General features: G+C 44.8%; 2 protein-coding genes across 2 annotated transcripts; both read left to right on the forward strand.

The window, feature by feature from the left end:
• The first annotated feature begins 28642 nt into the window (after positions 1-28642).
• Positions 28643-32838, forward strand: LOC119402785 (testisin). Its single transcript, XM_037669856.2, has 3 exons — positions 28643-28745; positions 29294-29448; positions 32328-32838. Exons 1-3 carry the CDS (start codon positions 28664-28666, stop codon positions 32526-32528), a joined length of 438 nt encoding a protein of 145 aa, XP_037525784.1. The 5' UTR covers positions 28643-28663; the 3' UTR covers positions 32529-32838.
• A 4076-nt stretch (positions 32839-36914) lies between these two features.
• On the forward strand, positions 36915-53433 carry LOC119402786 (trypsin-2). The gene is made up of 8 exons (XM_037669857.1): positions 36915-37108; positions 40220-40247; positions 40837-40910; positions 41996-42111; positions 43014-43152; positions 47271-47385; positions 49877-50022; positions 53228-53433. Exons 1-8 carry the CDS (start codon positions 37055-37057, stop codon positions 53390-53392), a joined length of 837 nt encoding a protein of 278 aa, XP_037525785.1. The 5' UTR covers positions 36915-37054; the 3' UTR covers positions 53393-53433.
• The last annotated feature ends 18656 nt before the right edge of the window (positions 53434-72089 follow it).

Below are 72089 nucleotides of genomic sequence, written 5' to 3' on the forward strand. Positions count from 1 at the left end.
TTTTATACATCTATAAATAACCGTAGCCGCAACCGCAAAACAAGTGCACAAGAAACATTGCAGAATGTTGTATCAGATGTCGGCTGCTCGTTCCGAAGGCACCACATGCATGCTGCAAGTCTTTGGTAACGACAACATAGTTCAAACGTTGTATGGGGCTTTGTGTTAACGTGGACCCCCCCCCCCCCCGTGTGGGCTTATTTCTATTTGAATGCATGCGCTTCTAGTTTTTATCTACTGTACTTACTATTCTGACGCTTAAATCACTAAACCGGATGTCATTCTGATAATCATCTAGGCCTTCCGATTGTTGTCTTCACTTGTTTTCACTGCTTTCCTAGTGCGACGGGTTTCAGCGCGTAAGGGTGTTCGAATTACGATACGCAGGTTGAAAAACCGTTAGATTTCGACGACCATGTGCGACCAATTTGCCTGCCTACCAGGATGATGCGCCTTGATGGAAAACGAGGGATGGTTTCCGGCTGGGGCCTAACGGAGGAAAGCAAGTAACGATAGCTCAATTTACGCTATCCCGAATGTGGGGGGGCTATAAATATGCCATATATGTTGAGCACCGTGTCCTGATTTGCCTCCTGGATTAGCCTTCTTGCTTCACATAAATTCTTAATAACAATAGCTGTCCTTACTACCCTACAGTAGAAACTGCCTGTAAAAAATTTCTGCCTATGTAGAAGGGTGCAAGTCGGTCAAGGCAGTTGTAACCGTACTAACTTAAAAAGGTAGAAACGGTTACTAATGGCACCCACGGAGGAAAGATTACGCCTACACTTATGCATTTGCCTAAGACGACTCTAAGGCGAAACCACCGTCTTCTTTTTCTTCCCAGTCAATGGTATCGAACCCTCTCCCCCATAGCTTTCTGCCCTCAGGATGACTTTGCACTTTTTCCGGGATCGGAGGCATTAGAACTTTTCTGAACTTCACGTTGTTTTGCGGTGCTTCCGCGAGCTTCCCACCTTTGACTAAACAGCGATGTCATGATGATGACGCCTGCATGTGACACCACGTTAAGGTGGCGTCACTTTGACGTCATCAGTATGAAGTCACATGTGACGTCATCACAAGTTACGTAGTGCTTATTCTTCAATTGCTTAATGCTCGTGAGTTCTACTATCATCCCGTTATTTTGTCCACCACTTGAGGAATGCCTCTGTCAACGATCTCGAATGGCACGTCTTTCTCGCTATTTCTCGATCGCTTCATTTCTCTCGTCATTTGTGTACTACATTTGATGCAATATTAAATCACCTCAAGTATCTGGAATAAATGGTGCTGTGTTCTAATATTCTTCAATGCAGTCTTTTTTGTGTTTTCTAGATGGCACTAGATCCGATTCCTTAATGTACACATTGACAAAGATCCTGCCATTTCGCGAGTGCAGTGTTGGCTTCATACTGCCTGGCCAGAAAGAAGCGCTGAACGAAAAAAACATATTGTGTACCTTGACTCCCGGGAAAGGCAGCTGTCAAGTAAGTTGTGACACTGTAGCCTGGAACAAATTATCAGATAATCAATAGTTCAATTAGTCTAAGAAGTAACATGACGCTTGAATACGACCGAAAAGACAATGTGCTCGACTACGCTGTCATTAGACACCTAAGTTCTATTTCGAAGCGCTTGAGCTATGCTTTCGTGTACATCGGTGCCTTAACGGTAATATAGGACAAGTCTTTCTGTCTGTCCTGGGTAAAGTTACGCGCTACCTACAATTATGAATCATTGCCAACTAGCTTGATCAAATTGTCTCTTCGGTTACTCTTTCAAGTAAAGTATTACTTATTAAACTGCAGTTAAAGCAGCAAGTTATGCCCCCTGTATCTCCCTTGTCGTCTCCCTTGCCGATCGCGGAGACACACCCAATTCATTTGGGTGTGTCTAACGAGAAGACGGGCCTTTAAAAAATGCCCTTTCTTTCATAGCAAGGGGCACGTCCCGGCAGAATTTTTAATTTTAGGTACACTGCGATGATTCATCCATCACCAGCCACCTCGCGCATATATTGCGTGTCATGTGACACCCTTTGGCAAACAAGACTCATCCATATTTGCCACCTTGGCTACAGATGGCGCTACCTGACACATCCAGAGATTACACGCACACAGGTACCCATTAAAGTGAACGGGGAATTCCCTCCACCGTAGCTCAATTGATAGAACTTCGGACACGTAATTGGAAGGTCGGGGTTTAGACCCCACCAGTGGAAATAGTGCTTTTTCGTCCACTTTAGTTCATTTCAGTTTATGTGATAATTATTCCACCGCATTCAAAAACAGCCAACTATGTCTCCTACGTTTTTCTTGGCTCAATTGTCTGTTAGATTCATTTGTCATAGGTGCATAGTTAGTTACAATACAAGTGTTGTCGACACTATTGTTATAAGAAAACTATTTATGAAGTTCGTGTTCGTACCTAAGCGCGACCACACGTGAAATAATACTCACGGTATGATGTTAAACGCTGACGACTGTTATCATAATACACAGCTCGTTCTTCTATACCATTTTTTACTCTTTTTGCACTAATTCCATACGATTCTTTCCTACAGTAGCACGAGTTGTCGCAATGTTGCCGCAATGTTGCGAATCTTGCCATGACGTTGCTTCAACTTTGTGATAACATCCGTGCAGCTAGACTATTCCTTTATTTCAGATTTCTTGGCTGATAACGCATCTCCTTCCAGGGCGATTCCGGTGGACCCCTCACAGTAAGCACGAGGAAGGGTCGATCAATGCAAGTCGGTGTTGTCTCCTACGGCCGAGGGTGTGGCAGGCGTTACGATCCCGGCATGTACACCCGCGTTCACCACTATGTCCGTTGGATCAAGAAACAGATGAGAAGACCGAGGCGTCCTCGATGGCGCATACCAACAGTTATAGAAATGATAAACAAATATGTCAGTGCGCTCGGGTGACGAGCCACCAAGCGCCGATTGAGAGAGAAATTGGTGAACTTATCTCTGTTGGTCATAACTATTTTGTCGTAACGCTAGGGCTGTTTTACGTCGCCTCTATTGCGAAACTGTCGATCGTGCGCGTACATGGCTCATACGTATTACATATTCGAGGCTTCTTAGGCGTCTTCCTAGCATCTGGCATTCCTCTCTGGCTATTCTATATATCGCTTGTGCAAAGTGTGTAAACGAAATGCTTTCCGCTGCAACTCTAAGTAGATGTCATGCAACAAGACATATATATAGTCATGTATTCTCTTCGGTGAGTCCTTGGTTAGATCACACAAACTCCACCATTACAGCACGCTTAAATATCCCGTACGTCTAATCAGCCGAATTTCAATACGCTGCGCCTGCTCCTTCGCATAATTTACGTTATTTATGCACATGCGAATAGAACCAAGAAGTATGCTTCTCCAGAGGAATAAAAGCATGCTTTGACCGGAGAAATAGTCAACGAGGCAATCCCTAGGTACTCGTCGTTCCTAACAACCCAATACTGCGTACAATCTTTAAAGAAGGAGAAACCATGTACACATCGCAATCCTTCAATAAAGAGCGCTGCGCACTTTATGTGACTTGTTTTAATGCACGAGGGGTGTGGTTGGCTTGATTGTGCTCGTGTATATATATATATATATATATATATATATATATATATATATATATATATATACATTGTACATGTATATTGTACAATGTATATTGCACCTTGGAGGCCTGGAAGTGTTGAGTAAGGGGCGCTGCAAGGAAATCACGGGCAAACTTCTACGCAAGAGGGTTATCATGCAAATGTTTCGATATACTAAAAAGTGTAGAGACTTGTGTGCTTTCTTTACATTGGTAATCCTTCCAGAGCAATCATCGCTGTGAACGAAATGGTGTAAAACGTACCGCACTGTCTTTAAACAGATAATAAGACATAAATAGCTTGCACAATAAAGAATTCTGGAATAATAAAAGTACTACAAGATGGGAAATGAAGTAGAACACGGAAGTGTAATCCTACGTCAAATATAAAAATGCTACAATCGCCGTTGTTTCATTCGTTGCAGCCGCATATTTTTTTTAATCACAACGGAAAAAGGTTTGCCGTTTTGGGTAAATACAATCGGCGCGTGAGGCACATTTGGAGGGCGGGGGGGGGGGGGTGACGCTGTCGCACCTGAAACATGTCAACTCCGCGTCCCAGTGCCGCCATCTCGACCAGTCTGTCTAACCGGTAATCAGGTGTAGACTTTTTGCAGGATAATTGTAATAGTAACTAAGGACTATTGTTAATAAGGACCATCTTGCAGGACTGTTGCAATATTACGGACCTAGCGTTATCACGAAATAACACGACCTTCTTTTTTTGAAATAGAACAATGGGCAATTGGACTTCTAGAGAGCCGGCTATCACAAAATCACATGTTTACCAAATAACCAATGCAACAAGGTGAACACAAAAACTTGCAATGAAGCTATCAAGCACAGCCAAAAGTCTTTCACACGCTAACGAGGCGAGTACGTTTAGGCGAGGAAAAAAATGTGATCACCTATGCCCATCCTGACAGAATACAAATTTCGAGTTGTTACTGCGCATAACAAGCCCTTTTATACTCTTTACATCAGCTTACATGTGCAGGAGTTCCCGGCACATAAAGTTTGCGTAAATGCTGAATACTTTTTTAGCGTTAAATCGTGTCCGCTCTATAAGTTTTCATGGCGTAGTATGCTTTTAGTAGTTTCAGAAAGTTTCGAGGCTCATTCACTGCATATAAGCAAGCGTAGTAACCTCGTATCTCGTTATCTTCTTCGATTGTCATCCGTCAACCGCTTCTTTTGTAGTACTAAAAGGCGAGCCAGTTAGTACATGTACATCGTAATAACTTTTCCTAGCGAAGACTAACACGCGGACAAAGAGAGGGAACGACACCAGCGCAGCTATCAACTGAAGGCTTTATTCAGCAAAGGAAAACATATATAACCGACCATGTCAACCGCTGCCCATGCGAACCGTCGTAGGTGCAATATCCGGAGCTATCGCGGCGTATCTGCTACTACCCCTTTCTTTCAGAAGCAACACTTATTTTTAAATGCGAGACATCTTTTGCTTGGGGCTGTGTCCAGTGGCGGCGTCCACGCTCCACTGCGCATGCGCCGATTCTCTCTCCCGCTCTCCTCCTTTACGCAGATGTTCGGTCACCTTCTGTCCTCTCCTCCCGCGCTGCAGCCGCGCCACAGTCAAATACAGCCTGTAACCCACTTTCTCCTCTCCCTCCCCCATTTCATGTGCATATACGCGCGTGTGCTCGGTCGGCATCCGTCATTCTCGATTCGCTCCCGTTCAGATAAGTGGTAACGTCAACGTCGGCGCCACTCGCTCACTCGGCGCTAACGGAAAGCAACGCCCAAACACAACGTAATGATAACACAAACACTAAATACAAACCTCACACACTAACGGAAACGCCGAGTGAACGTAACGGAAACTTGGTGTGCGCCCCCAATGCTGCTTCGCATCTCCTCATGGTTCCCTTGGATGGGAGATGGTGTAATTTTTTTGGAAATAGTTAATGACGGGTGGCTGATACTAGATGACTCACTGATATGGACGCTGGTGTCGTTCCCTCGTTTTGTCCGTTTGTTAGGCTGCGCTACGAAAAGTTATTACGACGCTTCTTTTGGTTCGTAATGGTTGTCAGCTATGGTTACTTCAGCTAGGAGCGCTCATTTTTCTTCATAAAAATTGCAGGTGACCCTAATCTTTGGTTGTGGTATCTTGAAGCGGCACTCGCATCTTGGCGTTCGTGTGGCCTGATGTACTCTTTGGGTTGACATTGTGTTTCGTACCACTGCCGTAGCGGATCTCAAGGGCCACGTGAAAGAAGGTCGTGGCTGAGGTCTTCTCCGCCAGGTGCTGCAACGATACCAACTACTCACAAGAAAAAGCGTCTTCTCTCTCAATGAATTCAGTCAATTAATTTTCTTGTGCTCCAATGCCATTTGTATCCAATTTCATGCTTAACTTGAACTAGAAATTATTTCGCACCAGTTTTATTCTATCAGGCACATTGTCTGAATACTCGAAAAACCAGAAGTAAGGGCTCGACGTGTAAGTGCTTGACAGAGAAGCAACAGTTTCATGCGTTGCTCATGCCAAGAAAAATGAGTTTGCAACACGACCACATTCTAAACTTAATCTACCACCACTCCATATTTCGCTACAAAACTCGAACTGATTGTGCAAAAGCCACTAAGGTTATGCTGTACAGCCTATGCATCGCGACGCAATACAGTGCCCCGCGGTTGAACAAAAATATTTTTGTAGTGCCTGTTCAAGGAGCAGAAAACACTTGCACGATAAAATACACGTATTATATCTTCAACTGTATATCACTTGAAAGATTGCTCATTTTGTTGGTCTTTCAAGGAACATAAAACTACTTATTACATTTCTCGGTCATTTGCTCGCAACGCAATTTTCATGGTTTTAATACACAGTAACTTATAATTTCTAACAGTCGTAAACCCGCCAGCTGCGGCTCAGAATCCCACATTCAGAATCTCACATGCTTGGACTGCAGTTGATTTAAATGTTGCCCATTACTCCTGGTCTCTTAAGCACAATTAATGTTGCAGTTCCCTCAAATGGACTAATGAAATGATGTCGATGTGGCATGCGTAGGATATACAAAAATGTGGGGAATTCGCAGTATGTTGCGCAAAGCTTCGTACAGCGAAGCTGGTTGGTCCTCAGCTCGTCGTGGTGCAGCAAGGGAATCACAACGCTGGCGGCGAGTGGATCTAGCGTGCTTTGCCGTAGAAGTGGCAGCCAAGAGACGGCGACGGGTGGATCCGGAATACGCCCAAAGCTTGCCACTCTGGACGTGTTGAAATCGCTGTCCCTGAGCCACAGTGTAAAGAGCCGCGGCGGTTGCTATGGCAACAACCTAGCAGAGGATTTGTGTTAACGGACGCCTTAATACCAGCTTTAAAAAGCTTCGCACCTAAAGCCATATCTAAAGCGGCCTCAAAACACATTGAATACGATTGGAAATCTCACATGGCGAGCTGTTTTTATATTGAAGGCGACAATGCTGTAATTTTGATTGGTGTTATTTTGCATATTTAAGTCATACCTACACTCCGAGAAAAAAAGGAAGAGCCCCTTGACTATTTCTGTGAATCCTGACTTGCCACCTATGTGACTCACTTTAGAAAGAGGCATGAACTACCTTTGGTGGTCATTATACTCTCTTCAAAGAGTCGTGTGACTCACAAGAGAGTTAACGTGTCTCTTTAAAGAGAATCATATAAGTGGCATGTCAGGACCGAAAAGAGCAACAAACACACACACACTTCTTTTCTTAGAGAGTACCAGATGTGTCCGTCGAATAGTAAAAAATAAAGAGCATTAGCTTCACCTTGTACAGCGAAGCCGTTAACCTGGACAGCCTATGGCTCTCCCATAGTAGAGTGCATAAACTGCCATATAATACTCCAAAGCGTTCACAATTTGTTCTAAACGCATTCCGGAGTTGTTTATTTCTACTTAAACGTATTATCTTAGTAAAAAATGAGGCCGCAATTCACGGGACAGTCCCACAACGCTATGTAGTAAATCACAGCCAGGACGTTTTGGACAGCCTGTATTGATCTCTCGGCGTGGATACCACATTTCGCGCGATTTCACTAACGTTTTTTCTTAGTTGTTCCTTTCATTCAATGCCACCGATTGTCCGTTCAACAAAACGCGTGTTCAAGAAAGTTTGGTGTGGCGGCGTCGTTTTGTGCTTTAGTAGAAAAGAGACACATAGGTCGGTTAGCCCCTAAATCTTTAAAAGTGATTGTCATGTCACTGGCGTATAACCAGTATTCGGATACAGGATGCGATAATGGAATTGGTTTGAATGCTGTAAGCTGCACAAGGATGCGTTTTATGGCAGCAACTAATACCTTGGAGAATAGAGGAATATCTTCTTGAGTTCCCTGAGTTATCCAAGTCAAACGCAGTGCCATACTGGAGAGGGAGCATAAGGCCAGCCTTTTTCTGTCGTTCTTACCACTGACTCTTCGTTCCAAAAAATTCTGAACCATTCGTAGCTACTACACACCGATAACACCAGGAGAGCAATGAAGAGTGCAGCGCCAATATTTCTCACGTTTTCAACCTTGATTACAATTCAAGTAAGGCAACTCTTCTCCATTCTTACCATGCACGAAGTGCAATTTTTTCCTTGTGTAATTACCTAACTACAGGATTTCCCTAGACGATGGACGTCTTTCTGCGATTTAACTTGATTGATCCCTGATAACTAAAAAGGAGTAGATGATCTTGGTATGTGGGCACATGCAACTTGCTGTTGCGGCATCACTTTTAAAAGTTAGTGAAAAAACGTTGGACATTCATAAAATAAATCGAACTGAGCGTGGGCTACATTGTGAGTACTTTTGGAGTATCTGGAGACAAAGGGCACTCATTCTATTATCGTATACATCATTCGGCTTCTATCATTTTGAAGTTTCGTACACACACACAAAGTACACATCTTTGTGTGCACAAAGATGTCGAAAGATTGCACATTATCAAAGAGTAACCACTAAAGCCTTGTTCAACTAAGAGACAGTAGCTATTTGCCTTCGCATGTTTACGTTATGATTTATATAACCGGTGACTTGCTCCTTTTTTAAGCTTGTTTGAATGCCACCCGTGTAGTGTCGTCTGATAAGGACCATACTGAAAATTGGTGGAACTTCCACCTTCCACCTTCCAAATAAAATTCAGGTTCAACATCACTTTCGTGAATCAGTGATGGCGGATGCGTTGGCCACCACATATATCTAACTATGCGGTACTTGAGCACTCGGCTGCACGCCTAGGAGTAGGCAAGCACCTGTAGCAACGCTGTAGCTTAACACGAAACTTTCACAGACGAAAAATGGCCTTTCAGCTTCCAAGTGATTCGGTGAAATTTTAAGCGAGAACAGGTTGATTCATTGCTGGCTTTTTGATAACTTGATACTTTGTTCATAATCAACCTGTATGAAAGGTCAATCCAGCACTTTCTTGAGAGCTCCTTGGTGCTCCCATGGAGATCGAGTGGTAGATATCTTTGACGTACCTGGTATTTGCAGCTAAGTGGTACATACCTATCCGGCAGAAACCTGGAGGCTGACTAAGAGTTCCATTCAAATTGTGCGACGACGCAGCGAGCCAATGACTGGAATGTGATAGAAGAGAGCAGAGTGGGTGACAGAACAGGTGGCTGTTAATGACATCCTAGTCGAAATCGAGAAGCGGGCATCGCAGGGCATGTAGCGCCAAGGCATTAAAAGCTCTCGTCATTAAGAGTAAAAGACTGCATTCCTAAGGAAGGGAAGCGCTGAAGGGGGAGGCTGAAATTTAGGTGGGAAGATGATATTAAGAAGTATGCTGGGATAACGCGGCCGCAGAAAGTACAGGGGCGAGATAATTGCAGAAAATGGGAGTTGGCTTTGAACTGATGCCGTGTGGTAGTGTGTCAGGTTGATTCGAGTAGCTTATCCCCTGTGTCGCGAAAGCTGTGGAGGGGCTGCTTAGTGGGCGTTGTTCATTTTTGGTGTGTGTCATCGAGTACAGCTATGTGCCATGCCTTCTTTGTGCTGAGGGAACATTGGATTCGTTCTTTGAAGGAGCGGAAGTTGCGGCTCGCGAACTGCTCCACGTACCGGCATGGCAGTGTGGCGGATGACCATTCGATGCTGGGGCTTGTGGTTGTGATGGTGCTTGTGATGCTCGAGCTTGTGGTTCGATGCTGGAGCTTGTGGCTGTTGCTGCCGTCCTCATTTGAGAAGGAATCGCCTAGCCCCCATATGTACAGGAGGTTATTGGCTTCTGGATCGCCCTGATATAGTTTCGTCGTCCTGGTACAGCGGACAACTAACGATTGGCCAGCACCTACGATGGTACAGTACAGGTCTACGATTGAATTTAGCAAAGCTTTAATGTCTTCGAAGGTGAAGTCGTCCTCAAATTCATTCCTGTATACGTTTCCATCGCGAGTTGCGCCTTTGCTGTCTTGTGCAAACGGCGAGGCTCTTCTGCCTTGGTTTTATTTATGTTGTGATCACTACCTAGCGTGCTGGGGCGCTGGGTCCACGTTCCCTTTAGCACATATGGACCCAAAGTGAGATCCGAATTGGTGTCCTCCATTTCACTGGTGCCAAAAAATGTTGACTGTAGCAGGTCATTCCAAATAGCATCAAGTTATATTCTCATGCGGCGTTGTGAACTTGCGCCCTGGTCGAGTTCGTCCGTTACTGTTTCGGCGTAGCCCTAGGCCACCCGTTAGGCTCCAAAAATTCTCCACACCGCCCCCCCCAACGTTAATCACGTTGCCATTTGCACCCTTGCTAAGCTGGCGGAGACTTAGCACCCTTGCAAACTCGCGTTAGCAGCCTTGCTGTGCTCTCGCACGCAGCGGGCTGTAGAGGTCAGCCAGGTATAGGCCCAGTGAACTCTTGGAAATCAGTATTGCCTCGAGTATATTGTTTTTGATCTCAGTGGCTGCAATTACGTGAGCCGATGCATGCAGTCTCTTCTTTATTAGAATTGCGCGATGCGGTGTGTGAGCGTGAGATTGTCGCAGCGGAGAGCATAATGTTCTCGGTGATTGTATTCTGTACGGCGACCATCCCTGCTTGTTTATTTTAGGATCTTCTCCAAGGTTGACCGAATGGGACCTATACTATCTGCGATTCCAGTATCAACGAAGTGCGAGAAGTGGCTCGGCAGGGGTGGCGCCAGGATTCTTTCAGTGGGGGGGGTGGGGGGGTGGGGGCATTCATCCTATACTATTCCCTTCAGAGGAAGGGGATAGAGAGGGGAAGAGGGGAAGCTGGGAATGTATGCGTTGTGTCTTGACTGTTTCCTCTCGGAGGAGCAAAGAGGGTGGAGGCGAAAATTTGGGGAGGGTGGCTGCCTCCTCTATCCTCCTGCTTTTCACTGTCGCGGCCCCTGTGGGTAGGTCTGTTTAGGTTGGCGCACAGTCACGCTGACATTTGTTTTCCTCCTGGAGTCTGTCGTTTGGCGTTGTAGAAGAAGAATATTGGGAGGCTTCCGCATCTACTGTATTCAAATCTTTGCTTTTGGTTTCGTACTGTACCGCCAGCGGTATATTCATTACAAAGTCGTCGTAATCACAGACCATGAAATTCTATTCTGCCACGCATGAATCGCATGTGTCACGAAGCCACTGGGCTTGTAGTCAATTGTGGCGACAGTATACTGGTTGGTGGGTCCAAATTTTCCTTGATCTTAGTGATCGCTGTTATCATATACCGTGAAGTATGTGAAAAACGCAACCGGTTAAATCTGTTGATTAGACTTTGCACCGCCGATAGCCGCACTCATCACTATTGTCCTGGAAAGTTTATTTTGATGCGCAACTCAATAAAGAGCTCGAGTTCTACGTGCTTGCGGGCTGCGTCTGTACTGTCAGAACCACGCGAATGTATATGTGTCCGACGAAAATCTTGTCATATGCCGTCGAAATTACTGCAAAACCCTGTAGTCTGTGCTTTGCAACACATTATACTTTTATAATAGTATCTGCGGTTTCACGTGCCGAAAGCACGGCGTGATTACGAGGCACAACTTAGTGGAGGGTTCCGGAAATTTTGACCACCTCGTGGTTAACGTGCACAGACATCGCACACTACAGGGGTCTCTGTCTTTGTACCTCCGTCTAAATGCGAGGGCCGCGGCCGGCGTCGAACGCGCGACATTCAGGTTAACATTCTAAAAAGACAGGGCGTGCAAACACGGACACAAGCAAGAAGTCAGGACACCACAAACGGCCGACTAACAACTGAATAGATGCACAACGACGGAGAGAAAGAAGGCGCGAAAACTTATCTGCGCATGCCCATGCAACAGGCGAACCTATGAATCCAGCACGCGTGGGGCCCTACGCGAAAGATAACTGTAAAGGAATTTGATTTCATCTTTATGCAAGTTAATCGACGGTTGGCTCACGCATGCGCTACCACTATTCTCGATATGCCATGCCTCAATCATCAGACGCGTTTCTTCATTCCTATGTCGGTACAAAACTGCGCATTCACTAAATTTTGGCCAGAGATTATTAGAGATTATAACCAGTGATTATTAGAACATAAAAGATCACTAACCGGAGGCTCACCTTCTAATCTATCGTTACATTGTCGAGAGTTTAAATGCACGCCGAAATTCAATGAATGCGCAGTTTTTTACCGACATAGGAATGAAGAAACGCGTCTGATGATTGAGGCATGGCATATCGAGAATAGTGGTAGCGCATGCGTGAGCCAACCGTCGATTTACTTGCATAAAGATGAAATCAAATGCTTTAACAGTTATCTTTCACGTAGGCTCCCACGCGCGCTGGATTGATAGGTTCGCCTATTGCATGGGCATGCGCAGATAAGTTTTCGTGCCTTCTTTCTTGTGTCCGTGTTTGCACGTCCTGCCTTTTTAACACGAAAGCGTTTTATGCCGGTGTCCACCACGGCTCCACTGACGCATTTCCGTCACGGATATGACGTTGTAAAATATAAAGACCAACATACGTCAAAGAAAAAAAACTAGAAGAATAAGTTCCGTCACCGGGAGTCGAACTTACGACCCCTCGATCACCAGCGCGCAGCGCAAACGACTCCGCCACAGACCGCACGTTCCTCGTCATGCTAACGGCGTACCATTTATATACACCATTTGCCAGTGGCAGTACTCAGAGATCGCGGTACATCAGCGTGTTTTCGTTATCATTAGCGAGATGGCGCGAAGGGCTCGAACGGCTCGAACGGCGCGCGTCGCCCCACGCGGCCCCACGCGTTGAGATGAGCGCGCGCCTGCCTCTACAGGGCGTGGTCGCTCCGGCACGCGTGCTCATCTTGTACGTCTTGCGCTCACATCGTAAGTTACCGCTGAAGTTACAGAGATCACGAAGGTCATTTCGCTCACTGCAGCGGCCGCTTTTGCAAAAGGAGCGCGCTGCTGAGAAAAAAAAATTATTTACAACTGTGACAGTTCGCGCTCATCCTGTGCATACTTGTGCGTTCGTTTCGTGCGTCCTCCTTTGTATTTGACCAGCGCGCTTTAACTGTCGAGCTGTGACAGTTGTCAGTTCGCGCTCATCCTATGTATGCTCGTTCCGTGCGTCCTTTCTGCTTGAGCAGCGCGTTGCAAGTTTCGAGCTGCTTGCCTTTCTTCCCGTCGTGGCATTACAACTTGTTGCTATAGCATTCAGTCCTTCGCCCTCGGGGCGAAACAATGTACAACAAACGCTTAACTACGTCTGTGAATACATGTTTTACTTTCGTCTTATACCGATTCCTATGACAGAGGGATCAACCATGTTTTTAGAATGAATACTAACCAACTAGCTCAGCTCTCTGTTATTCTAAGTTTCAGGTTAACAGCCGAGCACCGTAACCAATCCTACTTACTCTCAGAATGCCAAACTGTCAGATAACGCTAGCGCCGCCAACCCCTTAGTAGGATATGCTAAACCTATATTTCACGTTTTCTCTGTGGGAATGTTTTTCTCTTTTCCCAACCGACTGCCTGCATTAATTGGCAGAAGGGCTAATGATCTTACGGTAGCAGAAAAGGAGCGGACTGTGCTACACGCTCCATGGTGAAACATCTGTGAAAGAATTTTTCCTAATGAACTTTGGTACGAATATAGAGAGATTGTACCTACGAACAGCAAGAAACGGCCTTTTCAGGGTAGTACGCCAATCTATGCAGCTGCCCCGTGAATTACGGAATGCAGCCGTTTCGGAGTGCTTTATGGCTTAGAAGGAAGGTCATGAAAAGAAAATTGCACTCCTTTCATACTATTTTACATTAAAATAGCATTTTGCTTCTCTTCCTTCGAGTACAATGACACGTAGTCGACAAGCAGGTTTACCGCTTGTCGACTACGTGTCAAGCAGGTGGCTTGATGGAAAAAGTGTCGAGGAGCAACGTTCGACAGGGCTTTTCCGCGTCGTCTGTTGGAGTGGCAGTTACACTGGGATATTTTGTGTTCCTCATAGTATCTTTGGCAAAGGTCAGCACTTTTTTTGTGTTGTAATTTTTGTCACAAGTATCTCCTCTTTCCTAGAAGAAAATTTTCTACCCAGTAAAGTAATCAGCGTAACTGTGAGCGCCAGCATATACAAACCTGTGTTTCGGTTTTCGAGGTTCAGCTTCAGCCGTAGAATTATGCAATATGGAGGACCTTACAGATACCCGATCCTAGCAGCAACCGAGGACTAGCTACCGCAGTCGACTAGTTAAAGCTCTGGCATAAGCCGTTGTTTACTAAGTGTGCAACTTGAATATCCTTGAAGTCAGTAACAAACTTTGCATCATGATCGCTTCAGGTCGAAAATATTCGACGAGAAGAGGCTGGAATCAAGAAGCCATTGGGTTTTGTGTTCCCCAAGCATGCTTTACACACTTAAAGCTTCGACCTAGAGGCTATGTCTGGTTGGAGTGCATTGTTTACAGGATCAATATATACGCGCATAACGTTGCATCAACGACCTTGATTGAGCTTCGCATCCAAGAGTAGAAGCCGATAGCGCAACCAGATCCTGTTCGCATCGCCTTCACCACCGCTAGCCAAGCGTCACTTCTCGGTGGACACCTAAACCAAGCCTCAAGGAAAGGAACGTCTGTGCGCCTGTAAATCGGCCATTTCAAACTATCCCAGAGCTGTTGATTACTCTCCTTGTACTGCATTACATTGATATAGTGGTTTTTTTTTCGAAGCAATTTTGAACACGGGCCACGCTCTGCTGTACTAGTGATGCTGAACTATCGGTAAATTTACTATCGATAGTATCGATAGTTTCTTTGAAACTATCGATAGTGTAAACAAACTATCGATAGTACTACTATCGATAAACTATCGATAGTCGGATCGGTAGTACCATTGGTAATATTAGTAGCGATATTACTGCCACGCGTGTTTCTTGCTTTGTTTTGATGTATTCGGGTTTCACCCACAGACTTTAACTGCGTTTGACGCAGACCGCGCCGCAATGTTTGAGAAGTTTCGCGATTGTTTGACATTTTAAGCGTTTACGCGCCGGACGCGAATATTCAAGTTTATTCCAGAGCTTACACTGGAAGGTTTGATGACTGATGTATAAAAGACGAAGCGTTCCACCGATTGTCAGATTACTCGACGGCCGGCGACTGTTCTCGCCGCAATCAATGCGCAGCGTGTATCGCTTGTATTCTTAGTTTTTACTTTCTGGGCGCAAGTTCGACCAAAAAAAGAGCTTCATATTTCCCAGTCTTGTTGCAGCATTCTTCACCGTCACAACCACGTGACAAACTATCCATAGTGGTGCGAATCACGATGCTGTTGCTGGCTGGCCAAACTGCCAAAATATTTGCGATAGCCTACTGTAAGCTTCGCTTAACTTATGAGGAAATTTTTATCGAGAGAAATTATTTGCGCAGTGAAAATGGCGGCATATGTCCATCAATAAATTAATATTTAAAAGCAACCAGTTACATCTTACAATTAACAAACTTAGTTCTTGATAATTTTTTATTTTGCAATCATCAAATACAATATAAAACTGAAGCCGCGCTGTTCCACCCCATGTAACGGCTTCCTTTCCGCTACAGCTTAATAGTCTGACTTTATGACCATGTGTCAGCGAAGCATGTCAACTTTCTTGCCCTTCAGCCTGCTCCTCCGGCTCTACTATGTACCATGCGCGTGAGGAACCAAGTTTATGCTGCAATGAGTTCGCGCTGTTGATTTAAAACTATCGATAGTACTTACCTATCGATAGCACTATCGATAGTATCCTTTACCATCGATAGTTCGATAGTGACTCAGCTATCGATAGTATCGATAGTACCATCGATAGTTCTGCATCACTATGTAGAACACCTGCTTGCCACGCAGAAGTCCTGATTTCGATTCCCATTCGAGCCGCATATGGTGGTGGTGGTAAAAACTTTATTCAGAACTCCGGCAAATTCGTGGCCTGGGCCTAGGCCGCCCCCGAGGAGGACCGGAGACCCTGTCTCGTCGCCGCCTCACGGGCTTGCTATACTTATTATTTTCTTTTCGTTTATCGACAATTTTCGCTGACAAACAATGCCTATTTTTTGCTCACAAGCAACGAATCCGACACCGACTCTGGACTTTATGTGAAACAAGCTCTTTAACCCTAACGCGTTAAGAATAGATGCACATGTGAGGGAAGTATTACACGCGTGTAAGCCTTGTGGAGCGCTGCTTACATAAACACCCCCAACGCCTGTCGACAAAAAAATTAGGCTCTTCTAGCGGCATTCCGAACTGCTAAACATCACCAAAACCCCTTTGATTGCTATATGAACTACACTAAGAAGGCCAATATTGATCCTGCGATTAGCTTGGCAAAAAATTATTGGTGAAGCTTTGACTTTCTACAACTGTGAAGGCAAAAGCCTAGTTAGACGTATGGAGATGTATAATGAAGCTCTGAGACCAGGCCGTGGCGTATAAGCACCGTAGAATATGGTTTTCGAAATGCGACAGCAGAGCAAGAACCAACAGCCAAGTGAGCCTCTCCGAAAATTGCTTAGTTTACGGATGCCCAACGATCAGAAGGTATACCACGACAATGCCCCCAAACCAACCAGTGCAATTTGTATGCGGAAAAGTGATTTTTAACACACAACTCCTCGCTATGCTGGGGCGAATACTATGGATACAAAATTAGCCTTGGTTTCATCAGCGCCACTCAGTGACCCCTTGAGCCAAAACTGCATAGTGGTAAGTTGAGACATTCACCTTAATTTCGCCGGGAACGAAATAAGTGTGGCCGCAGAAAGGATTTTGAAAATGGTGTCATTGTAGGTCAAAATTTCACACAAATAACCAGAGAAGTAGCCTATTGCTGTTCAAATAGCAAGGTGTAGTAAAATCTGTGCAAGTGTGTCATCCGTCACCTTATCGGTGAAGAGCAAGGCTGCTTGAATGTGACCCGTGTCATTGAGACAAAGTCTCAGATGCCTCACTAAACGCGAAAAGTGACCGCTGGCGTCACAGTGATGCAAAAAAACATCATCATAGGGTGACGCTATCATGAGGTCATTATGGCGTCACTATGACGTAATATAGCATAGTGACGCCATAATGGCTTCATGGCGTCATTTGAAGACGTCACATAACGTGGCGCCATGACGACGTCATAACATGACCTCGTCTCTCGGCTTAATGTGCACCGATGCCGGAGGCAGTGCAAAACAACGTAGGGCACAGAAAGCTTTCAGTGAAGGCGCGTGCATCAATGCAATCGACTGAGAAAAAAGAAAAGAAGAAGATGTATTTTGCATTCGAGGCGTCTCAGGCGGATGCACGGACCGCATGAGTTTTTTTGTTTGACGCTGAACTCTATTTGGTGTCATTAGATGGGAGTAGCGTTACTTTACATGAAAACTCAATTGTGAACGCTTATATAGGCATCATTTAGCTTCTTTAAAATTTCAGTCTAAAGTCCATACTGTCCTCGAGCTCATGTTTTCTTCCTTTCATCAAATCACAGCTTTGAACTGTAAGCACAACAAAAGATGATCCGCCAATTAAACAAATCTTTTACGTTGCTCGCCTTCTACTCAAAGCCCCTACGTGTAATCTCCGCTTTTAGACTTCCTTTTTATCACATAGGTACATATTTGGAATCTTGCGAAATTCTACAGGGAAAATACCTTCAAAGAAAAAAATATTTTAAAAAATGGGCCGTCTCCGAAAGTGGGTCAGTGAACAAACTGCAATTAAGAATATCTTAGACGAAACGAAGACGGATAAAAGGACATGGGCAGGGCATGTAACGCGTAGGCAAGGTAGCCGCTGGTCATTAAGAGTAACTGACTGGATTCCAAGAGAAAACAAGGGCGCAAAAGGCAGACAGAAAGTTAGGTGGGCAGATGAGATTAAGGAGTTTGCGAGGTTAGCGTGGGCGCTGGAAGCACAGGACCAGGTTTTTAGGTGAACCTTTGCCTGAAGTGGGTGCAGATAGGCTGGTGGCTATGATGACGGTTTGAAGGTCACCTTACTGGGATTTAAAGTGTCGCTGCATAGCGTTTTTCTTTGGTATTATAACTGTTTCTTTCAGTATAACTTTTAAAGTACCAATCGGGCTGGATTTCTACTTTTATGCATCTATATGTTACAGGTTTCTGCGAAAAGGATGAGCGACCCAGGTAAGGTGTTGGTTTGCAATTATTTGTATTCCATAAAGCTCATAAACCTGGCTTTTATTTGATTATCTTTCTGTGACTGTGTCTATTACGAAAGTGAAGGCGTTCTACCATCTGAAAAGCTCAGTACTGTACCAGGGCTCACTGCTTAACCTTACTGGTTATAACAAGCAGTATACTGAAACACACCGCATTTCACTGTTTGGATGGTGCAAAGCAATGATCAGAATTTGTAAAAAGAAGTGAATTCCTAAGCAAGTAAACAACGTTTAAGGTATTCCTTTCTTCATTTAACGCTCATACGTTTCAAGTAAATATCCATGGTGCTTTACTGCTACCTGCCACAATAGTTCCTTGTTGCAGCAGCTACCACAATATGATTGTCGTCACATGTTATCAGAGAACATAATACGCAGTTTGGCATAATACGCACTTTGCTAGTTGAGCCCAAATAATCAAAGCATCGTGGAACATGTGAGTTTGTTCAGTTTTTCACCCACAGCAGCCTAAAGAGTGAGCGCTTCAATTGAGTCAGGTAGTTATCAAGAACTGCTGTGTGCCACAGCTTACAACTCCTAAGTGCACTGCAAGCCTTCATCTTGCAGTGGACTGAAGGCAGGCTGATGATGACAAACTTACTAAGTTATTGTCATGGAGATTTCTCTAAAATGCACCACTAACTGCTTGACTAGGCAGAGAGAGAAGAGTGAGCGGCACTGAATCCCTTAAGATGGTTATTTATCGAGCCCACCCAGGTAATAATGTATTTCCTCTTGAATTCAATCATCAATAGGCAAGAGATTGTGCCCGCCACTGCTTGCTTAGCATACTAACGCCGTAGGCATTGAGCCACTGTCGATTCTTGCTATCTCTTGAGGCTTACGCTCGCAGTACTGTAGCACAGTTCATTAAATTGGTATTTAAATCTTGTTTTTTGGGTTTTTTTTTTCCTTCAGACTGTGGACGGGCAAAGCCCAGTCCCAGAATAGTCATGGGCAAACCAATATCAAGGACCCGGCTGCCATGGATCGTAAGCACGAAGCAGTGTTCTTTATATACTATTGCTTTTTTTCTTCGATTTTTCTTCTTCAAACAGGTCAGAAAAATACGGCTGCACGTCAGTGCAGACTATGACTTATCGCGTCAAATCCACTCTTTGTGCACCGAGTAGCCTTATTGATCAATATAAGTTTTATCAATTAATTTCATTTCCTTGTTTCTTTAACATGATTAATATATGTTACTTTAATATGCCTGTGTGACTCACTGCCACAATGTAATGCGGAGGCTAAGGGCAGCTCAAGGCAGATGTTATTGCAGCTTTTATTTTGGTCACAGCCATATTGACTGTTCGCAATGGAAACAAATAAAGAATTGAAATGAAATATATTATTCGGTATTCATTCCACTTGTTCCAGATAACAGGAGAAGCTAAGCTTTTATTTTCAAGGCAAATAATTTTAATACATCATACGGTTACTTTCGAGCGACCATATATGAGACTACTGCTATTAACTAAACAGTCTTATCCTTAGTGTGAGCACGCTTGCCTTTATTAACTCCTAGCATCTCTAGCTGTTCCATCCTCCCTGCCATTCGGTAACTTTACCTGAACTTTGTTTTGTTGCCAGGTTAAAACGCAAGCACCAGTTGTTGCAGAAACCGCTGCTCGTACACATTTGTTCGCGAGCTTACCGAGAGACTGATGCTATATTTCATCCCGTTTGTCTTTAAGGTGTATATGGAAAGCACGCGTTATGAAAACGCAATGACCTCCACCAAGCATGTTTGCGGCGGCAGCTTGATTGCCCACAACTATGTTGTAACCGCAGCACACTGCGTCGTAGACTCGTGAGTATTGCACCACAACAACACGCAATGGATTCACGAGTTATGGCGGGTTCCCGATTAACTAATGCAAACCAACCCTATAATACGAATTATAATCTCAGCATTTCCCCGTCTGCGCAAATGTCTCTATGCCAAATTGCACTTGGAACACGTGGCACGATGAATTTACGCTAGACAGGATGATGATGATGAGGGATTCAGCTATGTAAGTACTCCTCTCTTTGGCTTAACTACGCAGACAGATAGACGAGATGCAGCAAATAACAAATTAGCGCATTCTTATTTAGACATCTAATCCATAAAGCAGTTTGCTTCCAGTAGAAGCCATACTGAGAGACAAGAATTGGCCAGCCTATTTTTAATGAGTCTTCAGTAAATGTGCAAGCTTCTCACACTTCTTCGTTGGAACCACGTAACAACTATTGAAATTAAGCAAGTTTTTAATAATATATAAACAGGTGTGTCCTCGCCAAAGGTTTTTGTAGCTATAGAATATGTTTATTGAAATATATCACGCTCTTGTCAAAGCATATTTCTGTAATGCAGAGAAGTTCTAAAATAGAGCTGCGGAGTCTCAAATACAGGTGTTAGGGAGCACGCCTTTCTGTGGAAGAAAACAAAATGATCGCGTGTGCCGGGGTTTGTAAGCTGTCGTCTGAGAGTGGAGTACGTGCAACATGTTTTTCTTTTTTTTTACGGTACTTCGGGACACATAAACATATCGAGGTCATCAACTCGGCAAGCAAAAACGACAATTTCTACGTCTGTATGCAATGGCACTCAGAGGCCACCGGCCTATTCGTTGAAAGCATGTGTACTTCATTTTGTTATATTTCATTTTATCTTCTCTTTTTCCTTCTCCTTTCCTGCCCTCCTCCTCCTAGGGCCCTTCTGTCGTCAATCCACTCCCCTTTACAGAGCATTATGTAGACGTCTTCATATACACCGGCAGAGTTCTATGTTTTTTCATTAAACAACCTTCTTTCTCCCTGTATTTCATTTACTCTTACCGTGACCCATTAAATTTTATTGGAGGAGTGGAGAACACTGGCAGGTGTCCTTTCCTGTTCCCGACCGCTATGGCGAACGTCTGCGTCTTTGATTGCGACACGTTTTCTCTAGCTCAAACTAAGAAGGTGATGCATGTTGTCCCAATCTGTTTCACAGCATGGTGGCAATAGTTGGACAAGCAGATCACAGAGGCCTTAATGAAAACTGTTACGCGCATAGGCGGCTGCCGCGATATTGATAGTATTACAGCCCTTCTTTTTTCTCAACCGGCATTTGCCGCAGATATGGGGCTCGACCATTTTCCGCGGCAAATGACGGGTGCCGTGCGGTGAATGGCCAATCAAGAACGAGATCTTATGACGCTGCCACGTGGTGACACATTCGTCAAGCATGAAGCGCGCGTGCGTCTCTGCCAGTGTGACCGTACCCTTACATTCTGAAAAAAAAAAAAGAACGAAACAATAATGGTAGCAAACGGTTGCATTACTACTTTAGAGCCGATACTTTCTCTTTTGGCAATATTTACACATCGCAACGTATTGTGGCAATCCCAATAAAAATTACACCATTTCCCGCTAAAGGGGACCATGAGGCGATGCGAAGCCGGAGCACTTGCACGATCGTGTTCCGTTGGCGTTCGTTGGGCATGCTACCGACCTCGCGTCGTGGAACGCGAAGAGGAACGCTATGCGCGTCTTGTCTTCCCTCTAGCCTGGCCGTTAATTCTCACAGGGCGAGTGGGGAACGCGGTCGACAGGCGTGCGAGAGGGGGCCAGCGTAGCAGAGGAGAGAGAAGGGGAGGGGACGCGCATGCGCTGGTGCTCATCGCGGCGTTGCGCAGGAGAGAATTTCGGTATGTCTAGCCCGCGTTTCAGAGGAACAGTGGAAAGGGGGAGGGGAGAGGGGAAGTGGAGAGGGAGAGAGGAGATGGGGAGGGGAGAGGGAAAGTGGAGAGGGTATGCGCATGCGCAGTAAGGGTGGCCTCGCCGCACACCACCACCACCACCACCATCGGATTGAACTCCGCCATAAGATACTTCGCATCTAAAAGAACACTTCTTCCCAAACCACGTGGTTTCTAGCTCGAGCACACACCAACACCCCCTAGATTCCTAAGGCCTTTCTTATGGTTGCGTGACGTCACCCCATGTGTCCGCGCGGGCGCTGCGTTCCGGTATGCCGGAGCGTCGCGCTCGCTTCTACTGGTGTTGTAAAAGTCTGTGATGGGTGAAAAATACTACGTCATGTCTTTCAGAAGCTTTCTCGGGCACAAGTGAAGCATTCTGCACGTAGTTCTTTTCCACCTGCGTGCGCAAAAAACAGAAGGCGGCTGTTATAAATGCGCTACAGATGAAACACACTAAGCGTAGATACAAGCCGCGAATAGCTGTTCCTTCATAATTATATAATTGTGGTATACGCACGAAGTCGTTCAAAAAAAGAAAGAAAAAAAGCGCCACAGTGATACCCGTAGCGTAGCAATGAAACGTAGCTTTTTCTTTTTTTAACGCGACACTATGAAGTTTGAGCTCCATGGGCCGGGCAAGTACTGCGCCTACGATTCTTCGTTTAAAAAATAAGAAAGGAAGAAAAGGAAAAATAAAACCACCTTCGGAGGAGGGTTTCTACGTCTGCAATGAAAGGAAATTACATTTTTGTTTTGGACTACTTATGTTTTACTTCTTGCATCGCATCATGAGAATGCTATTTTTACTGTCGCAATAACTTGCTAAATAACATGCTTGGCATCGGAGAATGGTTGCACACATCAACATGCAGAAAACAAAACACAGAGGCCAAATCAGGCGTAGTTCACGGCAGCAAGAGCAAAATAGAAATTATTTTAACTATACTGTGAGAAGGATATCCTTCTTAGCACTGTTCATATAAAATGCACCCCACTGCTCAATGAATATTCACGAGAAATGCATGCTTCTCCATCGCTTGTGTTAAAATATTCTCATTATGTACGAAAAGAGTATTTCCTTTCTGCAATTACAGCTGCTGCAGCTAAGAACGAAGATTCGCACACCTGATAAAGCAATGTTACAATTACTTACCTTCGAATGCACTGTTGGCGTGAAATCCTTCCGTGGGATAACTCGAAGCCACGCTTTTTTCTGCGCGCCATCACTTGGGAATGAATACACGCGCACTTTTGACCCACTGTCAGTTTCCGTGGCACCCAGGAACACAACACCGGCCCATGTTGCACGAACTTGCCGTCGTAGCGATGCTAAGCAATTCGCGCCAAACGTCACATCGTGCATTAACACGTGTACGCGGAAAACAGAACGCTCACACGGACACGAAGAACACCGAATGGAGCGAGAACACACGGCACGAAGAACACAAATTGTGCAGCGGCTTGGCGCACACGCACTGACTTGCGTGAGCAGGCACGCCGAGAACACACGTGTAGCCAGACTACAGTGTAACCAGACGTTTTTCCGGTTTTTCTGTCGGACACTTGGCGTGACGTAGCACGCGGGGAAAGGAGGATGTGAAATGGCCTGAAGAATTTTTAGAGGGTGTTGCACACACACGTCGGAGCCAAATTACGGCGTGATTACGGGCTGCCACGAGCCTCCCTAGCTGTGTATGATCATTTTAGCGGCCTCGTTCCTCTTTTAACAGTCTGAGACCATTTTGTATTGGTTTTCTGGTGAGCATAAAAAAAACGTACGTACGCAAGTCAGCCGGATGTCACCTCGTCACAGATATTGTCGTTGATGCGTTGACAGTTAAACGTACGCAAGCCTCATCGTACGTCCTATGGCCGCGGCGGCCACATTTTCGATGGAGGCGAAAATACGTGACGCCCGTGTCCTTAGATTTAGGTGCACGTTAAAGAACCCCAGGCGGTCGACGTTTCCGGAGCCCTCCCCTACGGCGTCCCTCATATTCATATCGTAGTTTTGGGACGTTAAATCCCGACATTTATTAATATACTATTACGTTGTAGTGAAACATACATTTGGATGCACATGTCAGTGCCTGTTGCCCAGTAAACGTATGGACAGTGCTGCTACACCATGTAAAGCTTCGAGAAGTAAAGGCAGCGAGCCTTTGCAAGCAGTCGTTTGTTGAGAAGTTTGTTGTCGTAATCCTCCAGCTGGTTCAAGTGAACGCCATCTCGATAGCCGAGAAAAACTTAAGAGCTCCGGCGATCGGTTTGGCGAGGTTGTCATCACCCCACGTTGGTCTGTTTTGTTTTAAATGCGAAGCATTTATTAGCGGACAAAATGCACTTTGAGCGCTTCTATCTACGTATCTATCTATCTAACGATCTATCTATTTATCTATCTAGCCGCTTACGTCTGGGTGCTCTCGTGATCGCCTCCTTAAGTTGGTGTAGAGCAAAATTTGTATGGGATAATAAGAGGGTATGACGAATGTGACTGTTTGGTCAAGACATGAATAACATGACAATCCTGTCGCATACGTTGTCAAACCCTCTCCTCCAGACACGTGTGGCACATACCCGTACACCACGGGCCGCGGCACACGGGTATGCGTCACAGGCGATTGACGTTTTATATCTACTCAGGAACGGCGAGAACAGACATTGGTAATTTAAATGCGAGAGCATGAAGAAAAACGGACACAGGCAGCGTTGACCCGACGAGTGCAAATAAAGATCAGAGTCCCAGCAGGAATCGAACCCAAGCATTCTACGTGGCAATCAGGCATTCTACCACAAAGCCACGGCGGGCTTTGAAACTGCTTTCCAAAATGACCTTATGCAGGTGTAATGTCGGTGCAACGTGAAGTGCTGTGGCAGTGCTGGCTATCTAAATTTATAACAAAGCAATCAACATTACAGATGTACTCCTATGATACAGGTGTCATGTCGAGTTAACGTCGATTGTGGTTCTAGTGTTGGCTCCGCTTGCTTTATACCAGTCTAATAAGCATTACTTTTGTATCCCTATGATTATGATTCAGCAAGCTACATTCAAGCGTTGCTCGACCCTGGAGGAATACGCTAACGAAATTTACCCATTATATTCACATAATCACACCGTAAAGTGCACTTTGTTTCGATAACACTGACGTCTGTGCTCTAACGTGAGTGCTGACGTTACGTCAGAGCATAAGCTAATCATTAAACGCGAGTGTAGTCGATATTCTTGTTAAGCCCACGACTTGCACACAACTACTACACTTACGAAAACACGTCGATCCACCTCGTAACGCTTGGATCAAAGCCAAGAAATGCAGCATAGACAATTACTCACCGACTCCTTCGCATAAGACCAATTGGCACAAGGCATGGGATCTCCCGATTTTTTATTATCCTATGGTTCAATTATAGGTTGATCTTGGAAGTTTTTATGTTGAACAGTGACGCATACTGTTTACGATTTTAGAATAGATTGCCGGTGGCTCTAATTGTGTTGTTCTTCGCGGGCCTGGAATCCGCACTCTTACTTTTGACGATGAAATAATGTTTCTCTCAAGAAGAGGGAGAATCGTTACCCAATTTAAAGCACAAATATATTACCATCGATATTTCCCCCTTTAATGAGAGAAAGTCACTCCCTTTTTTCAGAGTGCAGAATTACAGGAGTTTAAAAAAAAAGACATATCTCAATGATCAGGCTCACGAAGAAACAGCGGGAAGCGCTCGACGTTTCTTTCTCGGCGCATTGCTAAGCGCGTTTTTACTCAGCATCAGTCAGTGCCAGAAATTTCGCTTTCCTCTAGTTGCCATATCATATTCACATGCCTGTCACATCTGTTGTCTTAAACTTTTGCGATAAAGGTAATCTTGCTTCGTGCTGCAACTTCGTGCGAACCTAATGATAAGGCGAAGCTCTGACATACGCATGGTCTCTTTTACTCACGTTGTTACTGGTATAAGCCGTTGGCGCCATTATGTAAACTCCTGTTAGTGTCCGAAAAGTAATCGCTGGTTATTTCTCTTTTTTTATGCGGCGAGACAGGAAAGGAACAAAGTCTGACAGAGTAGACGTTTACTACAATACCACTAGACCTCGGCAAGGCCCCGTAGTCCGTGCAGCCGCGATAATCCCGCATCCGGGCTATAATGATGACACTCTTGAGAATGACATTGCCCTTCTTAAGGTACGTGGTAGGTATTATGTTTCTCTCTGCCTGTACCACTCTCTCTTTCCCTCTGTTTATATTGCGAACACCCGTGTTGCTGACCTGTGTTGGATTGCAACCAATCTGCGGCACTGAATACGTTTAAAACAATCTTAAAGCATAATTCACGTTAAACACACAAAAAAACGACAATGTGCTCACTATCTCTCTCTTTGAAAATTATGCCCGATTCTTCTAGGTATACCCTCTCCCTCTAGCTCCCTCACTCTCTTACCGATGCTCATAAGCCGCGTCCGCCGGGGAGGTATGCTTTAATCTTCGCCTGATTATTAAGCCCCCTCAAAATCATGACGTGGTTTCTGGACGTAAAACCCCAGATTTGGTTAATGAGCCGCGCATCGTCGTTCAAACTCGACGTGACTCGATTTAATTTCCCCACCGAGTTCCGGTGTAACAATCATAATATTATCTCGTGTTTTACGTTCCAAAACCTTGATATGATTATGAGAAATGCCGTATTGGAGGGCTCCGGAAACATTGACCATCTGGTGTTCTTTAAGGTGCACTAATATCGCACACTAATATCGCACAGTACACGGGCCTCTATCCTTTCCCTTTCATCGAAAATGCGACAGCCGCAGCAGGGATCGAACCCGCGACCTTCGGGTCAGCAGCCGAGCACCGTAACCACTACACCACCGCGGCGGGCGAGTTCAGGTGTATGAAAAGAAAGAAAAAATGCATGCAAGGAAGAAAGAATAAAAAAAGAAGGAAAAGAAATATAGCGGCTTCGCACTAGTGGTGTCATGCCTAAGTAGTGTCATGTTTGGGTGGCGTTCCTTCTTTGTCATTATTCTTTTCTTCTCCTTCTCTTTCTCTCTGCTTCTTGCATCTGCTTTTTGTTCCCGTTGCTTTCTATTTCATTTCTTTGCATTTCTTTCTTTCTCTGTCTATTTCTGTCTCTTTCTCGCTCTTTCTATCTTTATGTCTCTTCCGCTCCTTTCTCTGTCTCTCTTTCTTTCTCTCTCTCTTTCTCTCTTGCACTCCCTTGTTTTTCTATTTCTTTTTCGTGTCTGTTTTTTTTACTTCCCTTTTTCTCTCTTTCGCATTGTCTCGGGGTTGGCGCGAGATATGATGTTGACATTGTGTTTTCGGCAAGAATAAGCTGGACAGAATGTGAGCTGCTGTTGAAAGGAATGCGGATGGGACCGCACACAAGTGGCATGAGTTTTGCAGGTTAAAGCACAGGGCAAGGTTCTCAGAGAGTGGTAAGGGAATTATTTATTAAGTGTCTTTCACTTGCGGCAAATGTTATGTAGGACAGACAGGCCGCTGTCTGAACGACCGTTTGAGAAAACAGTTTATCTCTGAAATGTCAGCCTTTTTTCAATTTGTCCCTGCACTGCCGTGATTGTAGCTGCACTTCACACTTCAGCTCTCATGCCGTCAACCAGACGGCATGAGAGCTCGCTGAAGCTTTCCTAATTTTGCAAGCTGGTGATAATTGTGTCGCAAAGCCTTTTATCGCGTTAAGGTACCTGGATGCGCACATGTGAGGTTTTTGGAGTTTTTGCTTTCTATATATATTCGTTTTACTGCGCTTGTGCAGTAAGTTTAAACGTCACAGTAGTCTAGTGATTACGGTGCTCGACTGCTGACCCGAAGGTGGCGGGATCGAATCCCGGCCGCGATGGCCGCATTTTTCGACGGAGGCGAAAATGATAGAGGCTCGTGTACTTAGATTTCGGTGCACGTTAAGGAACCTCAGGAGGTCGAAATTTCCGAAGCCACCCACTACAGCGTCTCTCACTATCATATCGTGGTTTTGGGACGTAAAACCCCGACAATTATTATTATTGTCCATGTGCGGTAACTTTCTTCATATGCCCCACGCTATTTAGTGCCTTTTTCCAAACATTATATAGTACCAACTAGCCCAACAGTCCATTCTAACAAAAACAGTCTTCAAAACTGCACTGCTTAATGTTGAATATTTTCGGCTACACTATTAGTGTTAGCTAGCGCGTCACCTTAGTGATGAATTGTGTAGCGTACTGTTGGTCAGTGTTGTCTGTGCATGCTCTGGGTTGCATGTGCCTCGTATGCACGGCTGCTGTCCTTAGAGAAGGTCGATTCAATAACATAAACGTAGTAATACAATGGATGGAACAGGCCAGGGGCGTAGCCAAGGGGGGTGGGGGTGGGGGGGTTCAAACCCCCCCGAAAATGTTCTGTTTTGCTTGCGTATATAGGCACGCACACATACGAACGCGCGCACGAACATACATAAAGTATGGTTGAACCCCCCCCCCCCCCCCCCAAAAAAAAAAAAAAAAATTCTGGCTACGCCCCTGGAACAGGCTTATTTAGTGAACTGACAGTAGAATTGCCAATGCACGAGCACTCCACAACCTCACAGGAATGCATTCTTTAAAAAAGTACGTTAAGTTGAATCAGCCTTTCGTGTTGCAAATCTTGCGACCTCCACATTCAATTTCTTTCTGTTTTTCCCACAGCTGCAAGAATCTCTGTACATTGACGAATTCGTGATGCCCGTGTGTTTACCAGAGGAAGAATGGCATCTCGAGGGAAAATCTGTTATACTCGCTGGTTGGGGATACAAAGCGGAGAGTGAGCTAATTTCATTCTACTTTTTAAAGCTAAAGCCTTAATTGCCTCAGGAGACGCGGAATGTAGCCGTCCGGCGGTGTCCACCGTCATCGACAAAACATACGGTACCAAAATTTGCAACTGGCGATAAACGCAGCGTATACGTCAATAGCATCAATTGCAAATGAATTTATATAATAAAAACGACACAAGAAGATACCATACGCGTTAAAAATATTGACACCCGAGAGAAGTTGTACTTGGTTCCTAACATTTCATAAACTCGAGTACGACGGCTAAAACTGAGTTACTTCTGTCAATATTATTTACATTCTAATGTAACTATACCACTTAATCGAATTATTTCACCATGCACTGTAACATAAAACATACCACAAAACTACACACAAGGGCTAATTTGTCGGGTTTCAAGGTCTTGTGGCAATTTCATAGGGTTTTTCTCGAACATTATGCATATGGTTCACGCATACGAAGATAGCTTTTATGTAACCAGACTGTGGCCAAGATCTAGTCTTCTTTAAAAAAATATTATTCTACCTTTCTTCTAGATAAGACTACCATATCCAACCAGCTTCTCCACATAAAACGCAAGATCCTGCCGTACGTTAGGTGCAACGAGACATTTGTAGAGGAGTGGCAGGCGACCCTTTTTAACGAGTCTGTGATTTTATGTACTTCATCAAAGGGCAAAGACACATGCCAGGTGAGGCACTGTTTTTTCTTCATGCTGGAAGAACACCTAGTGTCTGCACACTCTCGCTACGAGAAACGCAGTGTTTGATGCTGGATGATTGTGAGAAGTGTGAAACATTCTACTCGCGAACAAAGGCACGGACAGAACAGGAAGATACACACAGCGTCACTTCATATCCTGTGCGTGCCTTCGTTCACCAGTACAATGTTTCACAGTATTTAGCAGAACTATCTAGCCCCGCTGTCAACGTTTAGTAAATATGAGATCACTTTTACCTCACTTTCGCAGAAACAAAGTGGTCGTTGTCAAAATGCACGAGTATGCGCAGGCTCCTAAACACGTGCCCAAACAGTGAAAAATTGGGACAGGTAAACTACGCTGTCATTCCGCCGACACAGATCTATAAAACAAATATAAGGATTTCTTATCTTCGCCAGCAACAAAATTTTAAGATATCAGTATTTCCGCAGTGGCCGCATTGGTGTCAAATTTTCTAGCACTTTACGTTTCATACTTTTATTTTTGTGACTTTTTCTACGGTCACTTTCTATGTATTCACGCCTGAAGCTTCTTAAGAAGAAATCTCTTCTTTGTAACTTTGGATGGCGATAGAGGATTCACTTGAGTGTCTAATACTTTCTAACAAGTATATTGTCACGGGGTCGTGACGTCGACGAAGGCAGCAGTCGGCGTGTCCAAGGTGAAACTCTTTATTTGGCCGAACTTGCGCCCGGGAAACGGAAAGTCAAACTACAGCAATACACACTGCACACTGATAGCGGCGAACAGAGCGTCGGCATTCTATAATCTGTTCTGCGGTAAGGCGCGTCGGCATTTATACGTGCAGCATCGAACATTCGAGCCTTATCGCCGGTGGCGGCGTTAGTTAGAGGATAATCTCAACTGTTCGCGTTTGCGCGCTCAAGCCTATAAGAAGATTCTAAGATAATCTGGAAGGTTCCCAGATATTAGGGCCGGTTTGCGCAAGGCGGCGGCTACGCGTTCAACAAACTAGTTGCATAAAAATCACAAAAAGAAGCGCGCGTGACGATATCAAGACCGTAATTTCTGAAGCGTTTCGAACCCACCCGCATTTGACAGTGTTCATCGTTGATAGCATGTAGGAACTAGTAAACCCGCTATTGCACTTAATGCTTCTCCTCTTAGCGTTCCAGACACGTAAGATGGCTTGTGGCTTGGAACTATTTTTCTTCAGGTGATTCGCTGTAGTTCTGACTGATTTTTTCCAGAATACGCCTTTCCTCATAGATAGAATAATTGGGAGCAGACAATTTGTTTGTTTACCCGTATAGCTTGAGAAGCACGCATGCCCACAGTACGGATCACACAAGTATCGTATGGTCCAGGGTCAAAGGGAGGACTCGAATGAGCGCCTTTCATGTTACTGGCTTCCGTAACTGCAACTTCGTGTGAAAACATAGTTTGCGCATGGCACTTATCTGTCAAAACGAGTCAGAGCTGTCAACCATTAGCAGTCGTATTCAAATGTAAGCCGTTAGGTTTTCCCAAGAGAGCGAAATTCGGGCATGCCCCACACGCAAGTGTTTCCTTTAACAGCGTACCAATCTGTACATGAGCTTCCTTACTGCAGTTACATACGCATAGAGTGCATAGTACTTCCGTCAATAAATACATTGTAACACCGAAACTGTCTAAGCTCGTCGTTCTGCCGTGTCGCGATAACAAAAAAAGTATCTTCATCACGATGGATGTGCCACATACGCGTTTCTTAACGCCTGTGCCTTCTGAAGAAAACAAACCAGAAACACAGGACAGAGAAACGGAAGAGAAAGAAACAGAGAAAAAGAAATATGCAGTAAGAAGGAGGAGGAGGAGGAGGAGGAGAGAGATAATAAAACGGATGGAAAAACAAAAAAAGTCTAAGATTAGAAAAAGAAATAGAGGGAGAGAAATAAATAAATAAAGAAAGAAAGAAAGAAAGAACGAAAGAAAGAAAAGAAAGGAAGAAAGAAGAAAGGAAGGAAAAGAAAAGAAAGAAAGAAAAGAAAGAAAGAAAAGAAGAAAGAAAGAAAGAAAGAAAGAAAGAAAGAAAGAAAGAAAGAAAGAAAGAGCAAAATAAAGAAAACAATCAATTCCGTCCAGCTCCGCCGCTTCTTCAGGCTTGGCACCATTAGTGCGAAGCTGCCTCACATTTTTTTTAATCTTCCTAATTTCACTTTTAATCAATTGCATGACCGTGAATTGATCCAATGATGGAAAGCTTGGGACGGCAGGCACGCATAAAGGACGTGGGCTTATTTGCGTACCCGCTCTCTAAGGTTTTCGACACCACAAGCGCCATAGCAGCCCACTTGCCCACTTTACACAGCTTTATTATATGACCAGCGAAAATCAGAAAGAACTGTGGGGAACCCCTACTGACCGCTAAAGAAAGGTGGCGAAGATGGAGAGAGGGATAGAAGGAGCGCTATGTGCGTGATAAGGCTGCAGAACAGGTCGCACCACAAAGCGTACGCCCTTCGACACTCTATAAGGTACAGCATCCTGTCTCGAATGTGTCAGATACTAGGTCAGTCGGTTGAACTAAATGATGGGAAGACAGTTCAACAATTGCCGTACGACATCGCTATTGTAAAATATATTAAGAGCAAAGAAATTTATTTCTTTATATACCAAAGTACGCACAGCACTTTCATAGGCGTTACAGTGCGTGTGTGTTTGGGGGGGGGGGGGGAGGTAATACGCAAATAAAAACCTATTTCAGGTTTCACAGAATAAAACGCCACTTGTTCGTGTGTATGTTAATACGTGTTCAAATTTCCGTGTTTTTTATCTACCTTAATGTCGTAAAATATATTAAGAGCAGTGAAAACTCATGCCCGACCACGAGTGTCTCTTATCTGCAGGGTGACTCTGGCGGCCCCGTAACCATGTGGAGGCAAGGGCTTGGCTACCAAGTGGGCGTCGTGTCGTTCGGTCTGGGCTGTGCTCGACCCAACGAAACCAGCCTGCACACGAACCTACATTTTTACCTGCCGTGGATTGCCTCAGAGATGGCATCCCACAAGGGAGAGCACATCGTCGACCCTACTGATGCAACCGCATGACCGATACACAAAGTCTGACACGCCGACACACGTCCACGGTCCGTTAGCCCACAATGCAGAAACTGCGATGCCACAACTCCCAACGGGAAAAGAAAAAAATCCTGTCTCTAGGACTCGGTCTCCCCTCAGGTTTTTCATAAAAACTTACGTTTCAAGCACTATCAGGTTCAGAAAAGATTCTGCTTAGAGCCGTTCAAGTCGACGAAGCGAAGCCTCAATTGCAATATCTGATGGAATAAGGCATACTTCATTCAGTTTAATTAGGGAGAATGCAATATCCATTACAAAAGCATGAACAATGAAAACTAGAAGCCTCCTAAAAACATTCCTGTACTCAAAGCGCATATTTCCATACAATAAAGCGGGTGTACAATAACACACTTCCTGATAGCTTCGAAAGTAACAATGTCTGCTACCGCGTCTCCAATTAGGAAAGGCTGCGATGTGCACCAGCGACTGCCTCGTCGTTGGCTTAATTTCCATATATAAAAAATGGGTGTACTGAACAGTGTAGTATATGTGGCATTAAAAGCAAGTTAGATAGAATATGCTTGTGGTGAGGCTAAATAAAGCTGAAATTGAGGCAATAGTACGAGCACATGCGTAAAAGAGAGATGCCGTGAAGACACCACCATGTGGGCGTGCAGCAAACCGCCATACTTGTACCGCTTGTATCTGGCACACAAGTGTTAGGCGACAAAAGCCATACAACCCACGTTTGTTTTTTACACACAGGTTAGTGAAGGCTTGCATTGTCCACTTCAAATTTATTAAGGAATGCTCTACAACTTCTTTTTGAGTCAGTTGGCAACTCGCCTCGACTAAACAATCAGGAGGCAAGTGAACCCACTCGCATAGATCAAGTACACACACGTAAAAAGGCTTGTCAGTGTGCTGAATGATGTTTAGAATATTTTGAGAGAAGGGGAAAGGTTTTCTACATATCTTCATAGTTTTTTAAAGACGTGAGTCTTTCTTGGGATACAGGAACGCAGAAATTTTGGAATGTCTTTCTGTCTGTCTCTCATACGATTCAGACACCCGGCCAATGTTTAAGCGCTTGCTGAACGCCAAGCCATTTTTAACTGGTAGCTGCGTTCATAGTTGTGAACGTTGTCAATCAAAAAGCAAATATTACGCATATCTGAGGAGCTACATCAATACGTACGTATTAGATGGTGCGTTCCTTTGCTAGAAAATACATAGTTAAGTAATTGTAAAGACGATGAGGGCGGCGATGCGGGCTTGTTGGTTGGTCATACTTGAATGAGTTGAGCGCATACGAGGACACGGACAGAAGGAGGAGACGTACACACACTGGCGCTACTAACAACAATGGTTTATTTCATTCTCCTGCCGATTCATATACCATTTTTCTATCCCGTGAGGTGAACTTCCTTCTTTGTTATCAAATTGTTGTTTTTTTTATGAAAGAGTGTTCACGTGACTGTCGTTCGCAAAACTGCTATATGAATCGGCAGGAGATTGAAATAAACCATTGTTGTTAGTAGCGCCAGTGTGTGTACGTCTCTTCCTTCTGTCCGTGTCCTCGTATGCGCTCAACTCATTCAAGTAATTCTAAAGACCCTAGTGTTTCTTAAGCTGCACTGAAAATGCTACTCTATGCAAGAAAAAGCCCTTTGCCGACGATATGGTGCTGCCACCTCGCAGTGTCCCGGGGTTCTGCACAAGCTCATGTTTCCCGATCCCACTGCCAGATGGCAGTGGCTAGGCTCTCCAGAAATGGTACCAGGACAGCATCACGGGTGGCCGCGGATGAGACCCGGACTCATGTAAAACGGCCGGCAGAAGATTATCGTCTTTTGACGACATTTGCAGCGAAGCACGCAGATGCGCGGCCACTTTTTTTCTTCTGTTCTTATCACGATGTTTTTGTCAATGATGCCACCACCCCTTAGAGGGTGGATTTTCTGCAGACGCGACAGCAGAGCGGCTACACTTGCTATGCTACCACTTTTCTACAACTCCGCCAACAGAGCAGGAATTGGCTTCCGTGGTGCAGAGCTTGGCCAAGACCACCAAAATTACACTTAGAATCAAAGCCTGCCCCCCATGTTTCAATGACTGCGGAATATCTGTAGAGACCTGCAGTAAGACGTATGACGCGAATGTAGGTACCGAAAACCGCTGGATCCGGACAGGCCGCCACTTCAAACTGAGCCTGGCACTGCTCTACATAAGGACCTTCTCAAATGAAGTTAGAGCAAATAAAAGGAAACAATGTACAAGATACAAGACGCATGCAGAAAAATATAAACATGAAAACGATTGGTCTAATACTGAGAAATCCGAAGGCAGCAGATTCAGCAAGACAAAATACAGGGGTTGCTGGCATTATTTGGCATTAGGGAAAGAGGTGGGCCTGGACCGGTGACGTAATGCGTGGGACAACTAGATAACAAGTGGTCAGTGAGAAGGACATAATAGATAACAAGAAATCGGCAACACATGGTTGATGGCATAGTGTTATTTAGGGCGATAATATTAAGAAGTTCGCAGGCATAATATATAGTCTGCTCGGGCAAGACAGGATAAATTGCACATCATTATGATTTCTGTAGTGGACAAAGAGTACGCTGAAAAAAATTATGGATTAAAAATATCTGCGTTGTTACATGTTATAACAGTGAGGTGGTATCGCGTTTAGAGCCCAAGAGAATGAAATGCACTAAACTTTCACAATATACCAAGTTTCTGAGACTGCATCCATGGGCATGATTAAATTTTATATAAGAAGATTCCCACAGCCCCATATTTTAAACTCAGTGTACAACAACTATCTTCCGTCACGGCTTATGAAAAATTATGTTCGTAGTACTCCTCTCTGCAGCGGTGGCTCCGCTAGTGACGGCGTTTACGCCATTATATATGCATGGAGTTTCCACAACTAGACGTCACTTGGGAGCGCTATGCTGTTTTGTCGTTCGATCAAGAAACGTGCGAGCCCCTATTCTTTGCTCATGCAACGCTTGTTTTATGGCTGAAAGACGCCAAAATATACCGCTCTCAGATCATTCAGCGGAGGCTCACAATGCCACTTTAGGCGATCTTGGGTTGGATTCTTTGCCATAATAGGAGGTGCTATATAATTTTTATTTCCATGAGTATTCAGGATTCGCTTCTGCAGCATTCAACGAGAAGTCAACAAGGACAACGATGGCTGCCGAGTTCAATCTAATATATTAGGCTGAGTCTCTTCATCAAAGTTAACGTATATGTGTTCTGATCTTCGCATTGCTGTCTAGATCAACATAGGCTATTATACGCAATCTCATAAATAAAATTAACGTATATGTGTCCTGATATTCGGATTTACATATATGTATCCATGTTGTCAGCAGGGCTTATACGCAATATACGATAGTGTACCCTGAGCTATATGACAAATTATGTCAACAAGGCAATGACATAAAAACTCTCAAAGCGCCAGCTTTTTTAGCCTGACTATAATATTGTCACGTGATCGTTGCGTTAAGAAGGCGACAGTCGGCGTGTTCAAGAAGAAACGCCTTATTCTGACGAACGTGTGCCCAAAGAAATAAAGAGTTAATGCACAAGCAATACACGCTCTACAGTGATAGTGGCGAGCACGGTCGTCTGTCGTCGGTAATCTGATCATTCGTGAAACGAGTCGTCTTTTCGTATCTCAGTCATCGAACTTTCCAGCGTTACCGATGGTGCTCGCGTAAGCTCTCGAATAAACTTGACTATTCGCGTCCTGCGCGTAATCTTAACAGAATGATCTCAAACAATTGCGAAGCTTGTCAAACATTGCGGCGCGGTCTGCAAGAGCGTTGCTAACATTCATTGCGGCTGGCACCCGAAAAATAAAACACCCATGACAACATCTACGTTTTGGGTTCTGTTACGACTTCAAAATAGGCATGCTAGGTATGTACGAGGAGTCAGAAATGTAATGAGCACACCAACGATATTCTTTCATCTTACGTGTATCATCATAAGCATAATGAGTCCACACATCTCGGGAGCTTGACACAAAGGCATCCAGTAAATCACAGCCAGAAAGTTTCAGGCACCCTTTAACGATACGTGGACGTGAATAACCTTTCGAGTGCGATACCGGGGACATCCTTTCTTGGTTGTCTCTTTCATATGATGACTCCATTCGTGTCATCACGAAAAACGTGCGTCTACAGCTTTGATGCGGCCAAAGAACTTTATGCTGTCCTAGGGAGGAGCAACACGTGTCGGAGAACTCCTACGTGTTCGTCAGTATAAGTTTAGTCATCATGTCATTTGTGAATATGAGTCCTTTCAGCACAGGAGGTTATCCTCGATTTGTTAACATTTTCGAGATTGCGATGAAGGCGCTCTTGAGTTATCTAAGCCATTCAAACCTAGCGTAGTGTCATATTAGAGTCCGCGCATGACTCCAGCGTCAGCGGTCTTAGCTTCTCATCTTTCAACATTAGTGCAAGACACGAGTGCCTAGCACGCTGGTTTTGCAAAGACCATTGTCAGAGACGAAAACGCCCAACAAAGCCATGATATCACCAGCGTGGATGGGTCTTGCCATTTCGTCATTGATTGCACCTCAAGTAAGAAACATTGTCCTCATTTGCAAAGTACAAGTTATCCTATATACTTTTTTTTGTAATTACATAAACAGGCTGTATTGCTAGGTGATCATGTCTACTAGAAATTCATTGCCCGTAGATGAATGAAAAGGAACGAGTGAACAAAGACTTGTTTTTGTTTCAAGGCCCGTCCACGCATTACTTTGGGATATTAGTTTAGAAATTTACTAAAGAAATTAGTTCAGTTTGTACTCATTCGTGCAGGGATGAGTGACAGTAGGACTTCTGGGCACGTTTTCACTTTTTCTTGTCAACCACCTGTACAGAATTCTCGGGCGGTGGTTTAGCGCATGTCGGTTCGTGATGATAATAATTTTCTATTTACGACACATGGCCAACCTCGAGTATAAGAGCTCTGCTGTAAAAGACATCTATAACACGTATTGTGCCACAGAAATTGGGCGAATTGCACTACTCACCGAACTGGTCCACTGAAACTTAACAAGGGAAGACACGGTCGGCAAACACCGATTAATATTTCTGTACAGACGTAACCAATATTTCAGGGAGACTAAAAGAACCATCTGAAACCCCTGGTCCGCATGTCTCAGCTTCTTAGCCATATGTACAGAATGGTTGGGCGGTGATTCAGCGCGTGTCGGTTTATGAAGATGATAATTTTCTATTTAAGGAACACGTCCAACCTCGAGCCTAACAGTTTTGCTATAAAAATGCATAGATGTTTGGCTCCGTGAACGCGGCCACGCGCATGCAAGTGGGTGCTATCACTGGCCTCACAGCCCGTAGAAAGTCTCTACATTCGCGAGGATGGCTTTGACACACATCAAGACAGCGATTGGACAAATGGAGCATTCACGCTTGCGCGTAAAGGAGGGCGACCCGCTATACCCTGAAACTAACGTTGGGAATTCCAGACACCTTAGTAGTTAATATAGTTGGTACGCGAATGTTTTTATTCACCACCTACCCGTGTTGTTCCTGGCTCACAAGCGCCTCCTTTGTAACGCTTCGTCACTTTGTCCTTTTATTCCCATTCTAACTTTAGGTGGCACTAGTTTAGGTAGCTCTAGATGTTCCTAAGTGGCCTTTTAGGCGCCTCTAAGAGGCTGTAGAGGTGGCATTTACGTTAATGGTCAAAGCATATCCTAATAAATGCACCTCATTACATTGTTTTGTGTACGCGCCTTGCTTTTTTATCATAGCATAGAAAAAAAGCGCAGGCCTTCCTATCCGCGACATTATTAGGCCTGCATTGTTGTAAACGTTTACACGTAAGATGTGAAACATATTTGTGTGATTTGTTCAATGTATGCGCAGGGCTCCCTGGACGATTTATGATACATTTTCTGCCAGTAAAATTTTGATCCATTACCTCATCTTGAATTTTGCGCAATGTAACTTCGCATACTGTTTACTTAGCGCTTCGTAATCTCTCTCTTCATCCATTTTTAAGCTTCGTTTGAGGCCGGTTTAGTGCCAAGAAATATTCAGAAATATTGACGAGAAACGGTTTGCATTCTCAATCAGAGTGCGCATTGGTCGAGGGCTGGACCAAATATGAAAATGCACTATTCCTTATTTGTCTTATTGCAATAGCAATTATATGGACACTCTCCACGGGTTTTTGCCATCGCCGTCACGTCCCGTGTAAAGTCCAAATTGATGACAGGCTCCCGCGCATCGTATGTTCTACCGCGAGTAAAAGCTCGCGAACGTAGCTGAAGCAGAGATCAAACGAGTTGGCCCATTTCCGTCGCTCGGAGGGCGCATGCGATTACATCACCCCGCTCGGGAGGCCTGCCGTCCAAGCAGAGAGGAAACGCTCCGCCCGTCTTGAACGAGCATGAAAAGATGCGAGGGACGGGGGAGGGTGTCGCTTGAGCAATAACTTTGAACATTAGTTCTAAGAGCGCGGTTGCGATCGCTAGAGCACGCGCTATCTCGGCAGCCATCAGCGGTTTGCTCGTATACCCATCTACGTGCTGCGCTCCCAGTGCAAAGAGACTGAGCGGAAACAGCATCTCTCCCTGGAGAGGTCGAATTCTCTTACACCAGCGCTTTTATTAGGGGCGTAGCTCTTCTTAGTCTAACCTTGTCACGTCTCCGTTGTCCGCCGTAAACGGATCTCCCGTATGATGCAATAGATGGCGCTGTCTCATAGAAGTACATACAAACTGCAGTTCAGGGACGATATTCTAGATAGCGCTGTACACAATCTGTGTCGTCATCACCATTTCTCGTCTCATTTCCTAGATGGCGTTGGTCCAATAGAATTGTGTGCAATATGGCGCTTGTGTGAATCGACACTAGATGGCGCTGGAAGTGCCGCTGCTCTCCGATTGGCTGCTGCGCGGGCTGCGCGGGGAGCAAACACCTCTCTCATACTCCTGGATCGTCGCCGTACGTGTCGGATCGTTGGCAGAGCATGGACGATGCGCAGCGGCGGGCGCTCGCTCGGCGGCAGCCAGGTGGATCCCGTGACGGTGCGCGCCAAGGACGCCGCTGCGAAACGGGCTCAACGAGTAGCGAATCCCAAGACCATGATTGCTTCAGGAGCCTCGCCCAAGCTCTTCATAATTCACCCGTGGATATGCTGTAATTGTGTGTGTGTGTGTGTGTGCGTGCGTGCGTGCGCGCGCGCGCGCGTGCGTGCGTACGTGTGTGTGTGTGTGTGTGTGTGTGTGTGTGTGTGTGTGTGTGTGTGTGTGTGTGTGTGTGTTAAACGAGATCGGATCCAAAAGAGTTAGCTGCCAACATCACTTCGTATAACATCGCAATTTGTTCCTATCGCATTCATTGCGGCGCCCTTGCGGTTAAACTGTGACATTTTTGTCGCAGTTTTCAGTTTTTTGTCACACAATTGTGCGCTTTTAAGCGATGCGGTTCTCAGAATGGCCACGAATACAAGACGCCTCTGTTTCTTAATTCTAATTTTTATCTCTGTTTAGGTGCGCCGGTATGGATCGTTTCTATTCTGTGCATTTTGTCTATTTTTCTATTAATTTGAGTTACTGGTATATATTACAGACGCCAATAGTGCTCTAAAATGTGCGCAACCGCAGCCTTATTTTGTCGTTTAAATCAGTAACTGTAACATCCTCTTCCTTTCAGGTGTTCTTGGAAACAATTAATCAACCAGGTAACACTCAATAACATTATTTAATGTTGATGTGCCTCTATCAGGTGGAAATAAAGAAAGGTGGGAATAAGGAAAGTATAGATCGAATTTAATTTTTATTATTGCGGCGAATGATGAAATGTTGCAGCATAATGAAAACAGGGTCATTCGTACGGCCGCTCATGCAAGCGTGTTATATGAGCTGTCTAAAATTGTGGAACACATCAGTGAAACAGAAACAATGATTCAGCAGAATCTAGTGCCGAATTGAAGGCGTTCCGTTTTTTTCATATTTGTTTACTGGAAAGCCTTACGGAGCATTTGCGAAATGAATATCATCGCAAATCCCACGTTGATGTAATGAACACAAACGATAACGATAAGGGCGTTTATCCAATCTGCAGGTACACGTAAAAATGTTTGTTTCTCTTAATGAACCTTTACGTTCTTTTCTTTAGCGAATAGCCCGCAAATACGTTATACAAAACGGCCCTTATTTTTTACCACCAATGCGAGCCTTCATAAATATGTGCCCACTTCGACAGGTTGTAGGCACTAGCACCATGTGCGCAAGTAGCTCTTCGGTCTGATCACTAAGATGTCTTCACAGGTTGCGGCGTCGTGAAGCCTATTGGGAGGATTATAAATGGAAAGACAATCGACCGGACGAGAATGCCATGGATCGTAAGCATTGTTCTATGCAATAGCAGCCTCATCGCTACCGTGTTAGTTCTAATTAGCGAACTCATGATTCGCCTTTCACGTAGAAAGTAAATTTGCTGTCATAATGCTAGTTCGTTTAAACACTTTATGCTGTTACAAACCAGGATGTACAACAGGGAATGCGCCATCGAGGCGATAAAGAAGACGATTCCTATAGTGCTCGCGTTGTTGGCTGCGTTTTGGCTGAAGAACTCTAGCTGTGTACATTTTTAAATATATTTCTTTCTTCCTTTTGAATCTTCTAACCCCATGACATTTTGGTGGAGGTGCGGTATACCCCGGAATACCTGGCATGTGTACGCATAAGCGTGCGCACAGGAGCGTCGGAGAAGGTGGCGGCCCCGCACCTAACCATCTAAGACCTCTCCTTTCGTTAGAGCTCTCCTTTTGTTTTAGATGCCAAGCAGCTTGTGGCGGAGTTCAATCCGGTGTGCGGCGTGACCACCCTTATTGCGCATGCGCCCCCCCCCCCACACACCTCCTCTCGACGTGCCTTCCCTGCCTCTCGCGCGCCTCATCCTCTCCTGCGCAAGGCCGCAATGAGCTCCAGCGCATGCGCGTACACTCCCCTTCTCTCGCCGCTCCTACGCTCCCCCCTCTCACGCGCCTGTCCATCGCGTTCCCCGCTCACCCTGGGAGAATTAACGGCCAGGCTAGAGGGAAGACACCACGCGCGTAGCGTTCCTCTTCGCATTCCACGACGCTTTGAATGAATGGATACAGCTTACGGAACAGGACTTCGCCCCAGCTTAAGAACCTGGCGAGCCAGCTCCTAAAAAAATTACACTATCTATCGCTCAAGCGAACCATCTCCCATCTGCTTCGCATCTACACATGGTTCCCTTTAGCGGGAGATGGTGTAATTTTTTTACTAATCTGTCGTCACCATTACTAAGTTGCCCAGGCGGGTAAGAAAATTTGGAAGATTTTTTTTCTCAATTTTTACTTCCTACGTAGGACGACACTACGGCTTGTATTGAAGTGCCCTTATGTGAAAAGCAATATTACATCATTGCAAGTGAAATATATCCTGATATGTTCCACAGGTATATCTTCTCATCAACTTCGAGGATAAACCTGGCCATTTCAAGTCGCAAATATGTGGCGGGAGCGTTATATCACATCGCTTCATAATAACAGCGGCCCATTGCGTAGTTTCCAGGCGAGTGATTAGTTTCCACTCATTAAAAAGTCAGCATTCTTTAAGTGTGTCTTAACGTGAAAAAAAATCTGCACTAGATAAAAAACTTTGCAGATGTTTGACTTATAATATTGGTTTTTGCATATAAATCAAAACACATGTTGCCTCGTGGTAAAGGGTCAAATTTTTATTGCTTTCTAAATACAAGACTTGATTCCTATCACGACTTTTAGGCTGTTCGTACAAGTTGAGGAATATAATTTGAGACATCTGATGGAAGTTTTAGTTTGCTTTCCTAAAACACCATGTCGGGCCTTAGCCTTAAATTGTTTTGTGTATTTTACTTTCCTTGCAATTGCTCTAGAATTGATTATAATTCTATTTGCAGTAGCAGTTGTGACGCTAACACCAGCTCATATTTGGATTTGCATAACTACCAAAAAATGAGTTTTCAAAATTGTACCACAAATAACATAACCACATGACGCCAGAAAGTGCGAAAATTTCTCTTGTCATTTATTGTGCTAAAAAACAACAAATTCCGCACAATGCAACATATTTAAAATAAGCAGTCTACACGGCGTAACACACCGCAAATAGATTAGAGCTTGAACTTATGAACGCTAATGCAACAAGATATAGAAATTTTGCTGTTCATAAGCTATAAGACATCAATGCGAAAGTGGTGTCCCCGACATCAGCGAATTCGCGGAAGCTATACTGGCATAACACATAAGTTAAACAAGTGAAGAAAAACTTCCCTGTGTACGAAATTCGTCTTACTTATAGTGTTGAAACGGCACACAGTCACCTAGCCGCCGCATGCTTCGCATAACATCGACTCCCACGGTGCGTGGGATCTGCCGAATTTTTTTCTGTGCAGAGGTTCACTCTCAAATGCTACACTATTTTTTTATCTGTAGCTTAGAACAACCAGACAATATTCATGTGAAGTACAATGCAACATGGGCATACGAAGGACCGCGTGCACATGTTAAAAAGATCATTGTGCACCCTGGCTTCAGAATAACGACACTGCAAAATGACGTAGCCCTTTTAAAGGTAAGTCTTTTAAAGGTAAGTCGAAGATGCTTATACGTTGATTCAAGACAAGAAACGGAATGTTGCATATTTTAGGGGCGAAGCTCCTCTTAGTCTAACCTTGTCACGCGTCCGGCGTAACCGGCAGTATACTACGACCCATCACCGATCCTTTGCAAACTGCCCACTACTTCGTCTTTGCAAACATCCCATTACGATCCATCACTGATCTATTACTTCTCTTAAGGCCAGGGCAAAACTAACGCTTTAACGGCAAAGATGAACCGAACGCGTAGCATGTTTTACCCAGGGTAATTATTAATTTTGTAGCATCGAGCAGCTGTAGAACTCTCGGTAATATTCACAGAGCGACACTGATGGGCAGCAGTTACAGATGCTAAATAACAGTTGCGGAGCATAGCCACATAACTTCGGGCATTCTGAACCTTCTCCCGACACACGCACACACTCACACACACAAACAAATCACGTTTGCCATGGATGTTAATGCAACAGTCATTGAAGCGACCTAACGACACACCACGAACAGAGATCTCCGATCCCCCCACCACGGTGGGGGGATCGGAGATCTCTGTTCGTTCCGCGTTCGTTCTGGCGGTGTTACGTCACAAAAGTGGGCGGTCCGCAGCTCTCTTCCGCCGAGAGGAAGAGGACAACCAAGCGGTGAGCGGCGAGCTTTCCGGAAGTAGACGCGCATCGTTTGTCCTCGGCAAGGGGACCGTATATTTCAAAACGAAGTGTTTCTCACCTTCTAATAAATACAGTTGTTACACGAAAAGATATTGTTTTTCTTTTCAAGCTCAAACAGTTTCTGAAACAGCAGTAGGTTTGCGCGCTGATATTTATTGGTGTTAGTTCTTCTAACGTGCTCGCTATGTGAAGTCGCGCACGCGAAAAAAAAAAAAAAGTAGCGGTAGGCGCAGTTTTTCAAGATGTCGTCCCACCGGAATGTCTGGCTTGGCTCCCGGGTGTCGAATCGTCAAAGGGAGCTTCTGCTGGCTTTTATAAAAGAGCACGCACAGATACCTACGCCGTCGTGCCCACTGGGGCCGTCGTTCACGAGTGAGGACCGGGACGACACGTGGCAGTAGCTGGTAGCGCTTTTGAACTAAGAAGTCCCTGCGCGTAAGACCACAGGCAAGCCCGTTCATTTTGTCCGCACTGTTCGTTTCGAGAACAGAAAGCGACGCCGCACTCGCTCATGTCTTCAAACGCATCTCGCACCTCCAACCGCAAGAGAAGCACACGTCGCAAGCGCCATTTTCTCAAAATCAGCTGTTGCGGCAGCCGCAACCGCCGCATAATGCCGTGCCAAGCCGTTTATTCGCTCGAGAGAACACGTGCGAGCGGTCTCGCGCTCCGTTCGTTTGTAGCAGACGACATGCTCGTTATGACGCGTATGACGTCACCAAAAAATAAAACATCAAGCAAAAAGAAAAACGGCTACGCCCCTCAGAGACGTGGTTTTTCCCGGCTTCGGCCAATCACCTACGCCGCCAGAACAGAGATCTCCGATCACCCTACTCGTTATGCCGCGATATGACGTCACCAAAAAAGAAAAGATCAAGCAAAAAAAAAGAAATGGCGACACCCCCTGGCCTAGAGTGGCATCTCCCGCTTCAGCCACTCAGCGCGCTTGTTCTTCCCCAGGAGAACGAACAAGCGGAACGAACAGATCTCCGATCGCCCCGCTGGCCGCGGCGGCTGCAATTTCGATGGGGGCGAAAATGTTTTAGTCCCGTGTACTTAGATTTAGGTGCATGTTAAGAACCCCAGGTGGTCGAAATTTTTGGAGCCCTGCACTACGGCGACTCTTATAATCATATCTTGGGTTTGGGACGTTAAACCCCAGATATTATTGTATCGATTGCATTAGGCTGGCGACCAGCACTGTCGCTGACCACAGCTACAAACGTTCTATGCTTGCATGAAAATTATAACGAAGGGCCGTGAAAAACATGCTGCAGGCTCAACTGTACGGATGCGCTCAGAGTATAACTGATGGCGTAGAAGCCTGCTTAAACCATGTGTTGCGTCAAGTGCAAAAAAAAACCACATTAGCGTGCACATCGAACGCGATACACTACCGCGCACGCTTACCGCACATTTATCAGCAGGCGTTATGTAGCCATAGGCGTACGCACGAGGGGGTCAGGGGGGGGGGGCTCCCCCCTCCCTAATTTTCTAAAGGGGGGCGCCAGTGCTGCTCCATACCTTCATTCAGTCGGACCTTCCACGTCACTTTTATTGCGTAGGGTTGTGGTTACGTATGTTTTTGAGATAATGGCGACCGAGGATCCCTGATGCTGCATTCAAAGGACTGTTTTCTTGCCACCTTTACCCTGGAAAGATATGGACCAATGGCAGGCCGTTTTGAGAAGCACGTCATCGCTTTATTTTCATACTTTCACCAATGGCGGAGTTTTCTTTCGGCCTCGACCAACGGGTGGGGGGAGGAGTGTGTGGTGAAACTTCACCCCTCCCCCCCCACCCCACTAATGGAGAACCCTGCGCACGTCTGTGGTTGTACCATATTGCCTCGCGTATATTTTCACAACGAAAGCTGTTATGAGATCACAACAAGGACCGTTTCTGGCGCCGTAACCACTATCGCTCGAAATAAGAAAACAACGAACTAAGAAAAAAGTTCCAGGATGGAACGAGGTTCGAACCTGGGCCCTCTGCGTGGGAGAGTGCCCAGTGTTCTGCCTCAGAGCCATGCCGGTGCTTGAAACTCCTTTGCAAAAAGGCCCCATACAGGCTTCATGTCGCGAAGTAACCACATTAACATATGTAATGTAGCGTGGTAGAAGAGTAAAACATCAACCAGGCGTCACACAATGCGAATTGCGCAACGAGTGGGTTGTTGAATGCTTCCAACACACTACAAAGGGCTCTGCCATGATTCTTCATCGTCATCAGCAACATCATCAACAAAGTGTACATAATGCCCTAAAGGTGCTTAGCAGGTACCACGGTTCTCCGCAGAATGACGAAAAATTGCATAGTGGCTGCTTCCCTACATGACAAAAAGTATGATTATTTATAGCGTAGCGGGTTCCTCCCAAGTTCACTTCTTTTGGTTGCCAAGGAATCCCATAACGCTCCCATGATCCATTTCCTCAGGGTCTCAATAAAGTTAATTTCTCTACTCTCTCTCTCTTTGTCACGTTAGTTATGTCACAAAGCGCGGTGGGAGATTTAAATAACGACCGAGAGTCACACTATGCTAATTTCATAACTGGCGGGTAATTTAGAGATTCCAACCCATTACAAAGGACTCAGCCATAATTCTTCATCGTGATCAGCCGTCGAATCAACAAAGTGCACCTAATGTCTTACAAATGTTACCTCGCTTCTCCGCAGAATGGCGAATAATATCATGGTGGTTGCTTCCTATGTACAAAAAATTATGATTTGTGAAGTAGTGGGTACGTTGCTAATGTATACTTGTATTAGTAGCCACAAGAGAGTTTATAACGGGCTCTAGCAATGCCGCTTTTCCAGCTTTCGCTGCGACTGTGCTGCGCTTTCCGCGCAAGCCTGCCGTTTTTTATGTAACCGTTCCGTTACACGTGTAACCACTGTCTTGAGCAGGCAGCGCCCGAGTGTCTGGGAACCATTCAGGTTATCTTAAAATCCTCCGATAAGACTGTCTACCTCACGTGAACAATAGAGTTTATTCGGGAACTTACCCAAGCACCAAAGATAACACTGAAAATCTCGATAAGACATGTGTAAAAGCCGACGCAATTTCATAGATGAACAGATTACTCGACGGCCAAACCTTGTTCCCGGCGCTATCAGTTTACAGTGTGCATTGCTTTTATTTTGGCCTGTCATTTTCCGGACACATGTTCGCCTCCAATAAAGAGTTTCGTCTTTGACCACGCTGACTGCCGCCTTCTTCAACCTCAAAACCACGTGAGAATATGGTCACACTGCACGAGTACAAAAATATCAATCTTCAAATTGATTATTTCTATACACGTGTTGCGAGCCATAAGTAACGAACATGAAGCAGATGTCAATTTTTGAAACAGTCGTAATTATTATATTCAGCGTCGCATGAAACGCTAAACATCGCTGTCTGTGATTTTCTTTTTTTTTGCCATCAGTTGTCAAAACGTCTGCAGTTCGACAGATATGTCAAACCAGTTTGTTTGCCTCGGGTAAAGATGTGGCTGGTGAATTATCCGGTGCTGGCTGCTGGCTGGGGACACGTAAACGAAGGTACGTAATATACCCAAACAGACCAGCGTAGAAAATTCGTTATTCGTAGAGAAGTTCTATAAGTTCCTGGTGCATTTTCCTTACAAAGGAAGCTCGTGCGCATACGTTTATTGTAATGCTTCATACGGCATTCTATGCTGTAAAAGAGGGGTCGCCAGCATTTTGAGGCGGGTGGCTAAGCTGCATGAAGCCGACAAGGCGGCAACCGGACGGCAAGACCGGTGCGAGGGGTGGCTTTTCAGGCAAATAGAAAAAAAAAAAAATCGGTGAATTGACAATATTGCACAAAACTGACAGGAGATTCTTGGATGGATGTCTTTCCCTAACCTAGTCCTACAAAAGAATCTTTCTCACCCTTCTTTCGACCTTTACAAGGAAAACAAATGAAGAAGTTCTCTGACAAAGTATGAAGGTGCGGAGTAATGCCACATGGAAGTGACCATTCTTTGTTCCTGCCTAACTCTACTTTATGTCAAAACTGCCGTGTCGGCCTTCATACAATAAGTGACAAGTAGGGGAGCGGGGGGGGGGGGGGCTTGTGTTGTTTTTTTGGGGGTGGCATCACACTGCCCCGCGGGCCGCATATGCGGCCCTTGGGCCACGGGTGGCCGACCGCTGCTGTAAAGCAAACGCGGTACATAACCCGTGATACTGAACAACTGTCCTGTGATACGCAACGGTCTTAGTATGTTTTCACTATTTGAAAGTTATCTTGCCCCCTACGGGTAATCTTCCTTCTCTCGGTCTTTTTTCTATCTTTCTTTTTTCCATTTTTTTCTTAACTTTCGATCTCCCCTTTTACTTGCCACTGTGTACGGTCGCATATACTAGTTTTTCTGTACTGGTCAAAGTTCTTTCCTTTCCTATGTCTCCTGTTTCTCCCTTCCCTCTCTGAGGTGCATTTAATTATTTACCGTTTAAACGCGGACCACTTATAACAACCAAGCTGGTTCGTTGTCTCGGGCTTCTTCTCTAAAAGTACAGTGGACAGTATTGTGGCGTTTGCGTGCGACTTATGCTTCATGTTTGTTGTTTGAACTATGACTCGGGTACGATCGTCTTTTTTATTGCTTCAGCTATGACTCTGGCAGGGTCGGCCTGGTTCGCTTCGGTGACCGAGGAACTTACAATCCACATAGTGCCACCACAAAATGGAAGTACAAGTGGCACCTGAACCACACGTATGCGTCAGCAAACCATGCATTGTCGTTATATAGAGGATCTCCAGTTTTCGGCAAGTCGCACTTGCGATAGGAGTTTGTGAGTCGTTCCTAAATGGCTGTTGCGTCTGTTCTCGGTTTCTTGTTTTAATTTTATCCAATCAGGCGTTAGTGGTTTTGTTCTTTATTTAACATTCAGTCAACTACCATCCATGCAAAGCCTTCAGTAGGCAGTTTACATTTGTCTCTATACTTTAATGTTGTCTTTTGTTCATTTTTCGCACAGTAAGCATAACATTGTGTATCACAAACAAGCCTAAACAGCTACTGTGTACTTATCGCGCATGTTTGTACGCTTGCAACGTTAACGTATGGTTTGAGGTTTCACTGCTTAGTTGCGCAGAGAAAACTCAGCGATCCGCACATATTTGAATGTACCACAGATAGGGGTAGAAAAAACTAGCAGTTGTGCCGTGTACGAATGCCATCGATGAGCGAAGCTCCTTAGAAATGGGACGCAAACGACTATGCGCCTGATCTCGCTGCTGGCTTTCATGAAGGCGTTTGGGCGGGGAGCGGATGGGGAGAGCGTCTGCTGCGCTCCATGGCGGGAACGACTGAGTGAGCGGGTACGACTGAGCGTTTCATTGTCTTTTTGTGCCGGCGCCGGGTGGGGAGAGCGTCTGCTACTACCTTCGACAAAGCGGCCGCAGTGCGACATAATGGTAGGAATACAGTTTCCTACTGCAATCTTGACCATCTACACGCCTGTTTTTAGTACCTCGTGCATCAGCATCCATCTCCCTCCCTCTCCTCCCCTTTCCTTCCTTTCTTTCATAAGCTATATATATACAAAGCTTTTATTGTGCACGCACAATATAAGCTTTGTTGGCATCCGCGCCCGTCCTCGTTTGCTGTTTCTTCTGTCCATGTTTAAATTAGCGCTGGTTTTTGAAGATGTCACGCGGTATTTTTCGTATTTCGCGGGCATCTCTAGTAAGCAGAAAAACACTAATTCTTAATCCATAGATAGTTAGAAACTGTCTAATGTGACCTTTTGCAAACCGAGCTACAACTTTGTCATTTGAATTGTTTGGCCATATTCGTTGCTTCAAAGGTTAGGTATTTAAAAATGCCTAATTAGGCGCTTAAGAAGAATACAAGAAACAGTATGACTTGCTCCATGCAATATTCGTCAAAAGTATTTGGCCACGTCGTCATATAGTGCGTCGTCATATTCTTAAACTCTGCCTAGACTAACTTGGGTACCCTGTATATATGGTAACGCCATGTCAAGTAAGTAAAATAAACTGTACTTTCCCTTGTGGCAGAAGGTGGAAAGACACTTCGCCTCCTGTACATCAGAACGAAAATCCTGCCCTATAAAGACTGTCCACACCGGTTCAACAACTCTCGCCACAACTTCACCCGTTCTGAAATGTTATGCACGGACACAAATGGCAAGGGAACGTGCCTGGTAAGCAGCATTGATTTATAATTACGGTATGCATGCAATACACGTGCACCATGCTACAGATATCTCCTGGGCAGGACAATATACACTTGCGGTAGCCCCACGAAAAGCCAAGCAATGCATGGATGCCATAGTTATGCATGCGTAGGTACTTAGGTTCTCGCTCGTGAAGACTTCAGTTCAGCTTGTATCCGCGGCTAGTTGCGCTTTCGAGCACATTTCTTCGCTAGCCCTTATTAATAGTATACAACTATTAACACAAATGTCAATTTATCACGAGATTTCGCTCGCTTTTTTCAGCCCCTTCACGCATGACAAAGAAAAAATGCTCTCTTCAATGCAACATTCTCACACACGAACAGATGCAGCTATGACTGAATAGGTATCAAGCGATCAATCAGTCGGTTTTAGTTAAGATTTGACAGGGTGGAGGGCATGGAAAGAAAAAGATTCAATACGCTTGACTTGGCTTTCCAGCCTACTCCAGCAGACTAGGCTTTCCAGCAGAATGCAGTGGCGGCACACATACGCAGCCCACATATACAAGAAACCACGTACGTTAAGGTTTTACGCAATTATCAAAGAAATGCAACAAGTAAAAGCAATTGAGTGAATAAAGGAACAGGAAAGCAAATAAGAAGACTATATGAAAGACAATTTTCATAGCTTAGATTCCACATAATGCCTCCACACGAAGAAAGCATGAGGTCCTACAGCATGGAATATCAAAACCATTTCGTGTTGATACATTTATTACAGAGAGTGTACGTATTCTAAACATTCGAGCTGAGTATTTTTTGTACGTGGTTCTCGTTTCCATATCCTTTTCACGAACCGTAAATGACATACAGAAGCGTATTTGGTTAACTCAGCTGTTGCTTTAAGCAATATAATATTATTCATTATTTGCTATTGATATCGAATAACTCGGCTGAAGCAATAAATACTAAAGAGCGCTGCAATATGACGAGTTTGGAAGAGATGTGCGGAAACATGATATCTGGCGAAGTTGTAAATGATTTGTCGACTTTTCCTTCCGCAGACGTAGAGTTTTTCTAAGGCTGTCTGCCTGGCAGTGCCCCATATGAGTTCACAGTAATCCGCATGTATTTTATATTCCAAAAGGTAATAGTGGCGGGGTAATATATTGCGTGCTTTTGGTTATATTTTATTATGAAAAAGGAGGCAAGAAAATTAACACCGGGGGCTTTTTGTAATCTGCAGTCTGTGTATAGGCCTGTATGAATGCGGACGGACATTATGATACAAGTTATTTAGGCTTGTCTTTATAAATTTTTCACCGTTACACAAGCAGATTGTCAATATTAGCTAACACTTAGCGTCAAATAAAGATAGCAGTAGCTAACGTTAGCCAGTGCTAGTACTACGCCAGTTTTATGGTAGGCAAAGTTTGTTGCAAGCTCTGAATATTATTTTTTTTATACCCAAGTGTTTGACAGATGTCCTAGCTTCCCTGCTTCAGGCAGCGAGATGCAATATTTATGACTTATGTAGGAACTGCGCTGAAATGCCGTCGTATGGCCCATTGCGCATAGTACTGAAAAGTGGCATTTTTAGGTATTGGCAGGTTTTACAATTTTTATATATGTGCTGGGGAAGAAAATGCCAGTGAGTTGTTAAGAGAATGCAACAGTTTCAGATGTTCTATGTTGCTCGCAGTTTACATTTAGCCATCAGTACCGAGCAATTCATTCTTGTTTAGGAGATATCCTTACTACCTCTTTTTGTCCATTGTGTAATATTGACACATATACAACGAATGGGATGGACACGAACAATGCCCTAATTTTGCGTGCGGTATTTCGGTACACATTAAAGGAAACGGATTGGGATACGGATTGGGAGTTGGAGATTTCGGCTCCCTCACTCGATCCTTGTTCACCATGAAAAACGCAGCACATGTTGTGACCTTAGTATGTGAGGTTCATGAAATGAATAAGGCATCAGACATACGTGGCGGAAAACTGCTTGCGTTAAATTTAAGTGTGCGGCGTGTTTTAGATATTCTCCACTTTTAAGTACATATAATGCAGACCATACGCGCCTTCCTGATACACTCGACTGAGGTGTTTAGATCCGTGTTATTTTGTGTATTTAGTAAATGTCGCTACTTTGAAAGTTACGTTTCACTAACTTGAGTAAAAAGAAAAAAAGAAACACTCCTGCATGATGACACACTTCGAGAGCACGTGTTTATGTCTAAGGTCACAGATCATCTTTAAAATGGCTGTTACATGCTACGACGTTCCTGCATGCATGTCATGACGCTATTTCATCCTATTATCTATACCCTACCATTTTTAACCGCATGTATCTCTTTTGGATTACCTCTGTTTCTTTTTGTTCTGTTACATTATTTCAATATCTTACTTTATTAGTAATGACAAACATTGCTATATCTTTAATAATTGCCTTTGTAGTATGTGATGTCTAGCTCTGCAATTTTCTTGCTATTACATTGTAAAATACGCACGCGTACTAACTACTCCCTCATGGAAGCAACAGTATATGTCAATAAATCAACAAATAAGTAAACAAAAACTACTAACATTACGTAGCATTGGCTCCCGTTGACTATACGACCCCTAGTGTAAGCTAAGGTTGAATAATTTTGGCTGAATTTTCTTGAGTAATTGCCTGTGCTGGCAACCGGCGGCTAATGTTTGCTGCGCACTGTTACAGCAGGAGCACTGAATAAAAAAACATGGCTGGCTTTCCGCTAATCGAGAGTACCAGCAAGCATGAAACGGCTACCGGCAAAGCAGATAGCAGATTGGTTGGAGATGATACTATAGCCGCAATCTTACATATTCGCGAAGGCACACTCATGCGGCGCACGAAGCGTGGCGCCATCTCACGAAGGAGGCGGCGAAGCTCGCTCCACGAAACTATTTTCACTGGTTGCTGGAATGCACTCATTTCCTTCTCACAACGACGCCCGGATGACCTCGTGTTAAAGCCCGGATTGACTCGTTTGTGTGGCCGAATAACGGCTCTAGCTTTTGTCTCAAGGTAACTTGAAAATCGCCGACAACAGGAGCTTACAGCATTTCATGCTAAAGCGTCACAACCAAATATTTCGTGTCCCTAAATCGCGTCAAAGACCATATTCTCTCAGATGTGTATCGAGACAACGTGAATGTGTCCACTCAGATTCTTTCTTTTTTCCGCTGCCGTCTTTTTGTAGGGTGACTCAGGAGGGCCGGTAACCACATGGGAAACACATGGTCATACTTCCAGATTCATCCTAGTCGGCCTGGTGTCTTTCTCGTTTGGGTGTAGCGGAGATGGAAGCTCAAACATTCACACCCGTGTGTCACACTTTGTGAAGTGGATCAAAAGCGTGATGTAGATACTCGCCTATACCTCGACGATAAGTGTAAATAAACTGGTTAGGCTTAAATGCAACTGGTCAGTGTTGCCACTGGTTCCTCTTTCGAAGCCGACACACAATCTTGTTTGCCGTTTGAAATCACGGAAGGTAAGCATGTTCTTTTCGCTACATTATCCAGTACCAGGTTGTTTGATTTTCCGTTTCATTTGAACCGTAAATCCACTGACGATTTATTAAAAACATTAGTTTCCTGGACCACTCTTGAATTCACAAACTCGAAATACAGCTAATCAAACTTGAAATAATATTGTTACGTCTTAACATACACATACTTACTTTTAATATGCATCTTTTTTATCCCTCTAATGTATTTTTGACTGTTTCATGAAGAATAGCACTTTATGAAATAACGTAATTCAACAGAGAAACATCAACCAGAAAGTGAAATTTCGATATTTAGTAATACTCCACCAATGCACTCAAGCTCCTCATCTTTGCTCAGTTAGAAAGCTGGTAATAAAGTGTACACGAACAATTCCTTAGCATGCTGGTATTTTGAATCACAATATCAGTACTAAACTTATTTACATTATCGTTTCTGACTTCTTAAAATAGTCAAAAACGTAATAATCTTGGTCGTCCAATACCCAGAGAAAGAGCAGAGGAAGGCAGGGAGGTTCACCAGAAGTTTGTATCCGGTATGCTACCCTGCACTGGGGTTGGGGAGTAGGGTTTGAAAGCGAGAGAGAGAAAATAAATAATAAGGAAAGAAAAAAAAATCACAACTACATACATACACGCGAGCGTTCCGATCAGAGGCGTTCTGACAGGCCAGTGGATCCCAGGAAGGCTAGTAGTGCTTGTGAAGCCTTCTTCTGCGTCGTTATGTTCGGACGATGGCGTATTAGTCTTTCTTTTGATAGAGGCTGTTCGTCTAACTTGTTGAAGGCATGACAAGGAGATTGTGTCGGTGTGCTATGCTACGGACACTCACACAGAATATGTCGAATTGTTTCTTCGTCGCCGCAGTGTTCACAGGCGGTGGTAAATGTTGCCATTGTCAATGTTCTCTTTTTCATCTTGATCAAATACACTTGCTGAACTTACATACCATCATATGTAAAAACAATCGTGCAAATGAACCAATGACCAACATTGCATCGCAAAAAACGCTTCAGCAAAAACGCTTCAGTGCCCTTTCAACAGTTTCTCACCTTAGCCGAAATGGAGGGCCCCAGCGTTACTTGTTACCATTGCTCAATGCAGCTATTAGGAACGACCAGAATGACCTCACATCGGAGATGTCCTAAACCAAGAGGTATTAATTTTGGCTGAGAAGCCCGATATCTACACCTCGATTACCTTTCAGTTTGGAGATTTGAGTACGCAGCACACTTATTTTAACTAATACCATTTGCGCAGTATCCAGAAGATGTCTCAGTTTTTTTTAATACAAAATTTGGCTTCAATTATTAACTGCGCTTTTCACTTCCCCCAAGTTATTTACGCAAAAGAACACTATTGATCAATGCGTAATATGTTTATGTGTTCCCTATATTTTACCGCCTCACTAATCAATGTAAAGGTTGCATTCCGATAGAAGAGCATTGAAAAGCCATGCAAATGTCTAAGAAAACCAACAACCGTGTTTAAATTATGGGTACATCTAATAAATATTATTTAGGTGCACGTTAAACAACCCCATGAGATAGAAATTTCCGCAGCCGTTCACCACAGCGTGGCTCATAATAATGCCTTGATTTTGGCACGTAAAGCCCGACAAATGACTGTCATCAAGCAAAGCTTCAATGAGGTACAAATTTTGGTGGCGACTTGCTTAGCAAAAAACCGTGCGCTGGTCATTCTAGAGAAGTGCGGGTGTTCAAAAGCTCGGCCCGCGAACGTGCAACGGTCACACACGTATTTGTTAGGGTCATTCTCCAATAATTGGGGCTCTCTCGATCATGGACTCGACGGCGATTAGCCGTTCCTGATGGGGGAACCTGAGCTTTTATCGAGGTAATCTGTAATTTAGCGTTACCACATTTAATTGGTGCCCGGATATGAACGCGTGCGCGTAATTGTTGCCTGTAGCAACTGAAGTGTTGCGCGGCCAAGCACATGGATGAAGGTGCAATGCCCGGCATGGAGGAAGGAAACAGTTCGGAGGGAGCAGAAAGAAAGAAAGAAAGAAAGAAGAAAGAAGAAAGAAAGAAAGAAAGAGAAAGAAAGAAAGAAAGAAAGAAAGAAAGAAAGAAAGAAAGAAAGAAAGAAAGAAAGAAAGAAAGAAAGAAAGAAAGAAAGAAATAGTAGGTCAGGCGTCATAACGCGAAGCTTCGCTTGGCCCATTTTCCCAATAGAAACTGGGCTCTTAATTTTTACAATCTCATATATCTTCGAATCGGGGCATGTAATGACAGAGAGTGTCATCCTGATGTTTTTTCCTTATTGTGGCCATGAAATAGGCTTAGCTCTGCAGATGCATTTATGTGAAGAGCTCTGTGGGGTCATGCGTATATTTTGACGTCTATGCAAATAAAATTACATGCGCTATAACACGCACTCTTCCATGGAATTTGTCATAAGGTCTTTCGCTCAACCTGGCCTGTGTTAAAAAACTTCAAGATCTTCAAATTATCCAGAGGCCTGCACGACCGCTGACCTCATGCCTCATATGGCATGCTTTACTCTTTGTTCCTTCCTTACCTTTCTATCCCCCCTTTCGGTTTGCAGGGTAGCAAACCGAAAAAAACTTTCTTCTGGTTAACCTCCCTGCCTTTCACTTAACCTTTGTCACTCTCTCTCTCTTCATATGGGGTTTTGGGCGTCTAAAACTCCAGAAATGAATAATTAACCTTGTCTGTGCAAATTTAAATGGTTCGGCTGCATTCACTTTTAATTTTCCGAGCGTGCAAGATGTTGAATATCATTTGCTCTAATGCCGACTTGAAGCGTTGCTCTGAGCATATTTACCTTTTGTGGTGATAACTATTGCATACGATAAGGATTATTAGAGCGCTTCTGCGAGGTTCGTCATTTTCTATAGAAGACTTTCGCTATATTACCCATTGCGGCAGGCAGGTCTTCACGTTATTCAACGTAGCAAGCCTACGAATGAGATTATCACCACAGATGTGCGCACAGTGTCCCCCCCCCCCCTTCTAGTCATCTAAGGGAGTCATGCCTGTCTAAAGTTTAGTTCGAGGTGCAGCATCATGGCCATGCAAGATTTCACGATGGCGGCCTAGGCACCTGAACTTGTGTTTCAAGCAAATATAGCCACATTTGGCCCTAAAAGGCAAAGAAACAAATGCAGGCTGTCGTGAGAATCACATCATAGCAACGTAGCGGTGAAACTTCACTCGACAAAAGCTTGCGTACGCCTATATTAACTGAATTCTTGGCTTATAACGTGCCAAAGCCACGATGTGATTATGAGAGACGCCTTAGTGGAGGGCTCCGGAAATTTTGACCACCTGGGGTTCTTTTACGTGCACCTAAACCTAAGCACACGGGCTCCAAGCATTTTCGCCTCCATCAAAAATGCGGCCGCTCGTGCCTACGCCTATGGTCATTACGATGATGTCTGTCTCAATTGCCACATATTAAGGAAGATGTTGTAAGGCTTTTGTGAAATGCGGCTCCAAGCAACACATCTTTAGCAGCAGCTGGCAGCCTTTTCCTATTAACTGAAAGTGAACCATGGCATGTGGAGCATGCGCTAACACCTTTTTTTTACGATTTCTTCAACCAATTTTGTCACTATCATCGCAGTTGTGCTGGCGATTGGAAAGAGATTGTTTTCATGATCTGACGGGAAAACAACTCTTGAAATTTTCACTTGCGTGACTGCATCGATTTTCGGTAACCTATACATTCGTTCATGGGGATACATGGCGTTTTGGGGTACAAAGGCCGGTTACGGCCAAAGAAAGCTAAGAGAGAATATAAACTAAAAACAACGTGAACTGTGTATGCTATAGTGTGATGAATGTCAATGGGTAGGTGTCGGGTTGGTTGTGAAGGTGTCTAAACTCCTGAAAAGCAAACATGCATAAAATCGATGTATAGGAAATTATGAAGACTGCATGGCCAGACGAGGTGTCAACGTGGCTAGGAAATGACTAGATGACATATGGCTTAAAGTGAAAAATGTATTATGGCTATTCAGGGACCTAGAACAATCGATATAATATACACAAACAAAAACGCACACACACACGCACATACACGCGCACACCCACCCACACAAGAGGATGACCTTAATTTGAGGTCTGGCGGCCCCATGCCGTCAATTTCGCACAGGGTGGGTGCCCTCCCAAACCACTATGAACTTTGTTCTCCCGAGCACGAGGCCGGAAGCACACTTGTCCCTATTTTACCGGTAGGTACACGGCGGCCACAATTATCTGCCTCCCACTGCAGCTGCGGACGAGCCCCCATTAACAACCGAGCGCCAGACCGGTGTGCTCCTTTACGGGTTAGGGTGGGTTCACGGTTTCCCGGTCGGCACTGGGAATCGAACCTAGTACCTTCCGTACTGGAAGCGGACGCTGAACCATTTAGCCACCGCCGGGGTTGCGTGTGTGCGCGTGCGTGCGTGTGTGTGTTTGTGTGTGTGTGTGTGTGCTATAGCGAGAGCATTTACCATCTTACAATAGGAAACCGTGGCAGCGAAAAACAGACCAATTTCTTGTTGTGCGTGTGCAATATGGCCAGTAACTACAGCAACTGATTCACAATTGAATGATTGTCATTACACAAATTTAGAACGCCAAAAAACAGGGGCAAGAAACTATGAATCATTTCGTGCTCCTAAAGAACCACATAGAAATTAGCCATGATTTTTCCATTTATTTTAATTTTGTGACTTGCAGATAGACACTTTCAGCAAACTGTAGACTTAGTTGAACTCATACATGGAACCAAAGGAAACCGGAGGAGGACAAAGGTAGACACAGGTCTAAGTTATGAAAATGCCGATAGTACGAGTCAGTTATCAGTGCTTAATCATTTCGGTGTAGTAAATCAGCAACACATTAAACGCTGCAGATTTCAACTCATCAACAGCGGGATTACGTCGGCGATGCCAATGCTCTGGTTTTCTTTAGAGGAGTACACCTGCATTCACACCCCGAATGCTCCACATAAATGTCCACAAAATTCAGTCAGAGGTATAGCGAAGCTATTCTGCAAGTATCACTTGGAAGCTGAAACATCCACCTAAAAGACCGCAAATAGCTTGCTCGATCCAGAAATGCACAAACCACAGTCAACAGAGATATGTTCGCATAAAGGAGCCAAAACGTGACCAGACACTACGTGATTTATCCATAATCTTACAACACACAATACACATATTATAAGTACGTATGCATTTCTTGCTCAGCATTCACTTCTGTCGCGCATTCGGGTTTTCAACCCTGTCTCCCTGATGGCTTTGAATGGCAACGCAAAATGAATGCGTTTAGCCTGATTTACCAAATCTTTAGCGTTATCGTACTTCTTAAACTTCCCATTCTTGGAATAAATGAAAATCCTATCGATCCATCTTGCATCAGTTGAAAGCGCTCAATGAATACAAATGTATGACATGGCCATATAAGTGCAAATATCTGGTGATCGAACGCTAATGTAAAGGAGCTTAAGTGTACTATAAAATATGATAACAAATTAAACGGTCCATTCAGAAGGCGAGATATTCATTCACCAATCTACAATACAGAAAGTTTTCCCGATTTTGCATGAAAAGACTGTATTCGTGTGAAACTCACATAACATGCATACGTCTTTCAATGTGACATCGTACTTTTCTGTCACGATCGCAACTAATGCTCACCGTCACTGAAGACCGCCGTCCTTTTACGTACTGTGTGGTATTTCTATCGAATACGTATGAATGAAAATAAAAACGAAGATGGGCTGCAAAAAAAAATAACGTGGTAGCTTGCGTGACCTTGTGCGAAGTAATCTACATATATATGCAATTTGTTCGTCTGTGTGTGTGTGTGTTTCCTTGTAGCACTTTAAGCGCATTCGGATTCTTGTACAAAATTTTGAGTCACGTCTATCAAACCGAAAGGTTTCATTGGCACCACTCAGGAATTATTGGCTTGCGTTCCACATATCCACGCAAAAATTATTGCATAGACCCACGCGTTCGTGAGCAGCAATGAGGCACTTGGTTCTGCCCACAATTATTGTGTTCGACTTTCTGACATGTCAGGTAACGTTTTTCATATCGTGGAGTCATTGTTTCTTAGCAAATTTCTTCTATTAATTTAGGCGTCTGTCCTTTTTAGCACTTTTTACCGCGGTATATATTAACTAAATGTGGTCGCAATTACAACCATCGCAGTGAGTGCAGCTCCTCAATTTGAAATTCTTTCTGAAAAAAATATTCTCTTTTAGACTGCACCCTAGAGATATTGAACATAAATTTCATACAGCTATATATATTCACTGCGTCTGCCATTATACACAATTCAAGGGGAAGCAAAATCTCGAGACATGATGTTTTGTCAACGGTCACAGCCTTCTGGGGACTAGGCGCGTAATAACTTTTTTCTAAAAGGCGATGTAGGTGCTGTGTTTGCGATGCACTTCTTGAACACAGCATGGCATTATCAATGTTTTATCAAGTACAGGCATCACTGAGATGCAGATTACGCCCTTTAAACATTCAGCCTAAAATGAGAGGTTCACACATTGCCATCTTAGGCTAAACATAATGTTGTTCTGTAGTTTAAGGCCTCTACGAAGTAAGGCACTGTTGGAAAAGCCAAGCTGGAGGCACATACTGCGTTCTTTTGTTGTGTACAACAGAAATGTGCAGTGACTCGTGCAAAACTTCATTGAGAAAACGCAAGAGGCCGTGGAGAGCCACTCAAAGGTGTGATATATATAATTACCTGACTTGCGATATGAATTACAATTCAATACTTCCCATATCATCCTTGCTTTCAAGAATAAGCAACATTTGCCCGAAAAATGCGGAATTACAGTACAGTAGCTTCTCGGGTCATATGATGCATTGGGTGCATCTTGAACTGCCGTCATATTTCTTGATGTGGAATCTGTCCTAACTATTCCTAATGATGTAGCATTTGATGGCCCATTAAGCACCATGCATGATGGATTTCTTCCAATCACAATAGCGCACGTTGATGGAAACAATGTCCACCATTATGATTATATTGGTGGATATGGTGGAGACAGGGTGCGTGTTGCGTTGTTTTCTAAATACACAATTATTCCAGCTTTGGCCTTCCCTCCCACAACCCTGACTAAATGTAAAACATCCGTACTAGTTGGTATCTATGCATTTTGAAACAGAACAAAAAAAAAAACACAAGGACACAGGCAACCTATGCGCGTGCGTGCAATTACCTACCCCTTAAAAGGGAACAAAAATGAGCGGCAATTCACAGCAACAGCTGTGCACGCTGAGCATCTTCTCTCCGGTGGAGGAGACGCCTACAGTGTCTGCCTGTTAGTGTGATTAACGGCTATCTTTCACTCCCGGTTTGGGGGAGTCATCTCGACGCAGAGGCAAAGGTTTTTTAATTGCTCATTGGAGGACACACATGCCTCTTCTCATCATGCCTCCACTATGGCCTCTGCAATACTGAACTTTATGACGGAAAACATTCCATCATTACGGTTGTGGTAGTGGATGATGGACAAAGTTTTAACAGGAGAATCACTCGTTTCCACGTACATTGGGCGGTATGTTCTAAACGAAAGGATCAATCACGTTTTGGCATCACGACCTAAAATTAGTGCCCCTCGCAATCTGTATGCCTTATACATAGGAAATACATTTAGTTACTTGGAGAGACTTGCACATCCATTGGGCACATGCATTAGGGACGTACGTGAGGCCGCTTGGTGGCACAGCTTCGGGCATCCTAATGTTTTTCGCACGAAACTGCAATTAAATATGAAGGATCTGCTATTCTAAGCTCGTCTTACGAATAAACTAACGTTTACATGTAGTTTCTGGCAGCCTTATGTAAGTATTTCAATTACATCGATAACTGCAGAGTGAATGGTCATTGTTCAATGGCAAAGGTCATCAAAAGCGTAATTGATTTGCATGTAATCAGTAACGTCCAAATCTCGCGCGTGTTTAGTAGAGCTTTGAACGTCGAACCATTACGACTACGTCATTCTACAAGCCTCAGCTTTTGATTTTCTAAAGGCAGGTGCCGGAAGAAACGTAGAGGCAGGTTAGCGAAGAAGAGGAATGGACATGTGAGTGGATTAGATCTGCAAATACACTGTCAAGACTTACATGTTTCCTTCAAGCCGCGAAGAACAGTGTACTAGGAGGGAGACCTTAAGAATTAGGTTACACCAATGGGGTTATCTTGCATGAAGAACGGTTGGAAAGAGAAATATGAACGATTTAGCAACAAGCGGTGCAATGCATGGGTCGTTCAGTGTGCCTCTATCCCCGAGGCTGCACGTTTACTTACAGCACTGGTTGTGATTTCGTTCGATAGTTGAGGGCAGATGGTAGTCATACTGATTCAGAGAGTAAATGTTTTTTGATGATATGAAAGTGCAGTTTATGGCACAAGTGTGTGAGAAACATTTTGCGGTACTTGTTGAGCAAAGCGAAGGCCGGGGTAGTGACAAGAAACAATTCTTATATTTTTGAACGTTGTTGGCAGTAATGGCATTCTCCTTTGACGAACTCGGTAGCCATGTTATAAAGGTGGGTAGTTTGATGAGCAAAAAAGAAAGCGGCATTCAGAGATGAGAACTTGATCGCAGGCAGAATTCTAAAAGGCTGCGAGACCCCCAATCAAGAGTCTCAACTGTACGTAACGCTCTGGCTGCTGAGTAATCCGTCGCCACGGAAAAATGAAAATACCACAATAGTAAAAAAGTTGGTATGCGTACCATCGCTTGTGCAAGCTAATATGCCCATAAGTCTTGAGACTGGCCTTTATATCAAAGGAACCTGCACTGGTAAATGTACACGGGTATCGCAATTGCGTGGAGTTAACAGTGGCTTACAAAAACTGGGGGGATTCTGGCAGTGAGACGTCATCTGTTGAAAACCTCATTCATGTGAACGAAATTCCGAGCATTCATTAAAATGTTACAAAGAACACAAAAGCAGGGGAGCTATTTACGATTACTTTCTGGATGGCACGGTGGTGATTGCGTTACGACGTTAAGAGACGTTAGCGTCATAGGCCTATTTTTTGTTACCTTCTTTATTAGTCTTTTACACGTTACCAACAGCTATCTTTTTTTCAGGTTATGCTAGAAAGAATCAACGGAAAAGGTATTCGTGCACTTTTTTTATATGTTACTTACTGTTGTAAATACAATACAGCCGTTACTTTGTGTCCTTGAAATAAAAAAAAACGACACCCACTCATTTTGTTGTACTGTTAGCATTCCAAGCTGTAGCGCTAGAAAATGTGGAAAGTAAAATACAGAAAATTACAAGGATTAAGCAAGGCTCTGAAAGTAATCATCGACTGCTGTCTTTCATAAGAGGTTCGACGTGCTAAACGCTTTATTTCTTCTACGGGTCGAAGATTACGGAGGTGTGCCCATCTCAAGCATACTTTCGTTTGCAAATCTTGAATACCACGATGTAATGCGAGAACATTGTGTTCCCCTTGAAGTCTAAAAGCAGGCGTTCGTTCAGCGAGCGGTATTACCACTCGATGATGGCATCATGATGACGTCATCAGGTAACGAAATGTCGATGTCATATGAGTAGGTCGCGTTGACATGGACCTGGAAGTAGCATTAACGTCGATATAAGGACCACACCCACACACGCGGTGCTTTCGCGCTCACTTCAAGTAAATAATTCAAGTAACAGACCATGAAACAACCAAGCTTTCTCGCAGAAGTAAAAAAAAAACAGTAACCGCATCAATGTAAGAAAATATTATACGAAACAAGTGCATGCTGTACACTGAAATGCTGTTGGGAGGTGTGGAACCCGTGGTTCTGCACTAGATTGACAAATTGAAGTGACTACAAAACCTCGCAGTGCCTTTTATATGTGCAAGCTATAGGCGAGGTTTCAGTGCGTCAGCTGCTGAATGTCACCTTCGTTTTGAATCGCTTCGCCAACGAAGACAGAAGACTCGTCTGAACTTTTTTTTTTTTCACAATATACATGATCATAGAAGAGGCATAAGACATGTATCATATTTTTGCAGCGTAAGCTCATATGACCTCACATCTGCTTCTGATTTTAGTGACGTAGTTGTCTTACCGCCACCAAGGTGGCAGTCAACCATTTCAGCACAGAACCACGTGAGGGCTTCAAACCACTTCACAATAAGACCCAATGAAACGTCATGTCGGACGAAAAATCGTCTTAGCAGATGTAATGTTGCAGGCAGAAGAGCAAAATCGCACCTGGCGCTATGCCATGTAAATTGTGTAAAGAATGGGTGCTTTAAAGTTTGACCAATTACAAAGGCTTCATCCATATTTCTTCATGATAATCAGCCACAGCATTAACAAAGTGGGCGCTGCGTAGCGGCGCATATTGCCTTTCAGACGTATATTGGTTCCTTCGCTACTTCGCAAAATTATCATAATAGTAGGCGCAGTAGACAATTCGCAATGGAACCTGCAGTAGTAACCCTAAGAAAGCCTGAGTGACGGCACTGTGTGTTCTGCGTAGGCCTGGTAACTTTAATACCTAAGTGTTTCCTTCACGCGATTGCACACCACCTCCTTAAGATAAACGAAATACGACATGAAACAGGTCCCTTAATGATGTCAATTTTTGTTACAACGATAGCAGAGAGAAAAACATTGGCAGAAGACGCTGGTGATTTTTTTAGGGGCGAAGCTCCTTAAGCCGTGCGTCGTGCGTCCCCGATGTATGTAGTAGCCACCCCTCGTTTAGTTCGTGCAGTTTCCGCTAGAGGCCGGTATTTGTATATGATTAGTTCATGGAGTGTCCGCTAGATGGCGGTACTTGTATATGATGAAAACACGGCTCAAGGCCGGCGAGATAACTAAGGACGACAAAGTGGGAAGCTCGAGCAGCAACCACGATTTCTCTGAGGAATACGACGCTCGGGTCTTGCGTTCTTCGGACTTCAACGCCTGATGCTCACCACCCCTTCACGAAGCGGTTCTGCCAGTCCGATCCCGCAACCAGTTCCTGCAGTGGATACTCCTGTCAACCGCTACAGTCGCCGACTGCGAGGCCTTAGTCCCGAGGCCATCCATCTGGAGCTTCAGCCAAGCCCTACATCAGGAGAAATGGCCACCGCCGGCGCTTCAGAGGTGACTGTTGAGCAGCCGATGCGAGAAAGTTTGATGTTTAACATTTCTCACGTGTTTACTTTCGTGGGGCGAATTACTCGTATTCACGGTTTACCGATGATGCCCTCCGGAGCTTCGCCCACTCATCATCATTCCCCCCGTGGATATGCTGTAATTTTTTCCTCTGCATGACTGCCTCATTTATGTGTGTTCTGAATATATAGTACTCCGCTATGAAGCATCCAAATTATTTGTATCTTCTCCTGTACATGTGTACCTGTTACAATTACATTGAGTAGCTACACGTTTCCTCTGAGATCCCTAATCCCAACGTAAAGCTTCCAAAAGTATCACATATAATACCTCTATTTTTCCTCTCAACTACCAGTACATTTCATACGTCCATGAGTCTCTGCAATTTTTTTCTAGGCTGCGGTATTGCAAGACCTTTTGGACGAATCTACAATGGCAAAAGGATTGATCGAGTTCACATGCCCTGGATAGTAAGATATTTTTTTCTTCAGGCTCGACAGCAAAGAGCAACAATTTTTTCTGAAACGCTTGTGAAATAATGTAGTGTTAGCGCTTTACATAACGCTGGCATATTGATGATACAGTGAAGACCTGTCATGTGTGCACTCCCACACGAGTAAGCACGACACGTAAACTTGAGAAATAACGCAATCAGAAATATGGCCACGAATAAAGTAAATATTGATTTAACTCCACTGAGCACACATGCTTGTTCATGAACTCACAGTGTTAGCTGATCTAAATTTCTATACGGAGCGTTTAACAAAGAAGTATGCAATGTCAGGACACCGCGTAACGAGGTATCAATGCGAAGTCATTGTTTGAATGTGGACATTTCTACGAAAGTTGTTTTTTTAGCCAACATAAGAATAGTTGGTTAGCAACCCTAGCATATTGAATTATTTTATATAATGTTGCTCTCTCACCATTCAGGTCCATATGCAAATGTTTTTCGTAAAAGCACGTGGGAGTATCACTATTGATATGATAACCTGCGGTGGGAGCATCCTGTCTCCAAGGTACATACTAACGGCAGCGCACTGTGTTGGCACAGGGTAAGTTGAACCCCGCACCTTCATATGTGGCAGAAAAAAGAAACATTGTACTCAAACTGTGCAAGTGAAATATAAGTGCACACACTCTCGGTGCAAGCGCCTACTAACAAAACACTATACACAGCGCCTCATCGCGAGTTCAGCGTTGTGGTGCGTTAATTCCACTTCTTGGCGCCGTGTCGCTTTTCCGCTGTGTTTCTTTAAGTATATTCATTGTACTAACATATGCCACCCCCTTACGATTAGGTACTTCTCTCCGAGTGTGTGAGGCTCTACTTGACCAGGCACATAGGTCAATGCTGATGTTGATGAACGAAACAGATTTGGCCTCCCACATACAGACGTTTTCCTTGTTACTTAATTTTGCCTCCGTCTGCGTTCTTTATTTACGTTCCTAATTTCTTTCCTTTCCTTCCCTCTTCATTCCCAACGTTTATACCTGGTTCCCAAAAGAATAGCCAGGAGTTCTGCCCGTCCAGTTGGCAGTTACCACCCTGCTCCCTCCCTATTTCCTCTATGCCCTTGTATGTGTTTGGCCAATATTAATACTACTAATAAAACTAGCAATAACATGCGTTGTCTTTGCTTTTCCAAACCCTCAGCAAATACACTAAAGTGTACTAACGTGCCAATTATATTCTCTGTAATACTGTGACAACTGTGGTGCTCTAGAATCAACAGAACTTATTTCATTAGATTGCCAGGCATACAGAGAAGAAAGAACTTGTCTCCAAAGTAGAATATGCTCAACTTCCCAAGCACCGTTAGATCTCGGGAAAATAATTGGACCTACGTCTTCTCCTTCTCAGCAACGTCAGATTTTAAAATTCCCGTTCAAATTCCTCGAGAACAATAACCGAATTCGTAAACTGTAACTTAACTTGCATCAACATCATTACGTTGTGACATGCACGTATCACGATCATATTATCTTCTTTTTTTTTCATTCCTCTTTCCTGCCCTCCTCCTCCTAGGGCCTTTCTGTCCTCAGTTCCCTCCCTTATACAGATTGGCATGTAGGCGCCTTTATATACACCAGCAGAATTCACTGTTTTTCATTAACGAGCTTTCTCTCTCTCTCTGCGGTTTGTTGAGCTTCTACAATTTGTTTCGAGCAATTGTAAGAAGGCAGGAACGAAGGTGACGAGAGGCGGACGACAAATTTGAAGTAGGTACGTGGCTGGTGCCATCGCTTTAACAAGACCAGTTTCCAAAACGCTGGCTCCAGTGACGTTCCGATCTCTGGCGATACCTCATCGCGAACAAGCAGAAGGCTGTCTATAAGAACTAATAAATGAGTGCTGGGGAAAACATGCCCGCAGAAACTATCCACTGTACTGGTAATTACTTTTGTTGTCATATTGCTACCATCGCTGTCCTAAAATCGTTAACATTTATGGACTAATTCACTACATATCACTTTCTTGTTTCATTTGGCAGTGCTAACCGAGCGACAACTATTACCGTATACTACAATACCACACATCTCCATCAGAAACCTGAGGCAGCAATTGAAAGCTTCACAACGCACCCCCGCTTCAAAAGAGCTAAGTACGGATACGACATAGCACTTATCAGGGTGAGCGATGCTTGCAATAATATCTGAAAATAGTTAGTTGGATTCATTGTACATGCTGTCGTTGAAAGAACAAAGAACACAAGGATGCATTGGTCTCGTCACTTGTTAAGTTTAGTAACAAAAGGCATGGTCTTCCAACAATTCTGTATCTACCTCATGACGTCTTACAAAGCTTCCTTTTGACACGCTGCGGGATTAAGCACATGGATCGCTGAGGTAAACAAGAATGACCGATGAAAAATTTTTCGCATGCCCTGTATACGCGCGTCCTCCTTGACCCCCTCCTTAAAGGGGTCAGAATCACCCCTTGGGCTTGTTGAAACAACACATCCTGCGGAAAGTTGACACGGCTACGAACTGCTGAGACAAATATTGCAGTCGTGCGCGCCGCGTAAAGGCTACAAGCGGAACGTGAAGTTGCTGTTTTCTCAGGCGCCCTCTTTTCAAACAAAGGCCGGTTCTCACTCTCGTCGGCGGAAATGCTACGCGACGACATCATCCAGCCTTCAAAGAGTCCGTGGGCGTCACCCGTGGTGCTAGTGAAGAAGAAGGACGGGACACTGCGCTTCTGCGTTGATTATCGGCGCCTGAATAAAATCACGAAGAAGGACGTGTACCCCCTCCCACGGATAGACGACACCCTGGATCGACTTCACAACGCGACGTACTTTTCGTCGATGGACCTCAAGACCGGTTATTGGCAGATCGAAGTAGACGAAAGAGACCGAGAAAAGACCGCTTTTATAACACCCGATGGCCTCTTTGAGTTCAAGGTCATGCCTTTCGGTCTTTGCTCGGCACCTGCGACGTTCCAGCGCGTCATGGACACCGTACTGGCCGGATTGAAGTGGCAGACGTGCCTTGTGTATCTGGACGACGTCGTCGTGTTCTCCTCGACCTTCGACGAGCATCTCCGGCGGCTTGAGGCAGTACTTCAAGCAATCAAGATATCTGGACTGACCCTGAAGCCAGAAAAGTGCCGATTCGCGTACGACGAGCTCCTGTTTCTGGGTCATGTGATCAGCAAGTCTGGAGTGCGCCCAGACCCGCGGAAAACAGCTGCCATCGCTGACTTCCCGACGCCCACCGACAAGAAGGCCGTACGCCGTTTTCTCGGCTTGTGCGCCTATTACAGACGTTTCGTCAAGGAGTTTTCACGGATCGCCGAGCCACTGACGCAACTCACGAAGGCCGACGTCGAATTCAGGTGGGAAACGTCGCAAGTTCAGGCATTTCAAGAATTGAAACGACGCCTGCAGACGCCTCCGATACTTGCGCATTTCGACGAGCCCGCCGATACGGAAATCCACACCGACGCAAGCAGCGTAGGACTCGGCGCCGTCCTTGTGCAGAAGACCGACGGAATGGAAAGGGTCATCAGTTATGCTAGCCGGTCGCTATCAAAGGCAGAAATCAACTATTCCACAACAGAAAAGGAGTGCCTGGCCATCATCTGGGCTACATCGAAGTTTCGCCCCTACATCTACGGCCGGCCCTTCAAAGTTGTGAGCGACCACCACGCCTTGTGTTGGCTAGCTAACTTGAAGGACCCTTCAGGTCGTCTCGCACGATGGAGTCTGAGGCTTCAAGAATTCGACATTACCGTCGTGTACAAGTCCGGACGAAAACACTCTGACGCCGACTGCCTGTCACGTGCCCCCGTCGACGCGCCGCCGCAGGAGCACGACGACGACTGCTTCCTCGGAACTATATGTGCCGACGACTTCGCCGAAAGGCAGCGAGCCGACGCCGAACTGGGGGGGCCTTATGGAGTACCTAGAGTGCAAGACCGCCGTTGTTCCGAAGGTATTCAAGCGAGCACTGCCGTCGTTTTTCTTGCGGAACGGCGTTCTCATGAAGAAGAACTTTTCGCCACATCGAACCGACTACCTTCTTGTCATGCCCTCATCGTTGCGACCGGAGGTCCTCCAGGCCCTACACGACGACCCGACGGCTGGACACCTCGGTGTTTCCCGCACGCTCGCCAGAATACAGGAAAAATACTACTGGCCACGCCTTGCTGCCGACGTCGCCCACTACGTTAAGACTTGCCGAGATTGCCAGCGACGGAAGACACCGCCGACTAGGCCCGCGGGACTTCTGCAGCCAGTCGAACCACCTCACCGGCCGTTTCAGCAAATCGGGATGGACCTACTGGGGCCGTTCCCGACGTCGACTTCCGGCAACAAGTGGATCGTCGTAGCAACTGACTACCTCACTCGCTACGCCGAGACGAAGGCCTTGTCCAAAGGCAGTGCCGCCGAGGTAGCCAAGTTCTTCGTGGAGAACATCGTCTTGCGTCATGGCGCCCCAGAGGTCCTCATGAAAAACAGAGGTACCGCCTTTACTACGGACCTAACTCAGGCGATCTTCAAATACAGCGAGACGAGCCACCGCCGCACCACCGCCTACCACCCACAGACCAATGGCCTCACCGAGCGTCTAAATAAGACCATCGGCGACATGCTCGCCATGTACGTCGACGTTGAGCACAAGACGTGGGACGCCGTCCTTCCGTACATGACCTTCGCTTACAACACGGCCGTCCAAGAAACGACGCAGATGACGCCGTACAAGTTGGTCTACGGAAGAAGCCCGGCGACGACGCTCGACGCCATGCTACCCAACGTCACCGACGAAGAAAATGTCGATGCCGCCGCTTATTTACAGCGCGCCGAAGAAGCACGACAGCTCGCCCGCCTACGGATCAAGAACCAGCAGACGACTGACAGCCGCCGCTACAACCTTCGACGACGCCACATGGAATACGAACCCGGTGACCGTGTATGGGTATGGACGCCAATACGCCGACGGGGACTCAGTGAGAAGCTTCTTCGACGATACTTCGGACCGTACAGGGTACTTCGACGCCTCGGCGCACTCGACTACGAGGTTGTCCCTGATGGCATTACGAACTCTCAGCGGCGCCGTGCACGTCCTGAAGTCGTCCATGTCGTGCGCCTCAAACCATATTACACACGTTAGCGAATCTGAGGACTGTCATTTCGCTTTATATTGTGCTTTCTTTCTTGTGCTTATTGTTTATTGCACTTTGTTGCTCTATTCTTGTTATTTATTGTTGCAGGCATTGGCCTGTTCTGTTTTAAGCATCGGGACGATGCTCTTTCAGAGGGGGGCATTGCCACGTGCGTTTCTTTATCACTTTTGTATTCGGTTTTCGGCCACAAAGACTGTCAGCAACGCTCAGCGCGAACCGCGCCTCGTTGTTCGAGAACCTTCGCGATCATTGTAGATCGTTTTGTTAAGATTGCGCGCAGGACGCGCACACTCGAGCTTATTCTAGAATTTCCACGACAGCCAGCGATAACGCTGGAATATTCGACGGCACATGTTTAAATGCCAACGCGATTCACCGCTTGTCAGTTGATCGACGGTCGACGCTCTGTACGCCGCCATCAGTGCATAGAGTGTGTATTGCTGTAAATTACCTTTCCGTTTCCAGGCCACAAGTGCGGCCAAATAAACAGTTCCATCTTGAAAACGCCGACTGCTGTCTTCGTCGACGTCACGACCACGTGACAATATATATATATATATATATATATATATATATATATATATATATATATATACAGGAAAGCCACAAAGAAAAATTATTCCGAAATACTTTCCGACGCGCGGAATTGAACGGCCGACCTCTCGCTCCGAAACGTGCGGCGTTAGACGGCTAGGCCACGGAGAGATCCGTCTTTCAGCATGCTAACGGCGAGCTATTTAAATGCAGTATTTACTTCAGCGTGCTTTCTTACTCACCAGCGAGATGGCGCTGGGCGGGCTTTAAAGGTCGTCGCCCCGCTCCTGCGAACGCCGATGTTCTTCGCCCTACAGGGCGTGGTCGCCTTTGCGCGCTTATCTCAAGGCAAGAAGGGGGCCGGGTGGGGGGTGGAGCCGGGGGTTGTATGTCTTGCACTTTCCCCGCGATGTCAGCGCTGAAGTCACAGAGCGTACGAAGGTCACTTCGCTCGCTGCAGCGGCCGCGTTTGCGAAAGGAGCGCTCTGTTCAAACAGAAATAAGTAACAACTGAGACATTTAGTTCGCGCTGGTCCTGTGTATACCTGTTCGTTAGTTTCGTGCGTCCGGCTTTATGTTTCAGCAGTGCGCTTCAAGTATCGAGCTGTGACGCATGATAGTTCGCGCTCGTCATGCGTGCGTTCTTTTCGTGTGTCCTTTAGGCTCGAGCGACGCGCTGGTATTTTCGAGCTGCTTTCCGTTCTTGGCGTTACATTCCAATTTGTTGCTATCGCATTCATTGCTTCGCCGTTGCGGCGAAACTGTGACTTTTTTTGTTTTTTGTAAACCACCATGTAACTCAGAGAAAGCAGCATTGTCACCAATAGGCCGTCTAAAACTTACGTCCCAGCGCAAAAAAGGAACTTGTTATTCCTTCAGCCGTGCCGCGAAAACTTCAACTCATCGCAAGGAAACCTTAATGGTGCGTCCAGGATAGGGTTTCCGCATTCTGAATCTTTTGCAAAGCCGAAAATCCTAGTTATGCTCTCGTACTGTGCTAGACCGATGTCAACTCGGCAATCAAAGAAAAACTTACCGAAGTCCACCAGACTGGAACTTCGGGTGGTGCTGAAAAAGTTGATAACGCATGCTGCTTCAAAGAATAACACCACGGCCACCACAGGCACTTGATCTCAATTAATTCATACTGAGGGCTTAACACTGGACAGAGCTACGGTTGATTGTTCTGCTATCAAAGTCGTTTATAAGGCGAACGTGAAACACGTCTTAACAGAAGTAGCTCCGGCTTTG

The sequence above is a fragment of the Rhipicephalus sanguineus genome, chromosome 8, assembly GCF_013339695.2.
Source record: "Rhipicephalus sanguineus isolate Rsan-2018 chromosome 8, BIME_Rsan_1.4, whole genome shotgun sequence".
NCBI lineage: Eukaryota > Metazoa > Arthropoda > Arachnida > Ixodida > Ixodidae > Rhipicephalus > Rhipicephalus sanguineus.

Excerpts from the sequence above, each read along its gene's own strand:
- LOC119402785 (XM_037669856.2), top strand. The coding sequence starts at position 28,664 with ATGCCCGTGTGTTTACCAGAGGAAGAATGGCATCTCGAGGGAAAATCT. Across the intron at positions 28,746-29,293 it reads TTGGGGATACAAAGCGGAGA|ATAAGACTACCATATCCAAC; the intron begins GTGAGCTAATTT and ends CCTTTCTTCTAG. Across the intron at positions 29,449-32,327 it reads AGGGCAAAGACACATGCCAG|GGTGACTCTGGCGGCCCCGT; the intron begins GTGAGGCACTGT and ends TCTTATCTGCAG.
- LOC119402786 (XM_037669857.1), top strand. The coding sequence starts at position 37,055 with ATGATATCACCAGCGTGGATGGGTCTTGCCATTTCGTCATTGATTGCA. Across the intron at positions 40,248-40,836 it reads GGAAACAATTAATCAACCAG|GTTGCGGCGTCGTGAAGCCT; the intron begins GTAACACTCAAT and ends ATGTCTTCACAG. Across the intron at positions 40,911-41,995 it reads GGACGAGAATGCCATGGATC|GTATATCTTCTCATCAACTT; the intron begins GTAAGCATTGTT and ends TATGTTCCACAG.